We start from the raw sequence: 72,089 nt of genomic DNA, 5'->3' as shown, positions 1-72,089 counted from the left end.
AGGAAGGATGTTCTTGCCATGGAAGGAGTTCAGCGAAGATTCACCAGGCTGATACCTGGGATGGCAGGAATGACGTATGAGGAGAGATTGGGTCGATTGGGCTTGTACTCGCTGGAGTTTAGAAGAATGAGAGGGGATCTCATTGAAACTTATAAAATCCTGACAGGACTGGACAGATTAGATGCAGGAAGGATGTTCCCGATGGTCGGGGAGCCCAGAACCAGGGGTCACAGTCTAAGGATAAGAGGTAGGCCATTTAGGACAGAAATGAGGAGGAATTTCTTCACCCAGAGAGTGGTGAACCTGTGGAATTCTTTACCACAGAAGGCAGCAGAAGCCAATTCATTAAATATATTCAAGAAGGAGTGGGATATATTTCTTAAGGCTAAAGGGATCAAGGGATATGGGGAGAAAGCAGGGACCGAGTACTGAATTTGGATGATCGGCCATGATCGCATTGAATGGCGGAGCAGGCTCGAGGGGCCGAATGGCCTACTCCTGCTCCTATCTTCTATGTTTCTATGTTTTTATGTAGTGGTTTGATACAATCGAGTGGCTTGCTAGGCCAGTTCAGAGGGTAGTTAAGAGGCAACCACTTTGATGTGGGACTGGAGTCACATATAAGCCAGATTGGGTAAGGATGGCATGTTTCCATCCCTCAGGAAGTAGTTGGATTTTTTAAACTGAATTCAAATTTTCAAACTGCCATGCTAGGATTTGAACTCACAGGCCTAGAAATTCAGTTGCCTTAGCGCCGCTTTTGAGGCGCTAGAGGGACTAGCGCCAGAGTTATGGCCAGTTTAAAAATTCCCTGGGGCCCTAAATCGGCGTTGTACCGGTAGCGCTGCGCCGGCACCGATGACGTCATCGGTGTGCGCAGCGTCCCGGTTGCCATGCCGACGGGCCCTAGCGCCGAAATTCAGTTGCGGCCGCCTCGCCCGTGGCAGCCGCAACTAAGACTCTGGCAACAGAGTCTTGCATGAGTTTGCGCCGGCGCATTAAAGGCCCCGCGGCGGCCGGCCGCTTTCCCGCCGGCCGCCTGCCCGCAGCTCCCTCCCCGGACTTCTCCCCCCCACCCCCCGGAACAGATGCAAGCCCGGCACTTGTCCGAGGTGCCGGGCTCATTTTTAGACAGATTTGCGCGGGCCGCGGCCGGGTGCAGGCAGCTCCTCCTTAACGGAAGGAGGAGGCCTGCACTTCCCGAGCCTGCCGCACCGCAGCGGGCGCCGCAGCGCCGGAATAGCGCCGCAATGCGGCGCGTGGCGCCAGTTTTGAGGCGCTGAGACCCCTCAGTAGCGCCGGCAGCCGTTTGGGCGCGGCGCTACTGAATTTTTGGCCCGCGCAGGGGGACTTAGCGCCGGCACTAACTTCCGGCGCTAAAGCCCTCGCTGCGCCAAAACCGAATTTCTAGGCCACAGTCTATTGGTTATTGGTTCAGGCCTTGTAGTCCAGTAGCATAACCACTACATGACCGTACCCCACAAAACTCTGACATCACCCACTTTGTGGTTTGCTCTGATACTGATTATAGTCTGATTTTTTTTTCCTGAGTATTATGTTGAAGTCTTATGTTGATCAGTTTCTTTTTCCCCACCTATTAATCATAAACTTCTGCAATAAAAGATTAAAATTGTGTTTTTTTTAGAGTGGCCTAGAAATTCACTGGCCTTAGCGCCGCTTTTGAGGCGCTAGAGGGCCTAGCGCCGAAGTTATGGCCAGTTTAGAAATTGACAGGGGCCCTAAATCGGCGTTAGGCCGGTAGCGCTGCGCCGGCACCGATGACGTCATCGGTGTGCGCAGCGTCCCAGTTGCCATGGTAACCCGCCCGAACTCGGAAATTGAGTTGCGGCCACCTCGCCCGTGGCAGCCGCAAGCAACGTTCTGGCAGAGGTGCCTTACAGAACTTTGCGCCAGCGCATTAAAGGCCCCGCGGCGGCCGGCCGCTTTCCTGCCGGCCGCCTGGCCGCAGCTCCCTCCCCAGACTTCCCCCCCGCCCCCCCCCCCGGAACAGAAGCAAGCCCGGCACTTGTCCGAGGTGCCGGGCTCATTTTTAAAAAGATTATCGCGGGCCGCGGCCGGGTGCAGGCAGCTCCTCCTTAACGGAAGGAGGAGGCCTACACTTCCCGAGCCTGCCGCACTGCAGCGGGCGCCGCAGCGCTGGAATAGCGCCGCAATGCGGCGCGTGGCGCCAGTTTTGAGGCGCTGAGACCCCTCAGTAGCGCCGGCAGCCGTTTGGGCGCGGCGCTACTGAATTTTTGGCGCGCGCAGGGGGACTTAGCGCCGGCACTAACTTCCGGCGCTAAAGCCCTCGCTGCGCCAAAACCGAATTTCTAGGCCATTATGTCTGAGCATAAAGCTGAGCCCCCAGTTAAAACAAAAATTTCAATTGAAGTATTGTTGTTAAATATAAATACAAGAATTGGATTGACATAATAAGCCATTACATTGTCCCAGTGGACTGGAATGACCAAATGGCGGAAAAATTCAGTATCGTCCCATTTGGGGCGCCATTATCGGCCATGCGCAAAGTTTAGCGCCTGGCGCTAATTATCGCCTCCGACGGCAAACTTGGCTTTTATCACCCCTGGAAGTGATTAGAGCGCTAAATCAGGCGCTTCACACCTGTCTTAAGGCGCAAAGGCCGAGCAGCGAGGTGCTACCTCAGAGCGCTGGCGAAGCAAGGAAGGGCAAATCAACATGAACCTGCAAAGTGCGGCTCAGTAACCAAAACCCCTTCACACAGCGTTGAATCTCTCCAGAAGTCTCTCTCTCTCTCTCAGAATGCGTGGTGCAAAAATGTCACCAACAAAAAAAGGCAGGAAGCGGTCACCTTTAAATAGCGCTCCCCCAGTCCCTTTCTGACTGCAAAACGCTCCCCTCAACCTATCGTTGCTAGCGGCAGGCGGTAAGGCAGGGGGCGCCACTCAATATCCGGTCCCGGGTGCTATTGGGGCGTTGCGCACTTGACTGACGTCACGATCTGCCGGCGCAGGAGATCGTAGCGGTAGTGTTTAGTGCCGCCGCAAAATGTCTCGTTAATTTTGCGAGCGCCGCAAATATCGCCGCGCCTGGGCACTAGTTACTTTGCGCCCCATTAGCGCCCTCTTAAGGCGCTAACGGGAGACGCAAACAACTGAATTTTTCCCCCAATGTCTTTTATAAACTCCTGTTTTTTCAAAACTATTTTGTAAAGCTGAGCCAAACAAGACCAGAATTCTGATATAAATGCCTTTGGCTGATGCGGCTTTTTTTTTCCTGGGCAGGTGAAAGCAACAATTTGGTGGTGTTCTTTACACCTGCTACAGAATAAATTGCCACGTGTGCATCACAATTCCAGTTGAGATGTGAAGGCGACGTGAGGAAACATTTTTTTACAATGCAAGTTATTATGATCTGGAATGCACTGCCTGAAATGGTGGTGGAAGCAGATTCAATAGTAACATTCAAAAGGGAACTGAATACATACTTGAAGGGAAAAAAATTTCAGGGCTATGGGGAAAGAGCAGGGGAATGGGATTCATTGGATAGCCAAAGAGCCGGCACAGACGCGATGAGCAAATGGCCTCCTTCTGTGCTGTATCATTCTATAACAACATATAGTTCATAAAATTACAGCACAGAAGGAGAAATCTTACATGTACCTGTGCTAGCACTACATCAAAGCTACCTACTCCAGTTCCATCACTTGGCTTTTTGCCCACCATACTTATATGTTCACCATTTTCAAATATTTACCCAATTTTCTTTTACGTTTTAGTTTCTGCCTCAAAAGACATTTGTGGTGAAGCATCCCATGCTCTAATAACACGCTGTGTGAAAAGAACTTGTCTAACTGTACCCCTTTGTTACTGATTTACCAACCAGTGGAAAGAAACTTTCACTACTTATCCTCTTGACATTGCAGCTGCAATCACTTTACTGTGCCTTTTAATGTGCCTTAATCTTTATAACAAATCTTTTGTGTTATATCCTATCAAACACTGTCTTAAAGTTGATACATGCTCCCACATTCCCGTTAACTATAGACTCTAAGTTCTACAAATTGGTTAAGTACAATTTGCCATTTATGAATTTTTGCCATTTATGAATCCATGCTCACTGTCCCTGATTAGTTCACACCTTTCTAAGTATTCTCTAATTTCATCCCATATTATGAAATGTACTCTTCAGTTTATATTGCCTCGCCTCAGTCTTCTTACCAAAATGTATCACTTTGCACTTTTCTGCATTGAATTTCATCTGCCACATGTCCACCCATTCTACCTGCCTGTCTATGTCCTCTTGAAGTCTATCACTATCCTCCTCACTGTTCAATATATTTCCAAGTTTTGTGCCATCTGCAAATTTTGAAATTGTCCCCTGTACACCCAAGTCCAAGTCTTTCATATATATCAAGAAAAGCAGTGGTCCTAGTACCGACCCCTGGGGAACACCACTGTGTACCTTCCTCCAGTCCGATAAACATCCATTCACCACTACTCTGTTTCCTGTCACTTAGCCAATTTCGTATCCATGCTGCCACTGTCCCTCTTATTCCATGGGCTTCAACTTTGCTGGCAAGCCTATTATGTGGCACTTTAGCAAATGCCTTTTGGAAGTCCATGTACACCACATCAACCACATTGGCCTCATTAACCCTCTGTTACATCATCAAAAAACTCAATCAAGTTAGTTAAACACAATTTGCCTTTAACAAATCCATGCTGGCTTTCCTTAATTAATCCACACTTGTCCAAGTGACTGTTAATTTTGTCTCGGATTATCATTTCTAAAAGCTTCCCCACTACCAAGGTTAAACTGACTGGCCTGTAGTTGCTGAGTTTATCCTTACACACATTTTTGAACAAGAGTGTAACATTTGCAATTCTTCAGTCCTCTGACACCACCCCCGTATCTAAGGAAGATTGGCTGATTATGGCCAGTACCTCCGTAATTTTCACCTTTACTTCCCTCAGCATCCTAGGATGCATCCCATCCGATCCTGGTGACTTATATACTTCAAGTACAGCCAGCCTTTCTAGTACCTCCTCTTTATCAATTTTTATCCCATCCAGTATCTCAACTACTTCCTCTTTCACTATGACTTTGGCAGCATCGTCTTCCTTGGTAAAGACTGATGCAAAGTACTCTTTTAGTACCTCAGCCATGTCCTCTGCCTCCATGTGTAGGTTTCCATTTAGGTCCCTAATCGGCCCCACCCCTCCTCTTACTACCTGTTTACTATTTATATGCCTATAGAAGACTTTTGGATTCCCTTTTATGTTAACTGCCAATCTAATCTCATACTCTCTCTTTGCCCCTCTTATTTCTTTTTTCATTTCCCCTCCGAACTTTCCATATTCTGCCTGGTTCTCACTTGTATTCTCAACCTGACATCTGTCATATGCCCCTTTTTCTGCTTCATCTTACTCTCTCTCTTTCATCACCCAGGGAGCTCTAACTTTGGTTGCCCTACCTTTCCCTCTTGTGGGAATGTACCTCGACAATATCCGAACCATCTCCTCCTTAAAGGCAGCCCAATCTTCGATTACAGTTTTGCCTGCCAATCTTTGATTCCAGTTTACCCGGGCCAGATCCATTCTCAACCCATTGAAATTGGCCTTCCACCAATTAAGTATTTTTACTCTAGATTGCTCCCTGTCCTTTTCCATAGCTAATCTAAACCTTATGATACTATGATCACTGTTCTCTAAATGTTCACCTAATGACACTTGCTCCACTTGACCCACCTCATTCCCCAGAACCAGACCCAGCAATACCTCCTTCCTCATTGGGCTGGAAATGTACTGATCAAGAAAGTTCTCCTGAACACACTTCAGAAATTCTTCCCCCTCTCTGCCCTTTACACTATTAATATCCCAGTCTATATTGGGATGGTTAAAGTCCCACATCACTACTCTATAGTTCTTGCACCTCTCTGTAATTTCCCTGCAAATTTGCTCCTCTATATCCTTCCCACTAATTGGCAGCCTATAGAATACACCTAGTAATGTAATGGCATCTCTATTGTTTCCTAACTCTAACCAAATAGATTCTGCCCTTGACCCCTCCAGGACACCCTCTCTCTCCAACACTGTAATATTTTCCTTAATCAATACTGCCACCCCACCTCCTTTCTATCCTTCCCTATCTTTCCTGAACACATTATATCTAGGAATATTTAGTACCCAATCCTGCCCCTTTTTGAGCCAGGTCTATGTTATCGCCACAACATCATATTCCTATGTGGCTATTTGTGCCTGCAGCTCACCAACCTTATTTACCACACTTCGTGCATTCACACACACGCGCTGTAAACCTACCTTCGACCTTCTTGTATTGTCTCTTAGTTTGACCCCACCTAATACCTGTAAAGTATGTGTCTATACTTAATCCAATAATGAAGAGACAGCTTGGAAGATTCAACGTAGGTCTTTACTTAATACCAACAGGCGGGAACTGAGGGGAGATCAGTACCCACAGTACTATTTATACCCCTATGGCCAGGAGTGGTACTACGGTATCACTACGCCCTACAAAGTAGTGCTGCCCTGGCCATAGGTTTAAAGTAACATACATATTACATACACAACATTCCTCCCCTTTTAATTAAAACGTACCCGTGCAATTAAGTCAACAGATGCACCATAACTAGGGCTAATAACATTTGGTAACACAACATACATAACATATTTACATCAGAGTTGTCTACCTATATATATATATATAAAAAGAAACATGTTATAGATTCAGTCTCTGAGGAGGCCTCCTGTCTCGACTAGGATAACGTCTTTCTCTAGTCGGTCTTGGTGTAGGCGGCGGTACTTCCGTCACCACTTCATCGCTGGAGTCGTCGGTGTCTGATGGCACATCCTGTGCCGTGGAGCTCACTGGAGTGATGAACTCCTCGCAATCCTGAGACCTCTGTAACGACGAGCTGGGCCGTGATTCCGCTGGAACAATGTGCTGAGACGTTTGAGGTAGTGAATCAGTTGGGTTTCTGGACTCCACAAGTTGATCAGCATGTCGTCTGATTATGCCGTCCCCTGTATCCACTGTGTACATCAAAGGTCCCTGGCGGGCCTTTATCGTACCAGACCGCCACTTTTCATTTCTATAATCACAGGCCAACACTTGCTGCCCCACCTCGAAGCTCCGTGTCTGTCTGTCAGGAGCCCTACGAAATACTCGGTTTTCCACATCTCTCCGGATGTTTGGTCTGAGCAATTCAAGGCGAGACCTTAACCTTCTATTAAAGAACATGACGGCGGGGGCCTGGTTGGTCACCGTATGTGCAGCATTATGGTACGCGAATAGGAAATTGTCCACCTTGTGTTGTAGTGGCAACCTTTCCTCCCCCATCGCCTTGATGGCCTTTTTAAAAGTCTGTACAAATCGCTCTGCCAGCCCATTTGTAGCCGGATGATATGGTGCGGACGTATAATGTCGCACTCCATTCCTTTTTAGGAATGCTTGAAATTCTTCTGCCACAAATTGTGGCCCATTGTCCGAACAGACTTGCTCGGGCACCCCGTTTCGGGCAAAAATGGTCCTTAAGACTGCGACCGTCTTTTCGGCTGTCGTTGATGACATCTTTATGACCTCCAGCCATTTTGAGTGGGCGTCCACTACAATAAGAAACATCGCATCCAGGAAGGGCCCAGCGAAGTCCACGTGGATCCTTTGCCACGGTGTTGAGGGCCACTCCCACGGATGTAGTGGGGCTTGGGGTGGTACGTTCTGTACCATCTGGCACCCTTGGCATGCTTTTGCTACTTCCTCGATGTCCCTGTCAATGCCGGGCCACCAGACGTAGGCTCTGGCGAGGCTTTTCATTTTGACACCCCCCAGATGACCTTCGTGTAAGTCCTGCAACACTTTATGTTGTAATTTTTGAGGGACCACCACCCTGGCTCCGCACATCAATGTGCCCCGGCAGACGGACAACTGATCCTTCCTTGCCGAAAACGCCGGCAATGATGCGTCACCCTGCGCCGGCCAGCCTTTCACGGCCAATTCGTAAACCCTTGCCAGTGTCGGGTCGTTCTGTGTTTCCCGCTCGATACATTGGCTGGTGATGGGCAAGTGTTCCATAACAGCCGTATGATATATTTCCATGGGGTCCTGTACTATCTCTTCGATCTCGGCAGGCAATGGTAGCCGCGACAGGCCATCCGCATTGCCATGCTGTTTGGTACCCTTATATTCGATAAGGTACTGGTGTGCTCCTAAGAACAGTGACCATCTCTGTAGCCTTTGGGCCGTCATCAGGGGCACCCCTTTTGTTGGATTAAATATCGACACCAACGGTTGATGATCTGTCAGTAGTGTGAAACGTTGCCCATGTAGATAGTGGTGGAATTTTTTTACACCCCACACCAGACTGAGGGCCTCCCTGTCGATTTGCGCATAGTTTCTTTCGGCTGTAGTTAACGACCTTGAGGCAAATGCTATTGGCCTCTCCGTCCCATTGGGAAATTTGTGTGACAACACTGCCCCTATACCATACGGGGAGGCGTCACATGCCAACCTCATTGGCATTTTTGGGTCAAAGTGTGCGAGCACTTCCTTTGATGTAATGAGTTGTTTACCCTTTTTAAAAGCAGCCTCACACGCTTTGTCCCAATTCCAGGAGACTCCCCTTTGCAGCAATGAATTTAGTGGATGTAAAATGGACGATAAGTTCGGGAGGAACTTATGGTAATAGTTTATAAGGCCTAAGAATGATCGTAACTGAGATACATTCTCAGGGGGCGGGGCCTTCACTACTGCTTCGATCTTTTCCGGGGACTTATGCAGGCCTTCCTTGTCTATAATGTGACCACAGTATGAGATACGTTCCTGGAAAAACTCACATTTCTGCTTGTTTGCCCTGAGTCCGTATTGTTGTAACCGCAGAAGTACTCGCTCCAGGTTAGCGAGGTGGTCGTTATCTGTTTGTCCTGTCACCAGGATGTCATCCAGGTAGCATTGCGTTCCTGGAATGCCCTGTAAGACCTGTTCCATGGTCCTCTGCCATATTGCCGGGGCGGACGCCACACCAAATACCAGGTGATTGTACTGGTACAATCCCTTGTGTGTGTTAATCGTTAGGAGCTTTTTCGAGTCCTGTTCCACCTCCATCTGTAAATAGCTTGACAAAGGTCAATCTTCGTAAAGTGTCTACCCCCAGCTAATGATGCGAATATGTCCTCTATCCACGGCAGCGGATACTGTACCGTGTGCCGGACTGGGTTAATAGTTATCTTAAAACCCCTGCAAATGCGAACCTTCTTTGGTTCCCCCGGTGTGTTATTTGCAGATTTTTTATAACTGGGACGATGGGCGTGGCCCACTCACTCCACTCAATCTTTGTAAGGACACCTGCACTCTCTAAGGCATCCAGTTCTGCTTCCACAGCTGGCCGAATGGCGTAAGGCACCGGCCTGGCCTTACAAAACTTGGGGTTTGCGTCTTGAGCAATAGTTATTTTTGCTCTAATGTCCTTTAAGGTCCCCAGCCCTTGTTGGAACACCTCTGGTGTTTTTGCTAATATTTTTGACAGCCTGCTTGTAATGGTTGTATCATCCTTGGTGGTCTCTACTTTTATCTCGTGTATCGACTTCCAGTCGAAATGGATTTTTCTTATCCATTCCCTACCCAAAAGTGGTGGTCCACCATTTGGTAGGACGTATAAATAAAGTCCTGGCACTTTTCTGCCGTTGTATTTAACTGTTACTTGCATTTTTCCCTTCGGGTAAACTTTTTGTCCCGTATATGTTTTTAATTTGATTTCGGTATCCTTTAAGGGAATGCGTTTGAACAGCCTGTTATAATCTTGTTCATTAATTACTGATAGGGCTGAACCCGTGTCCAGCTCCATATTAACTTCGACGCCTGCTACCTTCATTTTAACCCACATTGTGCTGTGGTCCTCCGTTTTGTCTACACCATATAACTTGAGACATCCCAGACCTTTAGGCTCTGCTTTTGTGCCTTCCTGTGACTCGTCTGAGCTACTGTCAGATATCTTATGTATTTTTGTCCTTGCCTTGGTACTGCTCGGATTGCCCCCACTATTGGGTTTCGTACCCGACCGACAAACTTTCGCTATATGCCCCTTTTTCCCACACTGCCGGCATATTTTATCACGAAACCAACAATTACTTTGGTCGTGGGTGGTTTTGCCACAACGGTAGCATTTACCTTTGTGAAATGTCACCTAATGGGTGTCATAGCCAGTTGTGTTTTGTCGTATTTGAGCAGCACCCTGTGCTGCTGCTTCATGGTCCGATGCTATTTCGATCGCCTGATCTAGGCTGAGCTGTTTCTTGGCTAGCAACCGTTTTCGTGTACTCTCATTTAACATGCCACAGACAAATCTGTCTCTGATCGTGCCCGCCAAAAAGGCTCCAAACTGGCAATGTTTGGACAACCTTCTGAGCTCAGCCAAATAGGCTGCCTGCGACTCATCATTCCTTTGGTTGCGTCTGTAAAAGCGGTACCTTTCCGCTATAAATGGTGGCTTAGGGTTTAAATGTTCCCTTAACGTATCAACAATTTGGGCATACGTTTTGTCTGCTGGCTTTTCTGGAGTAAGAAGATTCCTCAGCAGACCGTATGTTTTTGCCCCCATAAAATTTAATAAGGTTGCTGCCTTTTCGTCATCTTTCACCTTGTTTACTATGCAATAAAGTTCATGCCTTTCGACATATGCATCCCATTCTTCTGTGTCCTCAACAAATTCTGACAACCAAGCTTCTTTAGACATTTTAAAACTGCTGAAGAGGTTTTCCCGCCTTTTTCCACTAGATGGCGCTGTTGCTTTTTTTTTATTTTAAACTGCTGAAGAGAAAAACTTTTCCCCTTTGTCCACTAGATGGCGCTTTTCCCGCCTTTTCTCCCTCTGCTGTCAACGACCTCTCTCCAGCTTCGTTATTTTTGGCCCTTGCAGCTCCCGTTATTGCCACCGCCGCTATTACAACGACCTTCCCCTCTCATGGCCCGCTAGTCCTCGTGGCTCCGTTTGTTCCCCAGATCGTCTGCCCGTTCTGGCCCTTGCAGCTCGCGTTCCCCGGGAAGGATTGCAGTTTACCTGGCCCTGGGTGGACTTTTGCCCCGTGGCTGGAATGCCTGTTCAGCCTCTTCTCGCAGCTGCCGCAGCCTCCGCTGGAAACCTCTCTCTCTCGCTCCGTTGCTGCCGTTCCTCCCGAACTGGGCGGCCTCCTTCGGTCGACGCTGGACTCTGCAGGCTGGCTGGTAAGAAGCCTCTCTCCTTCTCTCTCCGTACTGCTACCGATCCTTTGTTGCACCGTGTACTGGTGAGTTCGAACGTTACTCGTCGCCAGTGTAAAGTATGTGTCTATACTTAATCCAATAATGAAGAGACAGCTTGGAAGATTCAACGTAGGTCTTTACTTAATACCAACAGGCGGGAACTGAGGGGAGATCAGTACCCACAGTACTATTTATACCCCTATGGCCAGGAGTGGTACTACGGTATCACTACGCCCTACAAAGTAGTGCTGCCCTGGCCATAGGTTTAAAGTAACATACATATTACATACACAACAATACCGTACTATTTCTTACTCTAGTGCTGCCTGTCTCTCCCAATCTTTTGTGTACCTTGTTTCTCCATTCTAATGCTACATGCTGGTGCCCATCACCCTGCCAAATTAGTTTAAACCCTCCCCAACAGCACTAGCAAACCGCCCCGCGAGGACATTGATCCCGGCTCTGTTGAGGTGCAACCCGTCTGGGCCTGTACAGGTCCTACCTCCGCCAGAACAGATCCCGATGTCCCTGGAATCTAAAGCTCTTCCTCCTGCACCATCTCCCCAGCCACGCATTCATCTGTTCTATCTTTCTATTTCTATACTCACTAGCTCGTGGCACGGGGAGTAATCCAGAGATTACTACCTTTGAGGACCTGCTTTTTAATCTCTTTCCTAGCTCCATAAAATCTGCCTGCAGGACCTCATCCCTCTTTCTAACTATGTCGCTGATACCGATATGGACCACGACCTCTGGCTGTTCACCCTCCCCCCTCAAAATGTCCTGCAGCCGGTCAGGGACATCCTTGACCCTGGCACCAGAGAGGCAACATACCATCCTGGAATCATGTCTGCGGCCGCAGAAACGCCTGTCTGGTCCCCTAACTATCGAATCTCCGATCACTATTGCTTTCCTGATCTTCCTCCTCCCCCTCCCCCCCCCCCCCCGCCGTACAGCTGAGCCACCCGTGGTGCTGTGGACTTGGCTCTGGCTGTACTCCCCAATTGTAACTTTATGCAGCACTGGGCTGCAGCTCTGGGTGAGAGAGTTGGTACTCAGTGGCAGTGTCGCCTCCCTCAAGGCAGCAGGAGTTGCATTCCTGGAAGACATGGTGGCACTCATACCCAGGAGGCTGTGTCTCCCACCTCTTCCCTCCTCGAGGAGGGCTTGGAGGTCTGAATCGGTCAAGTTTTGTGTTCTTCTCGATGGAGCTCTGCCGTACTGCACTTTGGGAACAGTTGGTGCTTGAGGGTCATAATTCTGCACAAGTCTAGATAAAAATATTACTAAGACACGCAGTGAAGATATTTAAGAGTGACGTGAAAGAGCTGAGTATTGGTCCCCTCAGCTGCTCGCCACCCTCCGCCCCCTCTCTCCCCCTAGTCTGCTGCTGATGAGTGCAGGCTGAACTGTCTTTTTAAAGGGTGCACCAATACAAATGAGCTGACCCAGGAAACCCAGCTGTAACTGCCTCTGGAGGCCACTGATGGGCATAAATTTCCTTTAAATGGTCTACAGTAGTGTAACTCATTTTGAGGAAATTCTAGGCCAATGTTTAAATCTGTACATTATCCACCTTAAATATCTCTCACTGCTGATCTGCTGTCTGACTAGCTATTTTTTTCCAGTCATTTAATCTGGACTAGGTTCCCTTTCATTCAACTGAAATTGGCTAATTTCCAGCCTAATATCTTTAGCTTGTGCTCTTCTTTTGCTTTATCTATTTTCAATGTGAATCTAATTAGATTTGCAGAAATTGCACAATGCCGGTTAGTGATCAAGCTTCATTGTAGAATCTAATTACATTTCACTGCTATATTTCTGTAAATGAATGGAATATGCCACACTTCGTAACACATTCATTTGTTTAAAAGAAGGCAAGTGAATTATAGCATTATATGGCCAAGTTCAATAAGAAGATTTAAGTTGTTGATGAACTCTCTTTTACAAAGTACAAATACACAGGATTCTTGACAATTAAATCAATAGTAACCAGAATTTGAAAGCAAGAGAATGAAGTAAAATCAAATCTTTAAACATAGGTCTTCCTGTTACTTCAATAAAATATGATTCTGCGTAATAATACCAACATCACCAGGAGTTTCTGTGTTGGATTTCCTGCATTGGTGGAGTTGTAGGGGGTGGCGTGTGCCCAGTCAGTTATGCCCCTGACTGCCTGTGAGTGGCTCGAATCGCTCCCACACCCCTGGGTTCTCGACACCGGACTTAGTTACAGGCGGGGATACAGAAAAACGAGTAGACAAGTGATTTGGATGTGAGAAAACCAAGATAGATTTTATTAAAACAGAAGTAAGAATTACAAATACTGGAAAAAATTCACTAGGTAGTTACAAGCTTATCAAAAGAATATACTCAAATGGGAATGGGGAACACACGGCACATCGAGGGAACAACATACATTAACAAAATCCCTTAACCCTTATCCCACCTATAATGCCTAACTAGATTAAATTATGAGGGGCCAGGAATTCATGCTCACCAAGTCAAAATCTGCTGAGTTATAATGGTTGTGGGGCTTTGGGGTTCGCTCTTTGTGCTCTCTGGAGCTTGCCATCGTCACGTGGTCTCAGGGCGCGGCAAGGGCGTTGTCCCGATAAAGTACCCCGAGATTAAAGTCTTTGCTTCGGTATTTTACCTCGCAGGGATGATGGTTCTTCTTCTTCGGGTGGCAGTTGAATATTGCATGAAGATAGTCGGACGTAAGCTGGATTGAAGGCCCGATTATTCGAAGCGTTCTTCAATCTTCTTCGAAATCATTTCATCTGATTTCATCTCATCTCATCTCATCCCGTCTCGTCTCATCTCGTCGCCTGGCCCGGCCTGGCCTGGTCTGCCCGCGTTTGTCTGGTGCTGTGCCGGCGTCCCTGATGGATTTGGGGAAAAGCCACAGGCAGTGGCTAGGTGGCAAGCGCAGGAGCACTAGTAAGCCAGCAAGCAAGATGAAGCGGCAGAAGAAGCGCCAAAAGCGAACAGCAACGCGGCTATCAGTGGGCCTATACTTATACTCCCATAGGAAAACCCTTATCTGTGCGCCAAATCAGGTCAGTCTATTGTTTGACGTTTGGCGGGCTGTTTTAAATGATTATACCAATCTAAACTAACTGACTTTAGATGGCCGTTTATCGCACCTAATGGCCCCGATGTCTGGGCTGTATTGTCATTAATGCATTTTAATCGGCCTGTGCAGCTTTGGTGGCTTCCTTAAGCTGTTTCCGATTATTTATGCGGACAAACTAATGGCCTTATGATTAGGCCTAACTGGGTTGATCTGTTTCGATCTGACGAAAATGCATATTCAATGTTTGCCTAGCTGTCTGTCTTTTCAAACACAAAGTCCTTTTTACAGAAAGCATTTTAAGTTTTGATTTCCCAAAGCTGCCTGTTTGTGCTGCAGGGTCCAAGCTTGTAAAATCTTACCGGCTTTTGGTCACGGACGCCATCTTTTGGGTACCCTTTTTAAATTGTCCATACAGGATCCCTTTTATTAATAACCTTGGGGGAATGTGGGAATTTTGAGAACCTTACAATCCCCCCTGTGATACTAAAACTTGCTTGAAGTATCATCCTTACAAGGTGAGCAAAATTTCTGACCCTCCATTGTCAATCTTCCCCTGTAATTACCTATCTAATATACCCACGACACATGCACTTCCCATTCCGTGAAAAAGTAGTGTACATAAGCATACATAAAATAATCACAGTCTTTTACACACATCCAAGCATGGAGGGGGTCCAACACCCCTGCACCACTTGGTACACATACATCTTTATTAACAACGCGTCGCAAAAATCTTTATTAAAAACAACAAAGACAAAAAACAACACTCTTTAATCAAAAGTACAAGGGAAAAACTCAAACAGGCATATCTCCCTCCACCTTCACATAATGTTCCTTCCAGATCCTCTGGTTTCGGAATTCTAGCATCTGACCTTTTCCCTTGCACTGGATGCAGACTGGGTACAACACTATCCCTAACTGGCAAACCACGAGAATGTGGGAAGCCAGTCTGATCCATGAAGGGACCTCTATGTTATTGAAAATGTCCCACCAGGGTGGAATTACAATATCCAATATCTTAGCCCCTATCTCTACTGTTTTCTGCTCTAGAGTGTAAAAATGTTTCTGTGAAACTATAACGGCTTTGAGTATTTTGGTAAGGTGTTCTGGGAGAGGGGGAATTTCATAGCCAAAATGCGCTACATACTTCTGCAGGTTGGTAAAATTCTCTTACACAGTGAGGTGAACAGTGGAGGGTTCAGGAATGGGGACAATTCGCTCCTGGGCCACTTGAACTTCTGCCTCGGGTTTAAAACAGAAACTGCTGTCACTAACCGGACATCAGCTATGCTGTCCATGCTGGTAGTGGGACGCGCCTGTGGTGACACAATATGTCCCACCTCCTATATATGCTACCTGCGGGGGACATGGCCTCGTGCCATTGCCTCCATGGTACAATTTATAGGTTTTGCGCCAGCAGCTCTGAACCCGCACTGTGGTTTTGAATAGGCATTCAAGTGCTGGGGACACAGGATTATATGTGCTCCCTGGCTCCGGCACCCTGAGAGGTCAGTACCTGTCATAGCGTGCTCCCACTTTATGACGTAAGGTGGGACTGCTGTGAAACGAATGTGTGCACCCCCTTGAATGACTCCAATGTTCTCTAACCTGTATACCGGTGCGGGTCGGGCTCTCCTACCCATGACCGGCATCCTAACTACTACTCCCATGATGGTGTGGTTGGACCGTCCACAATCCATTGGGACTGGCTAGGCTTTGGAGGCTAGTCGGAGTTGGCACGGGCTTAATGCATTCTCAAACGGATTGAGGGCTGCGAGGTGTTTGTTGCTGATCCAGGAGGGGACTAAACCCTGTTTTAAATCCTTCAGATTAATGCGGCCCTCGCCCAGCAACTGTGCACCATATAGCACGCACACCTTGTTCTGCGCAGCCTGGTCAGAAGCATTTCTGTCCTCCCTTATGAGGGCCTTTACCGTCTTTGCGTGCTTTTCCAACTCCGCTATAATCTCCTTTAAATGGACCATCATGGCCTGGTCCTCATGCAACTCCGAGCCCATTACTATGTTCTCATCCATTAATACCTCTCTTAACTGTGTTTTTAAACCGTTTATCTGGGTCTGCAGCTCTATGTCATCCAAACTGTTGATGACAGAGGACCCAGTATTAAACGCAGTAAAAACATCATTCCATACACCCCTTCTTTGTCTCCCTGCATTACCCAAAAACTCGCGGTGTGTGGTGTACAGTTCGGTTTTGTCGACATTGCCTAAATCGAACTCATAAAATTTCCTGAACATGTCCTTTAATAGGGCCTGGTATAGCTGCTCTGTTTCTTTGGGACACCACTCCGGTAAATGTACCTCGGTGAGACTTAAAATCATGGAGGCTACTGCGTAGTGTACCCCTTGGTACAGTACCTGATCCGTGGGTATGAGTACCAGCCCATTCCCTGGTCCCTTGGTGGTGGTGGGGCACCCTTCCCTGGGTAACCTCGCCACCTGCGCCGTGGGCGGGGCACAAGCTCAGTGGCATTGACTGGGATCGGGGTGTATGGGACTGCACATACCTTCAGGCTGGTATCCCACTTCATCCCCTCCCCGGCGTCTTGCCGCTGCCAGTGGAAAACAATGGATATGCCTGCGGGGCAGACTCTCTCTGACCCCCACATACAGATGTAAATCCCTTGGTCCGGTTCCCACCACTTGTCCTAACACACACTTAATCCTCCGTGAGTCCCTGTAATCATCCGGTGGGTATTGTTCCCCAACCGTTCCCACTCGACTGCGGGGTTTCTCATACCCTTGCTCAGTTTCCTGAGCCACCACCACCTATCCAGAGGAATATGTCCCTTGCATGTTAGACATATACGTTTTCCTACGGTGACGCTGACCCTTGTGGTAACGACCCGTACCCTGGGGCACAGGAGGGAGGCCTCCCCGTACGTGAATCCGGTTTGGCTGGAGTACTGAGACGAATTGGACCCCAGCCATCCTGGCCACCTTCCCTCGTGGACGTAGACGCCGGTCTCCTCTGCATCCCGTTCGCCGCTTCCGTCGGATGCTATCGGCGCTCTATCCCCTGAGCACCCATAGATGTGAGAGTCTTTTACGTTGCCCCTCCTTCCCAGGCTCAGTCCCATCAGGGCGAGTAGGATTACGATCCCATTCATCCTGACAGTCTTTCTGCAACAGATACAAAAACATACAGCCAGGTCCCCAAGAGATTCTCTGGCTTGGGTGAAGCATAGTCGAGCCTTGCAGCCTCGACTCAAATACACACTCTTAGCAGATTATGACTTATCTAAAACTACCCATCACCTTACTTAACTTAAGCTAAAACACCCGAACTTAAGCTAAATACTTAAACTTAACAATAACCTTACATTACCTAAACTATGTACATCTGCCGCCCGTCTCCGGGCAGCCAGGCTAATTCCTGGTTGGGCTGCGGCACACCACTTCCTCCAGCGTGGCCGCACTGTCCTGCACTGTTGGTCCCTCGCCGCCCATGGCAGCTAGCTGGGGACCTCTGTCCTTTGACTTCCCCCTGACTCGGGAGGCTGTCCCTTTAAGCTGGGGAGTTGGTGACCATGGCTTCCAGGATTGGGGCATCCGTGGGGACCTTCTAGGGCCTTTAGCGGGTGGGGTTTTCTTGGCAGATGGACCTTTAACCCGAACCGCTGTCCCCTCCAGTGCGGCCTGTGGGCTTACCACTGCCGCTGGCTGGGGTTCTTCCCCCTTAGGCTTGACCTCTCCCGAACCTGGGCTAGGGGCAGGTAAATCTTCACAGCCTGTTGCTACAGGCTGAGAGTCTCCGCCCCCAGGTCCCAAAACTGGGTCCGGGGCAGGGTCTTCTCCCTCAGGTCCCTCCTCCTCTACACCTGGGTTAGGGGCAGGGTCTTCATCCTCAGGTCCCTCCTCATCTGGAGCCCAGAAGGGTGGGGGAGTGTCCCAATCGATGGGTGGGATGGCCCCTCCCTTTAAGCAAGCCACAGCGCCTGCCTGTGCAGTCTGTGAACTCGCTCCTGCTGCAGGCTGAGGATTTTTATCCTCAGACCTTACCCCAACTGGCTGTTTTCCCCTTTCAGGTTGAAACAGTTTGCACTGGTTGATATGAAACCATTTGGTATGCCGGGGCATCTTAACGGCGTATACCATGGGGCTGGCTTTATCTACAATGCTGTAGGGCCCCAAGTACAATGGTTCCAGACTTCCTACTCAGGCATAGTTCCTCACCATGACCTGATCTCCTACCTCGCACTCGTGGTGCTTTCGGGGTTCGAGAAGCAATCGGTTACTCCGATGCTGCCTTCCCATGTTCCCAGCCATCTGCTTGTGGACCTGCTTAAGGTGCTCGAAGAGGTTTCAGGCAAACCTGTCCCGGTTTACCTCCCTGAGCTGACCTTCCGTGAGCACCAGGGCTAGTACATGGGTGGGGGTCCGCATAACCATGCCAGTCATCAGCTCGTACGGGGAGTACCCCGTGCTTTTTGACTGGCTGGCCCGGATCCCCATCAAAACCAACGGTAGGACCTCGGCCCATTTACGGGGCGAGTCCACCGTCTCCTTCCTCAACCTTTACTTCAGGGTCCTATTCATTCTTTCCACAATCCCTGATGACTGGGTTGTGGGCCACGTGCCACTTCCCCTCGATGCCTAGCAGCATAAGGGTATTCTGCATCACCTGTCTGGTGAAGTGACTCCCTTGGTCGGTCTCCACATACTGTGGTAGCCCCCACCATGAGAACACTTCCCGGACCATGATCCTGGCAGTACCCAGAGCTGTGGCTGTTCTGCAGGGGAAGGCCTCTACCCATTTGGTGAACACATCCACCAGGACTAGGCAGTACCTATAGCTTCCCTGGGCGGTGGGCAGGGGCCCGATGTAGTCGACCTGTATCGACTGCCATGGTCCCTCTACCCTCCTGATGTGTCCCATAGGTACCTTCCTTTTGTGGGGGTCAGGGTTATTCGCAGCGCACACAAGACAGCCTGCACAGAACTCGCGGACATCTTCCCTGAGTCCCGGCCACCATCCCACCTGTTCCACCCGCTGCCCGGGGTGTCCCGCTCCTGGACCCTCATGGGCCAGTTGAAGGAATTCCCTCCGGTGCTGCTGCGGCACAACCCACTGTTCCCCCCGGAACAGCATGCCCTCTTTCACGGAGAGGGTTGCTGTGCCGTACGGACCCTCTACCCTTTTTCCCTCAGCTACAGTGCTGAGGACTGCTTTGAGGACGGGGTCTTGGGCTTGGACCGCCTTAAGGTCCGGGGCTAAAGCTACCCCTCCACTCCCTTGGGTCCCGTCCCTACCTCTGACTGCCGCCATGGGTCTGGACCCGTAGGGGTCCCAGAAAGTGCCTGTGCAGGCATCCTCCTTGGCGAGCATGTCATCCTGCTGGTTGCCCTGACTACGGGGTTCTGTGGAGGAATGGGCTTTCACCTTGTGGATGAAAATCTCCCCTTCCTCCCCCACTGCTGCTAGGATCTTTTCCAGCAGGGGTCTTACTGTGAGGGGTCTCCCGTCGGCGAATCTGTATCCGCGGCGGGACCAGATGGCCAGGTACTCCGTACACAAATTGCACGTGAACATGCTGTCCGAGCAAATCGTTTTTGGGGTAGGGAAGATTTTGGGGTGTGTAACGACGTACACTACAGCAGACAGTTCAGCCTGCTGGGTGCTCATGGTGCTGGGGAGCTTAATCGCCAGGGCAATGTTTGCCACTGGGTCATAAACTCCACACCCCGTGAGATGCTCGCCAGCAGATACCGTGCTGGAACCGTCTACATAGATCTCGCGGCCCGTGGGATGTATCCCGGCTCATAAACCTATGTTCACTTCCCAAACCTGTTCAATGGAATACCGGTGGGCTGTTCCAGGATATACCAGGTTGGCTGTGAGTTTTGGCTCGCAGAGACCCTTCACTCTAAGATCCATCTGTGAGAGGAGCAAGGTCCAGCGGGCAATGCGGGCACTGCTCACTGTTCCATCCTTGATCCACCCATCCAAAAGCATCTGGGTGGGTGTGTGATGGGTGAGGAGGGTGATGGGAGAGGTGCCTGTGAAGGTCAGTCATCTCTTCACAGCCCAATGTGTGGCCAAGAGGTGCCTCTCACAGTTGGAATAGCTCCTCTCCACATCCGTGAGTATCCTGGAGGAGTAGACCACCGGCCTCAGCCTGCTGTGCCGCTCTTGGAGCAGCACAGCACTCAGGCTGTCCCCGCTGGCTGCTACCTCCAGGAAAAAGTCTTTCCCCCCATCTATGGCCCCTAGAGCTGGTGCGGTCTGCAAATCCTTTTTGAGCCTGACAAATGCTGCCTGGCAACCCTCATCCCAAAGCCACTCCACTCCCTTGTGTAGGAGTCGGAGCAGAGGGCCCGCTGTGGCTGCATAGTCCTCAATAAAGTCTCTGCAGTACCCGGTTAGCCCTCGGAACAACCTCACACCCGTTACTGTGTTGGGAACCGATAACTCTTGTACCACTTCTCTCCTAGCCTTATCTATGGCCCTTTCTCCAGCTCGCACGGTCAGGCCTAGGAATTTCACCTCCTGCTGGCCGATCTGCGCTTTCTTTGGGTTTACCTTAAAACCCTTTTGCCCAAGCAGCTCCAGCAGTTTGGCCAATAGTGGACCATGCTCCTCTCTTGAATCAGTGAACAGGAGCTGGTCATCCACATATTGGACCAACTGTCTGAAATCCTTTAAACTGTTTGCCATGCACTGATGGAAAATGCTGGGGCTGTTGTGGAAGCCCTGAGGCAAGCAGTTCCATGTGTACTGTTGCCCTTTAAATGTAAAGGCACACTTGTACTGATCCTCCCTCATCAAAGGGATGGACCAAAACCCGTTGGAAATATTCAGCTCCGTGAAAGTGGTCGCGGATGCTGGAATACTTCCTATCAGGTCGGTAACTGCTGCTACCGTGGGTGCACAGGCTGGGATGTTACTATTGAGCACCCGATAGTCCACCGTGGCCCTCCAGGAATTGTCCGGCTTTCTAACCGGCCACAATGGAGAGTTTACGTGGGTGGCTATCGGCCTCAGAACTCCCGGCTGTACTAACGAGTACATGGCTGCTTCCATGTCTGGCTCCGCTTCCCTGGGGAAGTTATACTGTTTCTGTGGTCGGGCCATGGGGTCCCCATCTACGCTGACCTCAAACCCGTTGACCCTCCCGCAGTCATGTTTGTGTGTAGCAAATGTGGCTAAGTGGGCTTGCACAAATGCCTGGAACTCCTTTGGGGTGTTACTGACCATAAGCTCGAGGTTATAACCCACTTTCATGGTGCATAGGCTCCCCTTCCCTTCTTTCCCTGGGATTATCACTACCTCGCTGTCCTTTCCTGTACCTGCCCCCCAGAGGCAATGATTTCTCAAATCTGCTAGGATCCCATGGCCTACGATAAAGACGGCCCCTAGGACCCCTCTTCCACCCTCCACTTCTCATTTCATCAGGACACAGGTCCACTTGGAGCGGAGCGGTCCTAACCGAATGGCGAGCGGGATGGAAAACAAGCCAGCCTGTTCTTTGCCTGTGAACCCCGACAGACTGTATGGGACCCCATTAGATAGAGGCGAGGTGGTGGGGCTAGCTGAGTAGACCATGGTGCATGATGCCCCCATGTACAACAGATAGGTCCCCATCACCTTTTCTACCTCCATCCCCAAGAGGGGTCTTTTCCATTCATCATACCGGAGAGAACACAGGTAAACAGGCTGCGCTGGCCCTAGTCAGGGCTGTTGGTTGGATGGGGCTGATGGGGTCAGAGCACCGGTAGCGGCTGCTACTCTCCCGTGGCCAGTCAATAAGGACCTCATGGTGTCCAAAAGTGACTCGACCTCTGCGGGAGGGATTCCTGCCCCCACCTTTTTGGCTGGGGCTGTGGAATTCTTTCCCTTGTTGTCTTTCCAAGGGTTTTTGCACACCTTCCACCAGTGACCATCCTTCCCGCACCCGTAACAATTCATCTTTGTGCTGGGGGGTTATTCCCTTCCTGATGTCACACTTTCCTACCCGGTCCAGGTTTTACCTCATGCACCTTCCCCTTAGGTGGGTGTGCATCGGTTCCCCTACCGTTCTTATAGGCTAGAGTCAACTGTCTGATCACCATAAGTTCTGTGGTCTGGGGGTTCTTGGGGTCAAACCAGACTTCTGCCTTGGCCCAGACCTGTGGCAAGCTGTTCGCCACCAGGCAGCGGAGCCAATGGGCCAGGGGATCCCTGTTCAGGAACACCCGGTTCGGCGACCCCGGACAGGCCCTCCAGTATACCGGCCATAACCGGTCCGCGAATGCCTGCGGGGTTTCCCCTGCGAGCTGGACCGTTTTCTCCACACGGGAGAAAGGACTTCCCTCATTCATCCCCATGGCCTCCAGAACCGCATCTCTGAGCTCCTCATACCCGCTCTGCCCCCTCTTACACTCGTCAGAGAGGGATTGGAGGAGACTACTCGGCAGGGAGAATAGCAGCATCTTGGCCTGCTCAGCGCCATCGCAGTCATTGATGCTGGCTGCCTGCTCTATGTCCCTGAAGTGGATCGAGGGGTCTCCCTTTTCAGACAGCTTCGGGACATGGTTGACCATAGCCTTAAGCTGTTGGGTGCTATAGGGTAATACGAACTGGTTTTGGAGGGGTCCCTCATTGTCGCCATTGACGGGTGGGCCGAACCTCCAATGCCGTGCTGGGCACATCGGTCCTGGCTCTGACCTCTCTGGCGGGGGTTGCTCCACCTCCGCTCCCACCTCTGGCTCCAACCCCCTTGCTGCCAGACCTCGCTGAAGCTTGGCGCTACAGGTGGTGGTCGTGAGACCTCCTGTCCCTCAACTGGGTCATCCCTGGGCACAACCAGTGATGTTGGAACTGTCCTCCCCTCGTTCCCCATAAAATCCACCTGACCTGCCTTTGGGCTTATGAGGCATACCATGCCTTTTGCCTTCCTGAGGGCCAGGCTCAGATTTTCTATCCGCTCTTTACAGGGGCTGTGGTCTGCCTCCTCAAACCCCTGTTCGCTCGTTAGCTTGTAAGCTGCCTTTACCTCCTGCACTTTCTCTTCCTGTTCCCTAACCTGCCTTGCCAAGCGGGCGTTCTTTTCCCGCAAACTTAACTCATTTCCCTTGGCTTTGGTGACTTGGCACCGTAGGTATTCCAACTGGGCCTTGTGTTCTCCCATTAAATACACTCTCTCCTGATTCAAGGCCTGCAATGCTACCAATAACTTCTCCCCTGCTGGAGCCTTATCCTGGATCTCCAGGGCTGACTCCTTTATCTCGGCTGCCTGTGCTGCAACGAGCCTGTCCAAAAGTTGGACCTGCTTTTTGAAACACATCAGCCCGACTGCCTTCTCTAAGGACTTCTTGTGTTCCTTCCCCTCTGTCCACTTAGCTGCTGCATCTACCGGATGCACAGCCCTTAACAGAGTGGTGGTCCACTTTTTACTGATATTCACCTTGCTAAACACATAATCAGAAATCCTTTCCTCCATCATGGTTTGCTCATCCAAACCATTGTCTACTGTATCGCAACTCTGTTGCCGGTGTCCTGCCCCGGTTGCCATTTTCTGTAGTGTGCCCAGTCAGTTATGCCCCTGACTGCCTGTGAGTGGTTTGAATCACTCCCACACCCCTGGGTTCTCGACAACAGACTTAGGTACAGGCGGGGATACAGAAAAACTAGTAGGCAAGTGGTTTGGATGTGAGAAAACCAAGATAGATTTTATTAAAACAGAAGTAAGAATTACAAATAATGGAAAAAAGTCACTAGGTAGTTACAAGCTTATCAAAAGAATATACTCAAATGGGAATGGGGAACACACAGCACATCGAGGGAACAACATACATTAACAAAATCCCTTAACCCTTATCCCACCTATAATGCTTAACTAGATTAAGCTATGAGGGGCCAGGAATTCATGCTCACCAAGTCAAAATCTGCTGAGTTATAATGGTTGTGGGGTTTTGGGGTTCGCTCTTTGTGCTCTCTGGAGCTTGCCGTCATCACGTGGTCTCAGGGCACAGCAAGGGCGTTGTCCCGGTAAAGTACCCCGAGATTAAAGTCTTTGCTTGGGTACTTTACCTCGCAGGGATGATGGTTCTTCTTTTTCGGGTGGCGGTTGAATATTGCATGAAGATAGTCGGACGTAAGCTGGATTGAAGGCCCGATTATTCGAAGCGTTCTTCAATCTTCTTCGAAATCATTTCGTCTGATTTCATCTCATCTCATCTCGTCTCGTCTCGTCTCGTCTCGTCTCGTCTCGTCTCGTCTCGTCTCATCTCGTCTCGTCTCGTCTCATCTCGTCTCGTCTCGTCTCGTCTCGTCTCGTCGCCTGGCCCGGCCTGGCCTGGTCTGCCCGCGTTTGTCTGGTGCTGTGCCGGCGTCCCTGATGGATTTGGGAAAAAGCCACGGGCAGTGGCTAGGTGGCAAGCGCAGGAGCGCTAGCAAGCCAGCAAGCAAGACAAAGCGGCAGAAGAAGCGACAAAAGCGAAGAGCAACGTGGCTACCAGTGGGCCTATACTTATACTCCCATAGGAAAACCCTTATCCGCGCGCCAAATCAGGTCAGTCTATTGTTTGACTTTTGGCGGGCTGTTTTAAATGATTATACCAATCTAAACTAACTGACTTTAGATGGCCGTTTATCGCACCTAATGGCCCCGATATCCGGCCTGTATTGTCATTAATGCATTTTAATCGGCCTGTGCTGCTTTGGTGGCTTCCTTAAGCTGTTTCCGATTATTTATGCGAACAAACTAATGGCCTTATGATTAGGCCTAACTGGGTTGATCTGTTTCGATCTGACGAAAATGCATATTCAATGTTTGCCTAGCTGTCTGTCTTTTCAAACACAAAGTCCTTTTTACAGAAAGCATTTTAAGTTTCGATTTCCCAAAGCTGCCTGTTTGTGCTGCAGGGTCCAAGCTTGTAAAATCTTACCGGCTTTTGGTCACGAGGTGCGGACGCCATTTTTTGGGTACCCTTTTTAAATTGTCCATACAGGGTCCCTTTTATTAATAACCTTGGGGGAATGTGGGAATTTTGAGAACCTTACAGATTTACGCCTGGAAGTCCACTAAAACTGTTCTTAAATTCACTGGTGTTATACAGCCAAGAGCCAACCTCGCCACCCTCCTCTAATTTTCATAACTATTAGCACCCTCTATGGACAATCCATCTGAAGGGAGGAAAATGCAATGCTGCTACAGCAGCTGTAATGATCATGGCAGACAATATGGACTCGATTTTGCCATTGGGGTCAGGCTGGGGCGTGTCAGGTGGTTTTCGTGTCAGGACCCCGACTCCGATGTGAAGTGGGAAAAAAGTGCGATTTTCCCCGAATTGGGCACTTGATTTCCAGCATGAGGGAACCCCTGGCCCAATTAGTCTTTCCATCCTGAAAGTCACCTCCGATGACATCATCAGTGCTGCTGGATTTAAGGCCTGCAAGCAGCCTTGCTTCTTCTGGAGACTGGAAACACTTTGGACATTGTATGAAGGACTTCATTTACCGACCATGTCCACCAGCAAGCAAAAGTGTGCACCTCGCTTTGATGAGCCCTCCCTCCAAGCTCTGGTGCAGGGAGCAAGATCTAATAAGGAGGTGCTCTTCCCTTCCTCGGGGAGAAAAAAGCCACCACAACAGACTAAAGTTGTGTGGCTGCAAGTGGCCCAGGAGGTCAATGCAATCTCTATGTGCTGCAGAACCTGGCTGCAGTGCAGGAAGAGGTTTCATGAACTTCTCTGCACAGGAAAAGTGAGTATGACATTCTCATCACCCTCAATCTCATCCTCCTCACCTCTCCTCACCAGCACTCTGCTTTGCCAACCTCTTCCTCCACATCCCACTTGACACTGACATCCCTGCACCCTTACCCATTCCCTCACTCTCTATGGTCACATTCACTTAACCATTCGACCATGCAGCCCTCACACTCCCTATCACTGTGACGCAATGACAACAACTTACAACACACAGGGAGGGCCCTTTGTCTCCTTCTAAGCATCTATGCTATGGATTCTCTACACTCACTCCTTCATTCTCACTCAATCTCCACTTGTGTCACTCATTGCAGGAAAAGAGAGCCCACAATAAGAGGGAAAGAGCGAGGACAGGAGGAGGGCCGCCTTCAGTAGCCCAGTTCGCCACCTCGGAGGAGGCGGCCCTGGAAATTGCTGGGATTGAGGAGGATTCCCAAGTGGGGGTCTGACACGTGGGCGCATCACAGCAAGCTGGTGACAGAATAGTTTGGCATCTCTCGCATTGACATTGCATGAGTGACTGATAATGATTCTGATGCTCTAACAGATTGACTTATGATCATCTACACAATTCAATGTGCATGCAACCTTTACCTCACATCTCTAACTCTTTCCTTTACTCTCCCACAGGGCCATCGAGAGCCCCTGTCCCCACTGTCCAGGAGGAAGAGCCAGAGCTTCCAGACTCCTCAGAGGAAGCTGCAACCTCTGAGGGCACTCCGTCAGCAGAATTAAGCGCACCTTGCACCAGCGCAGACACTCACATCTCGGTGGAACATTCGGGACATAGAGTAGAGTTGTCACCTGGTGTATCACAGCTCACAAGTGAGCATCAGCAGATGGTGGAGACAGGAACAGCAGTGGAGAGTCCTCATCGCAGTGGAGAGGACGCTCCCAACTCGACTCCGCTGCATGTCGAACCTGTTCCTCCAGGTCCATCCAGAAGGAGAGCGGTGCTGGAACTCCAGGAACAGGTGCAGGAGTCTCTGGCAGGTTTTGTCTCCAGGGTCGCTGCGAGTGTGGAGCGAATGGAGGAGTCCATCGCTAACATGAGCAGAGCCTTTGTGGAGGCGTTGGCACATGAACGCATCACCAAGGAAAAGATGGCAACCTCCTTGGAAAGGATGGCTACCTCCATGGTAAGGATGGCTGCCTCCATGGTAAGGCTGGCACCCTTCATGGTAAGGCTGGCTACCGTAGTCACTTGGGTGTAATGCTGTGTTTAATTTTGAAAAGCCATCAGTTTCTTATTGTCATAAAAAATTCTGATGGCAAACTGTTGCAGTTGTGGTGTGTGTCATTTCGCTAATGGGACTTCCACATTGAGGGCTTAAGGCGACTTGCAATTGTCAGTATGGTGGTCAGAGTGATAGGAATCCGCAGGTTCTTGGCCATTAGCGATGGTCTGATAAGAAGGTGCGAGGCAAAATTGTTTGATTGTGCAGGCTAAGCAAATCTGGTCAAGATTAATGCGTCCCTTGCATCCTGGTCAGCAATGTGGTCGCGTGCTGGCACCTTCTGGCCTGTGCAGCTTCAGATGGGTGAGCAGCAGCTTGGCACTCCTGTAGTTGCTGCTGCTGTCTGTGGTGCTGTTGTTCATGGCTCTGCTGCTGCCACGGCTGGTCTTCGTCTGAATCTGATGTCCAAGAGGAAAGGAAATAAATAGCTCCCATGCTTCTGGTATATGCCTCAGTTGAGGAAGCGCTCAGTCAAGGTGGGGAGAGGGGTTTCCCAGGAGGTGACACTGGAGATGGGTGTCAGGCTCCAAAGTTCCACAACAATGGGTATGCCTTCTAAAAGTTCCCCCAGACCTGAGACAACAAAGTTCTGCCACCTGCAAATGATGATTGCTGAAAACTCCTTTTTAATGGTGGAGATGCAGCTGTTAGTAAGCAATCCACTTGTGAGGCCGCCAGGATTCACTGGTGTGTTCCAGAGGAGATGTGCAGGACATGGGAAAAGTGGTAAAATCAGAAAGGCCTCTTAAAATGGGATTATAGAGGCGCTTAACTGGTTGTTAAGGGCCTATCCCGCCTCCAAGAGGCGGGATGGAAACGGGGTCAGAAAACACACATTTGGGACAATTGCTCGGAGGGGGGATGGAGGCGGGATCGGGCCCGCCCGCCATTTTTTGCAATTTTACCACCTCACATGCCTCCAATCCCACCTCCTTGGGCCTGGCAAAATCAAGCCCTATGTGTCTGCGACCATGTGGCTCAATGCAATACAAGAAAGACTTGCATTTATATGGCATCTTTCATGACCACCGGACGTCTCAAAGTGCTTTACAGCTAATGAAGTACTTTTGTAGTGTAGTCACTGTTGTAATGTGGGATACGCGGCAGACAATTTGCGCACAGCAAGCTCCCACAAACAGCGATGTGATAATGGCCAGATAATCTGTTTGAGATTATTTTAATGTTCGAGACTGGTGATCTTCAGGGTACCAAGTCCACAGATTTAAAGTTAAGGGGAGCTAAATTCAATTGATTTGCACCTCCCGTTAGCGCACTAAGAGGGGTGCAAATCAACTAGCGCCTGGGCGCGGCACCACTAACACCTCCCGCGAATTTCAGCAGGAGGTTAGAGGCGGCGCTAAGCCGCGCGATGCTGCGCCACCGGCGATGATGTCATCACCGTGCGCAGCGCCCTGCTCATGCCCCAGCTGTCATACTGGGCGGCACCCCCCGACTTACTGCCAGACGCTATGGCCGCTGGGGTCTGGGGGGCCTACCTGCGGCCGGGGCGGCGCTAGTTAAAGGGGAGGTGCCGGGCGGCTATTTTTGCTGCTGGCCGCCTGCCAGCACCTGCCCCTGTTGCTGTTACCGGCGTCCGTGAAGACCCCCCATGAGGTGCCGGCTGCTCTCCATGAACCCGGCACTCCTCTTGAGTGCCAGGCTTGTTTGCCGGCACTCCCAATCCCTGGAGGCCCAGCTGGGCACCGGGACGTGCTGCACCAGGCCCCTCCCCTTTAATAAAGGGGAGGAAGGCCTGCAGTACCTCGGCGCAACGTGCCACAACGCGTGATATTGGCTTGCAGCGCCCCAAGAGCGACGTGAGGCGCTTCCAGTAGCACCCCTCCTCCCTCTTAGGGCGCTGAAATTAGTGCCCCGGCAAATGTAGCGCCCCCTTTGGCGCTACCCAATTTTTACCCAAAGGTCTGTGATCCAGCAAAGGAGGATCTCGATTTTAAGCCCCAAGAGTATAAAGCCCACAGGAAAGGAGGTGGCCTTAGCAGTGAGTGCCACCTCACCCCCATTAAGGAATATCTTTTGAAACTTGGGTTGCATTCCATATGATGGTACACAAAGTGCTTTCAATCTCGCTACAGTCTTCTTAAAGGGATAATAGCCACATCAAAGACAAGGAAATACCACATCAATTCCTGAAGGATCCTGCTGCAAATCACCAGTCAGCCACCTCAAAACATCCTGCCACTGTAAGGGAAGTAGGAGGCTAAGATTGAAAGGGCACGCAAGAGTATACACCAAGGGGCACCACATTGGTCTTAAACATTCAGAGGGTTATCAGATTTGTTGTCAGTGAGATGTTTTTGTCACTGACAAGATACATGCAGAGTGATTTGTGGCAAGGTGAGGGAATGCCTGTGTGATGGAAGAGGCAAAGGGGATCTCCAAAGGGGAACTTTTGCAATTGTGCAGAGAGCTACATGTCAGTCAGTGACTGAATTGAGTTTATTGACAAAAGTGTACCTTGATGGCAGGATGCATTTGACAACGGCCTGTGATCTTAGTCAGCTGAAGGTCACCATAATGAGCTGTGCCTGCAGCTGTCTGGAAGCTGGCACAACTCAGTTATTGATTCATGAGGTAGGAGCAGCCTTCTGATATATTGCCAAGGGTCACAGTGAAATAACTCACCTACATCTGTATCTGCAGATGGGGAGGCATAGGCACCAGGACCATGTTTGAGGTGGATGGAAGTCATCTCACCCCAGGCCCCTGCACAAATTGTGAGGCAGAAAGCTTCTGGGGGGAATTCTCCTCCATAATCCTGAACAAAATCGAGCAGGATCGCAGTAAAGAATGTCAGACAATTGAGGCAGTGAGGCCTGCTAAGGCCTCACTGCCCATCCAGTATTTCCTTCCTCACCCCTATCCCAGCAAGGACCGCAGCTGTTTGCTCCTTCACTGCCTGCCATATGTAAGTACCCAAATGGAGGGAGAGGGCCTTGGAGCTGCCTACTCTCCCTCCAAATGACCCCAGAGATGCATCTTCTGAAGGCCTCGGCCTCAGCTGAGGCCTTTAGCAGGAGGCCTAATTCCAATCTTCGGGGTGCTTCTGCCCCTTTAATTTCCTTGTCTGGACTGCTGCTGCTGCAGCATTTCTGGCCAAGAGCCACCATGCATATCTAATAAGTTTTGATCCAACAAAATGGGTTGGAACTAGGACAGACATGGCGGGATGGGCAGAAGTAGCCCTCCGCTGAAAGTCTGCACCAAAGAGGTAATTCCAAGACTCTGAGTAGAGATACAGCCTTTCCTGGTCCCACTCAAACTCCATCTTAGTTAGGCCTCTTGTGCTAAACTTAGGACAGTGGATTTTCGGCTCCTGTGACTGTACCTTCCCAATAGCTAGGTAAATAATTGCAACAGATCAAACAGAGCTCTTAACACCGTATTTTGTCTTTCTAGAATATATCCATACAATCCAAGTCGCCCTGCAGCCTGTCCTCATCTTTCACCATATTAATCACTATTTGGTGTCATCACCAAACTTTGAGATGAAGCTATTGACACTCTCTTCCAGAAAGTGTTGTGTAGGCATGCACAGACCCTTAATTCTTAAATCTTAATTTTGATATATATTGAAATGCTTTGCCAGGCCAAAAGGTTTTTTTCAAAGTGAAATATAAAGTTGTAACAAACAGTTTTTCACTGATAAGTGGACATGGAATTTGCTTTGATGTGCTTTACTAAAAGGCAGCAAACATGGTTGTGACTGCAGGGGGTAGTCATAGACAGCAGAGATAAACAAACCCCCTCAAATTTGCAGACATCGTGTCTCTAATAATTTTTTTTTGGTGGCTAAAGGGGAGAAGTCAAAGCTTTGAAGCTTTGAAATGAAGAATATGACGTAACACATGAACTGTAACCAAGTGGCTTTCTGCAACTTTTGTAAATTTTAGGAGCAAATGAACAATCTTGGGCTTTGATGAAAGCAACTAATGGATAGCCACACAGGATGTGTTAGTGTGAATGTTTGATAGCTCAAACAGCTCAGTTCGAACATTAAAGGAACATTTCACCATTGTTGGATGATTGATTTACTGCTAAAGGCAAGGAAAAGTATATAACACAATGGCTAAAGAATATGGGAAATGCAGTCAGAAGAAGATGGTTTGGCCAGTCATCTCACCTATGAGGATCAGGATGCAGTCGGAAGGAGGGGCCTGGCCAGTCTTTTCGCTTACGAGGACTTACAATCAATGCTGGACTGATCATCTGCGGCTGGTTGTATGTATGATTTCCTGTAACATTATTGGTGTACCGCTCGAATAGTGGTTGGGGTTTTGAATCTGTCCTAGGAAGAGTAAAAGGTTAAAGACAGAACCAGTGTGTCTGGTGTAATTTCTCATAAGTCTCAAGTCCGAACTCGATAACCTGTTGGACGGGGTGAGGAGTAATTCTGTACATCCTACAGATTAAGAATATTGCTCCCAACATTGAACCCTATGTCACATCCCTCCATCCAGAATATTTGCCATTTTACACAAACCCTTTGTTTCCTATCACCCAGCCATAATTCAATCCATCTCAGCACACTGCCACCAATACCGTACCTACTAATTTTCTCAACTACAATACCACAAAGCACCTTATCCAAAAGCTTTACGAAAATCCAAGCAAACCACATCTATATTCTTGTCCCACTCTGAATCCTTAGTTGCTGTGTCAATAAATTCTATTAAATTGGTCTGGCGTGACTTCCATTTTGTAAATTCATGCTGACTCTTGCCAATTAGTTTATAGATCCCTATAAGTGTTCAGGTCTCTCCTTCCCAGTCAATTCTAGAATTTTCCCTTGTACCAACATGAGTCTAACTGGTCTATAGTTATCCAGATTCCCCTCTAGATCCCCTTTTAAATAAGGCACTGCATCTGCTGTTGTCTCGTCCTTCAATCCTCCAGTACCACACTTTATCTAAGGAGTCCCTAAATACGTCGGTCAACAGTTCTGTCAACACATCTTTCATAGAGTCATAGAGTCATAGAGTTATACAGCACAGAAAGAGGCCCTTCGGCCCATCGCGTCCGCGCCGGCCATCAAGCCCTATCTAATCTAATCCCATTTTACAGCATTTGTTCCGTAGCCTTGTATGCTATGGCATTTCAAGTGCTCATCCAAATGCTTCTTGAATGTTGTGAGGGTCCCTGCCTCTACCACCCTTTCAGGCAATGAGTTCCAGATTCCAACCACCCTCTGGGTGAAAAAGCTTTTCCTCAAATCCCCTCTAAACCTCCTGCCCCTTACCTTGAATCTATGCCCCCTTGTTATTGACCCCTCTACTAAGGGGAAAAGTTCCTTTCTATCCACCCTATCTATGCCCCTCATAATTTTGTATACCTCAATCAGGTCCCCCCTCAGCCTTCTCTGCTCCAAGGAAAACAACCCCAGCCTGTCCAGTCTTTCTTCATAGCTGAAGCGCTCCAGCCCAGGTAACATCCTGGTAAATCTCCTCTGCACCCTCTCCAAAGCAATCACATCCTTCCTATAGTGTGGCGACCAGAACTGCACACAGTACTCCAGCTGTGGCCTTACCAGCATTTTGTACAGCTCCATCATAACCTCCCTGCTCTTATATTCTATGCCTCGGCTAATGAAGGCAAGTTTCCCATATGCCTTTTTAACCACCTTATCCACCTGTTCTGCTGCCTTCAGGGATCTATGTACATGCACACCAAGGTCCCTCTGATCCTTTGTCTTTCCTAGGGTCTTACCATTCATTGTGTATTCCCTTGCCTTGTTAGTCCGTCCAAAATGCATCACCTCACACTTTTCAGGGTTAAATTCCATTTGCCACTGTTCCACCCATCTGACCAACCCATCTATATCATCCTGTAGCCTGAGGCTTCCCACCTCGCTATTTACCACCCCACCAATTTTTGTGTCATCTGCGAACTTACTGATCATACCTTTTACATTCACATCCAAATAATTAATGTAGACCACAAACAGCAAGGGACCCAGCACCGATCCCTGCGGTACCCCACTGGACACAGGCTTCCAGTCACAAAAACAACCTTCCACTATCACCCTCTGCCTTCTGCCACTAAGCCAGTTTTGGATCCAATGTGCCAAGGCACCCTGGATCCCATGGGCTCTTACCTTCCTGACCAGTCTCCTATGCGGGACTTTATCAAAAGCCTTACTGAAATCCATGTAAACCACATCCACTGCACTACCCTCATCCACACACCTAGTCACCCCCTCGAAAAATTCAATCAAATTGGTCAGACATGATCTTCCCTTGACAAAGCCATGCTGGCTATCCCTAATTAATCCCTGCCTCTCCAAGTGGAGACCAATTCTGTCCCTCAGAATTTTTTCCAATAATTTCCCTACCACTGATGTTAGGCTCACTGGCCTGTAATTCCCTGGTTTATCCCTACTACCCTTCTTGAATAATGGTACTACGTTAGCTGTTCTCCAGTCCTCTGGCACATCCCCTGTGGCCAGAGAGATTCTGCAAATTTGTGTCAGAGCCCCTGCAATCTTCAGTTCCCTAAGAATCCTAGAATGAATTCTATCCAGCCCAGATTCTTTATTCACTCAGATCATATTTAAGTACTCAGCCATCAACTCTGAAGCAATGCTAATTGTTACATTAGTTATTTCAGTTGCCTTGGAACACCCATTTGCTATAGTCCCTGTTCTATCCTGTTCCCTTATAAATCCACAACTAAATCATTAATTCAATTTTTCGGCTTATCCCACAACTTCACTAATTTTAACTCCCTTTTCAGATGCCAGCAATCATGTACTCTGTTGTTTTTTTCTTTCACCACTGATGTACTTGAAACATTTCTTATCATTTATCTTAATTTACCTGTTTAGCCATTTACATATTTCTTTATATTGGCTTTTACACTCTTCTGTTGCAGAAAAAAATTAAAGTATTTGAATGCTTTCAATTATTTCTAATAGCTGTTATTACCTTCCCTGTCACCCACCCATTATTCTTTCTGTAGCTTCTTGTTATACGTATCAGCACTGCCTTCTTAATTTCTCTTTGTTTGCTCCACTTAATTACCATTCCAATCATTTCTTAACCCTGCCCCATTCACCTCTTATCCATGTGTGCATCCTTCTAAAATCTGTCTTCCCAGATTAAATACTCCAACACTAATTTTACTTATTTCCTTTCCTTTCCCTACCCTGAACCTTATGACATGATGATCACTATTCTCCAGCTGCTTCCCTGCCTTAATTCCTGCTGTAATGTCCTCATTATTGGTGAGCTGCAAGTCAAAATACAGCCTCATTTCTCATCCCTTCTATAACACGTTGTTTGGTATAGCAATCCTTTACCCACATTCCTGACTTTTAACCCCTAGCATAATCAAAATTCCATTCAATATCTGGGTATTTAAAATCACCTATTATTAAAATAATATCTTTGCAGGGCACCCGACTAACTGTAAGAATTCGCAATAATTTACAGTTCATAAAATCAATTATTTTTGATTAAAGAATCCCTGGGCGTTGTGCTTTTAAATTTCCAGGGATAAAAATGGCTGTCACCACATGGCCGAAGACAAAGGACAATGCTTTGTTTACAAAGCAATTGAATGCTATTAGCATTTGTTTGTATATCGAGTGGATACATCTAAACAGCAGAAGAGACTTTTGTACCTTGAATGGGAAACGTTTAAGAATTGAATGAGTTTTAAATCACCCAGCACTGGACAATAGGGCTGTTGCATTCTTTTGTTTCAGCCCAGGGAGCTCCGGAAGACACATTAACCCAGTCTAACCACTCTGAGTTAGCCAATCACAGCTTTCTCTTGTGTATTGGACCCTTTGGGCGGGGAATTTTGCACACAGACTTGTAAGGCAGAATGGCAGGGGCCTCACCACGTATAAAGATAGCTGCTGAGAAGCTATCTCTCTCTCTTTACTTCGCTGGACAAAGGTGAGCAGGGTGTTCTGACTCCTCAACAAGGCAACCTAGCAGGAGTTAAGGGGTGGTGTTTTAAGGGGATATTGCTAAGATTGTTTAAATAACATTGTAGCCATTGTATCCCTCGTTTTCACCGTCTGCAACCCCCTGTTATATAGTTTTACTGTAATTACTGTGTTCGTGTGGTATAGTTTATTCTTTGGATTGTAGTTTATTTAGGTAATAAAACTTGATTTTTTTCTCTCATCCAAACCACTTGTTCCGTTTTAATATAATTAATTATAAGTTCCTCCACTCAGAACTAAAGGAGGGGTAGCGATTCGGAACCGCTGTTTTAAAATTGGTTTTATTGGAATTGGTCTGAATGCAGGCAAAGGCTGCAAGACCAGGAAAATTACTTTAAACCAGTTTAAAGAAGCCCCCAACTCTTACATAACTTCCCTGTGAAATAGTTCATCAATGTTGACTGTCTAGTCTGTGGCAAATCCCCACCAGTCGTTTCCCTCATTTAGTTCTAATAACAAAGATTAAATCTCTCCTTTGCCCCTGCAATGCTCTGCCTCTCCTATATCTTTATGCTATCCTTTATTTAAACTGCAACTCTTTGCCCCTCCACCTACATTTCATCCCTCTTCAGAGCATTCTATGACCTTCCAGTATAATATTGTAGGAATGGAGGTTCCTATCAAAAAGACTGAGTTCGACTCAGGCAATTAAAACAATGAACTTTAATGGAACAAAACAGATTTTAACTGGAAACTGCTGGAATACATCAACTACAGGTCTACTCTCCTTGAGGGCTCCATGAGGACTGATCCCCTGGTCAGAAGACTGACGTCATGACGTCATCATGTTCTTCCCGCCATTGGGGCATCACATGACTAACAGCATGATGTCATCACGTTGAAACCGTGCTGTAAAGGTAATTGGACATTGTACAGTCAAACAGTGTAATTAAAGGTACAGGCACAGACAGTAACTACATTGCTGTTAAAGGAATTATGTACAACCGCTCAGAGTCCTTTGGTGGGTCCGCCACATGCGCCCCCCCAGAATTGTCTTTAACAGAAAAAGTAAGACGAGGAGGAGGTTTGACAAGACTGTCCGATCGACTTCGATACCCTGGTAGAGGAAGTTGATGACCGGTGGTCGAGTTGGCAGTCAGTTGTGGTTGAGCAGACGTGGCGAGCGCGGTCGAGTTGGCGGGCGGCTTTGGTTGATCTGGTGCGGCGGCTGCGGCCGGTCATCCACGTTTGGGTGGTTGAGCAACTATGACAGGGTGGTCCAGGTCCAGGTGAGCCGGCTTCAATCGGTCCACCGAGATGTGATCCAGCTTCCCTCCGACGTTGACCGAAAAGGATTTGTCTCCTGGTTCGATGACGTGGAAAGGACCAGTGTAAGGAGGCTTGAGCGGATCCCGGTGAGCGTCGTGGCGGATGAAGACATACTCCGCATTCTTCAGTCCCGGTGGCATGTAGGGGTTCTGCAAACCGTGTTTGGATGTAGGCACCGGAGCGAAGCATCTGGCCGCTTCCTGGTGGTGAACGAATTGCTGGGAAGCGGACCATGGCTCTGTGGGAGAAGGGAGGAAATCCCCTGCTACTCAGAGCGGCTGGCCATAGACGAGTTCAGCTGAAGACGATTGCAGGTCATCTTTGGGCGCCGTACGAAGACCCAAAAGGACCCATGGAAGTCTGTCCACCCATCCTGCACCTTGAAGACTGGCCCGAAGAGAGGCTTTAAGCGACCTGTGGAATCGCTCGCAAAGGCCGTTCGCCTGTGGATGATAGGCGGTGGTGCGATGAAGTTTGGTGCCGAGCCCCTGAGCCACAGCATTCCAAAGCTCCGAGGAAAATTGTGGCCCGTGGTCAGAAGAGATGTCCGCCGGTACCCCGAAACGGGCAACCCAACAGGAGATGAAAGCTCTAGCGACGTCTGCTGAAGTGGTGGAAACCAAAGGAATTGCCTCTGGCCACCTAGTGGTGCGGTCCACCATGGTGAGGAGATGAGTATAACCCTGAGAAGGCGGAAGCGGCCCCACAAGGTCCACATGCATGTGGTCAAAACGATGCTCTGGAACAGCGAACGCAGCCACTGGAGCTTTAACATGACGCTGGACTTTGGCCTTCTGGCAGACGACACAGGTATTAGCCCAGTCACGGACATCAAGGTGCATACTTTTCCAGACGAACTTCGCTGACATAAGCCGTTGTGAAGCCTTCATCCCAGGGTGCGACAACCCGTGTATGGCATCAAAAACCTTCCTGCGCCATGCGACTGGCATGATAGGTCGTGGAAAGCCCATGGAGATGCCGCAAAGGAGCGTGGCGCCTGCGGCCTGGAAAGTGATGTCGGTCGCTTGGAAGCTAGAGGGAACAGTTCTATATGATTGGACAACAGAGTCCGAGGCCTGATCTGCAGCCATGAGGGTGTAGTCGATCCCCAGGTGCACCGCGTGGACCATTGCACGGGAGAGGCAATCCGCCACCAGGTTGTCCTTACCAGACACATGTTGAATGTCCGTGGTAAATTCGGAAATGAACGTCAAGTGACGTTGTTGATGAGCGGACCACGGTTCGGCGGTCTTGGCCATGGTGAACGTAAAGGATTTGTGGTCGACAAAAGCTGTGAAGGGACGCCCTTCCAATAAGAACCGAAAATGGCGAATGGCGAGGAAAAGGGCCAGTAGCTCCCGATCGAAGGTGCTGTACTTTTTTTCATTCTTCCGTAGTTGACGACTGAAAAATGCCAGTGGTTGCCACGTGCCGTTGACCCACTGTTCTTGCACTACACCGATGGCGTAGTCTGACGTGTCGGTGGTAAGGGCGATGGTGGCACCTGGAAGTGGGTGCGCCAGCATGGTTGCGTTGGCCAAAGCGCTCTTGGTGTTGCCGAACGCCTGGACCATCTCGGCTGTCCAGCTGATTGGATCCTTACCGGACTTGCCCTTGAGGGCCCTGAACAAAGGTTGCATAAGTTGAGCCACCTTGGGGACAAAACGGTGGTAGAAGTTGACCATCCCCAGGAACTCCTGCAAGGCCTTGACTGTCGGCGGCCGCGGGAAAGAGGTAACCGCTTCCACCTTCGTCATTAAGGGGACGGCGCCGTCCGATGTTATGCGGTGTCCCAGGAAATCGATCTGTTGCAGGCCGAACTGGCACTTGGACGGGTTGATGATTAAACCGTGTTGGCTGAGGCACGTAAAGAGGGAACGCAAATGGGAGATGTGCTCCTCCTTGCTGGCACTGGCAATGAAAATGTCGTCAAGGTAGACGAAGATGAAGCGCAGGTCTCGAAGAACGGAGTCCATTAAACGCTGGAACGCCTGTGCTGCGTTCTTTAAGCCAAACGGCATCTGCAGGAACTCAAAGAGGCCAAAAGGGGTGATGACTGCGGTTTTCGGGACGTCTTGTGGGTGCACTGGAACCTAGTGGTATCCACGCGTGAGGTCGACTTTAGAGAAGATAGAATTTCCCGCCAAATGGGCCGAGAAATCCTGGATATGCGGAATCGGGTACCGATCCGGAGTGGTGGCATCGTTCAGGCGTCGGTAGTCACCGCATGGCCGCCAGCCACCGCCTGGTTTCGGCACAATGTGGAGAGGCAAGGACCAGGGACTATTGGATCGCCGAATGATCCCGAGCCGCTCCATCATGTCGAACTCCGCCTTCACAGCCACGAGCTTGCCGGGTTCGAGCCTTCTAGCCCGGGCATAAACCGGGGAGCCAGCAGTGGTGATATGATGTTCAACACCATGCTTCGTGGCCAAAGAGGAGAAAGTGGGCCTTGTCAGCTCCGGAAACTCCCCGAGGAGCCGCGTGAAGTCATCCGGAGGAGGGAAAATGCAGGCAATAGAGCTTGACATGGAGGTACCGTGGTAGCACGGAATTGAGTGGAAGGTGGCCGCGTTGATCAGCCGGCGGTGCCGGACATCGACGAGCAGGTTGTTGGCACACAGAAAATCTGCCCCTAGGATGGCCTGTGAGGCTGTGGCTGTGGCGCATTCCCAAAAGAAGCGCTGACCGCCGAAACAGACTTCGACCCACCGCTTTTGGAAAGTTTGAATTACTGCGCCATTAGCCACAACGAGGGAAAAACCGAGGTTCCCAGTCTGCATGTCGAGCTTCGACGCAGGTAGAATGCTACACTGCACCCCGGTGTCACAAAGAAAGCATTCCAGTTCGGCACCCAAGAGTGTGAGCATTTGGCTCATGAGCTCAGACGGTTTGGAGTCCCCGAGGCCGGGCAGCGTGATGAGCCGGCGAGCGCGCTCCGACTTTGAGAGCCCAAAAACCTGAAGCAACCGCGCCTTAATCACATCATACTTGCTGTCAGTAGGAGGACTACCGAGGAGGCTGATGATCCATGATGCAGTTGCGCTGTCGAGGGCGGAGACCACGTAATAATAATGGGTCTGATCCGCGACTATGTTCCTAATGGCGAACTGGTTGTTGCTCCCAGAACTGTGGCAGTTTCAGCGTGACGGCGTTCATGACCATGATGAATCTTCCACGAAAATTGTTCGTAGAATTCGGGGTCACCAATATAGGAACGGAGGTTCCTATCAAAACGACTGAGTTCGACTCAGGCAATTAAAACAATGAACTTTAATGGAACAAAACAGGTTTTAACTGGAAACTGCTGGAATACATGAACTACAGGCCTGCTCTCCTTGAGGGCTCCACGAGGACTGATCCCCTGGTCAGAAGACTGACGTCATGACATCATCACGTTCTTCCCGCCATTGGGGCATCACGTGACTAACGGCATGACGTCATCACGTTGAAACCGCGCTGTAAAGGTAACTAGACATTGTACAGTCAAACAGTGTAATTAAAGGTACAGGCACAGACAGTAACTACATTGCTGTTAAAGGAATTATGTACAACCGCTCTGAGTCCTTTGGTGGCTCCGCCACAATATCCCTTTTTTTTTGCTCTTTTCTCCCACAGCACCAAGCTAATTTGATCAAAGTAAAAATGATGGTATTGATGGTATCTACCAAAGAACAAGCAAGCTTGAGAGCTGTATATCAAATAGCATGGCCTTTAATCAGTCCAGCTACATTTAGCCATTGATAGCCATCAGCATTATTACCTTAAATATCTACATATGATATTTTGAAAACTGCCATTATAAATCATACTAAGTACAATTTAAAGTGGTATGGTCTTCTGACAGCGACAGAATTGATGAAAGATTGATGAACACACTACTTAATAGGAGTGTTTGAAAGTGAGTTTGTGCAGGTTCTCATAGGGGGCGCGTATAAAGGGCATGACATTCAATTCATATCACAAGAGGGCACTGGTGTTACACCCCCGACCCCCAAGCTACAGTATCATATGGTTAGATATTGGGCAGGAGGGGCACACCCTTGATCATAAGACATGGGGATCACTTACAGAAATGACAGGTACTGCTGAACCCAAGGGATAATCTAAGGCAGATCCAAAATTTGAAAGCAAGAGTAAGCAATTGCAAATTTGATGCAAGAAGGTTTTTACACAATTGTAGAGGCTTTATAAAAAGAAATGACAATCAAAATTAATTAATCTGAAATATATAAAGTTATATACAAAATTGTTTATATGGAACATGTATATTTGGTGTATGTATATGTAAATTATAGATTAACATTATTTTGAGAATTTTAAATTTGTGTGTCAGTTTCTTCACTGTCATTTCTGAAAATGTTGTTTCAGTCAGGGGGTAGTTAGAGGAGCGCTGCTTCAGTGTTGGAAAAGTACAAAACAATAAAGAGGGAAAAAGGAAAATGTCAAGTTCTGCAGAGATTTGTGGTACAGTGCAAAAGAGATTGTGGTGGCAAGTGATAGCAAAGGATGAATAACAGAAAGTGTTGAAAAATTTGAGAGAATCTTGATGTGAAGATGTGGCCCATTGACTGTCCAGAAAATGCATTAACAAAATTTAGCTCGTCCCTGGGGTTACATGCTGCGACAAGCCCCAAAAAAGGCCAGACTCAAAATTAGAAGCAGCACTGTAAGGTTGTGACTGTGAGAGGGAAGACGTTCTGAGAGAGGCTGAAGAGTCAATGCTCCGATAAGAAGGTTGCAGAGTTCCCAGGAGAAAGATAAGATATTGCTCCTGATGATTGTGTTGAGATTGGCCGGAACAGTGCCCAAGGCCGAAGGCAGAGAGTTCAGACTAGGACTGGCAGGGGGAGATAAAGTGGTGAGCCAGTAGAAGCTAATATGACTGTGCAGCTATATATGGTTCAGAAGGTGTAGATAGAAAATGATTCTGTTGACTTACTAAGTATTCATTTATTGGTTCTTTATTATAACAGATAGTACTGTATAGAATATAAGATCATCAATTACCTGATTTACACCTTCCATCACTTTGCTGATGATTGAGAGCAGACTGATGGGGCTGTAATTGGCCGGATTGAATTTGTCCTGCTTTTTGTGGACAGGACATACCTGGGCAGTTTTCCACATTGTCGGATAGATGCCAGTGTTGCAGCGGTACTGGAAAAGTTTGGCTAGAGGCGCGGCTAGTTCTGGAGCACAAGCCTTCAGCACAACAGCCGGGATGTTGTTGGGGCCGATAACATTTGCTGTATCCAGTGCGCTCAGCTGTTTCTTGATATAGAAACATAGAAACATAGAAGATAGGAGCAGGAGTAGGCCATTCAGCCCCTCGAGCCTGCTCCGCCATTCAATGAGATCATGGCTGATCATCCAAATTCAGTACCGTGTCCCTGCTTTCTCCCCATATCCCTTGATCCCTTTAGCCTTAAGAAATATATCCAACTCCTTCTTGAATATATTTAATGAATTGGCCTCTACTGCCTTCTGTGGTAGAGAATTCCACAGGTTCGCCACTCTCTCGGTGAAGAAATTCCTCCTAATTTCTGTCCTAAATGGCTTACCCCTTATCCTTAGACTGTGACCCCTGGTTCTGGACTCCCCGACCATCGGGAACATCCTTCCTGCATCTAGTCTGTCCAGTCCTGTCTGAATTTTCTAAGTTTCAATGAGACCCCCCTCTCATTCTTCTATACTCCAGCGAGTATAAGACCAATCGACCCACTCTCTCCTCATACGTCATTCCTGCCATCCCAGGTATCAGTCTGGTGAATCTTCACTGCACTCCCTCCATGGCAAGAATATCCTTCCTCAGATAAGGCGACCAAAACTGCACACAATACTCAAGATGTGGTCTCACCAAGGCCCTGTACAACTGCAGCAAGACATCCTTGTTCCTGTACTCGAACCCTCTCGCTACGAAGGCCAACATACCATTTGCCTTCTTAACGACCTGCTGCACCTGCATGCTTACCTTCAGCGACTGGTGCACAAGGGAACCCAGGTCTCTTTGCACTTCCCCTTCTCCCAATCTATTGCCATTCAGATAATAATCTGCCTTCCTGTTTTTGACACCAAAGTGGATAACCTCGCATTTATCCATGTTATATTGCATCTGCCATGCTTCTGCCCAATCACCCAACCTGTCCAAATCATACTGGAGTTTCTCAGCATCCTCCTCACAGCACACACGCCCACCCAGCTTTGTGTCGTCTGCAAACTTGGAGATATTACATCTAGTTCCCTCATCTAGATCATGAATATGTATTGTGAATAGCTGGGGTCCAAGGACCGATCCCTGCGGTACCCCACTAGTCACAACCTGCCACTTGGAAAAAGACCCGTTTATTCCAACTCTTTGCTTTCTGTCTGCCAACCAGTTTTCTATCCAAGTCAATACCTTGCCCCCAATCCCATGTGCCTTAACTTTGCATGCTAATCTCTTATGCGGGACCTTATTGAAAGCCTTTTGAAAGTCCAAATACACCACATCCACTGGTTCTCCCTTATCTATTTTACCAGTTACATCCTCAAAAAATTCCAGTAGATTAGTCAAGCACGATTTACCTTTTGTAAATCCATGTTGACTTTGTCCGATCCTGTCACTGTTTTCCAAGTGCTCTGTTATTGCATCTTTTATAATGGACTCTCGCATTTTCCCCACTACCGATGTCAGGCTTACCAGTCTATAATTCCCCGTTTTCTCTCTACCACCTTTTTTGAATAGTGGGGTAGCATTAGCTACCCTCCAATCTATGGGTACTGTTCCAGATTCCATCAAATGTTGGAAGATGATCAGCAATGCATCTAGTATTTCTAGGGCCACGTCCTTAAGTACCCTAGCATGTAGATTATCTGGCCCTGGGGATTTATCGGTCTTCAATCCCGTCAATTTCCCTAACACCATTTCCCTACAAATACTGATTTATTTCAGTTCCTCCCTTTCATCAGACCCTATGTTCCTCGACATCTCTGGGAGATTATTTGTGTCCTCCTTTGTGAAGACAGAACCAAAATATGTATTTAATTGGTCTGCCATTTCTTTGTTCCCCATTATAAATTCCCCTGATTCTGACTGCAAGGGACCTACACTTGACTTCACCAATCTTTTTCTCTTCACATATCTATAAAAGCTTTTACAGTCAGTTTTTATGTTCCCTGCAAGCTTACTCTCATACTCTATTTTCCCCTCCTTAATTAATCCCTTTGTCCTCCTTTGTTGAATCCTAAACTGCTCCCAATCCTCAGATTTACTGCTTTTTCTGGCCAATTTATATGCCCTCTCCTGGGATCTTATGCTATCCTTAATTTCTGTGGAGTGAATTGAATTGGCTGAAGACTGGCTTCTGTGATGGTGGGGACCTCAGGAGGAGGCCGAGAAGGATCATCCACTCGGCACTTCTGGCTGAAGATGGTTGCAAACCATTCAGCCTTGTCTTTTGCACTCATGTGTTGGGCTCCGCTATCATTGATGATGGGGATATTCATGGAGCCTCCTCCTCTCGTTAGTTGTTTAATGGTACACCACCATTCACGACTGCATGTGGCAGGACTGCAAAGCTTTGATCTGATCCATTGATTGTGGGATCTCTTAGCTCTGTCTAAAGCATGTTGCTTCCACTTTTTAGCATGCATGTAGTCCTGTGTTGCAGTTTCCCCAGGTAGGCACTTCATTTTTAGGTACGCCTGGTGCTGCTCCTGGCATGCTCTTCTACACTTCTTATTGAACCAGGGTTGGTCCCCTGGCTTGGTGGTAATGGTAGAGTGATGGATATGCCGGGCCCTGAAGTTACAGATTGTGTTGGAATACAATTCTGCTGCTGCTGCTGGCCCATGGATGCCCAGTTTTGAGCTGCTAGATCTGTTCTGAATCTATCCCATTTAGCACAGTGGTAGTGCCACACAACACAATGGAGGGTGTCTTCAATGTGAAGTCGGAACTTCGTCTCTACAATAACTGTGCGGTGGTCACTGCTACCAATACTGTCATGGACAGATGCATCTGCGACAGGTAGATCGGTAAGGACGAGGTCAAGTAGGTTTTTCCCTCGTGTTGGTTCCCTCACTACCTGTCGCAGGTCCAGTCTGGCACCTATGTCCTTCCGGACTTGGCCAGCTCGGTCAATAGTGGTGCTACCGAGCCACTCTTGATGATGGACAGTGCTCCTTCCAAGTGGTGTTCAACATGCTGAGTGAGGGTGGTAGATGGTAACCAGCAGGAGGTTTCCTTGCCTATGCTTGACCTGAAGCCATGAGACGTCATGGGGTCCGGAGTCAATATTGAGGACTCCCAGGCCACTCCCTTCTGACTATATACCTCTGTGCTGCCACCTCTGGTGGGTCTATCCTGGCGGCGGGACAGGACATACCCATGGATGGTGATGGAGGAGCCTGGGACATTGGCTGAAAGGTATGATTCTGTGAGTATGACTATGTCAGGCTGTTGCTTGACTAGTCTGTGGGACAGCTCTCCCAATTTTGGCACAAGTCCCCAGATGTTGGTGAGGAGGACTTTGCTGGGTCAACTGGGCTGGGTGTGCCATTGTCATGTCCGTAGCCAGTGCCAAGGTCGATGCTGGGTGCTCCGTACAGTTTTATTCTTATTATTGTTTTTCGTAGCGGTTGTGTACAACTGAATGGTTTGCTAGGCCATTTCAGAGGGCAGTTAAGAGTCAACCACATTGCTATGGGTCTGGAGTCACATATAAGCCAGACCAGGTAAGGACAGCAGATTTCCTTCCCTAAAAGACATTAGTGAACCAGATGTGTTTTTACAACAATCCGATAGTTTCATGGTCACCATTACTGATACTGGCTTTTTACTCCAGATTTATTTAATTAACTGAATTTAAATTCCCCAGCTGCTGTGGTGAGATTGAAACTCACGTCTCTGGATCATTAGTCCAGTAACATAACCACTCTGCTACCGTACCCGAAATTATTGAAGTTAATTGCACAGTTATGACTTTCATTTAAATAAATTAGATAGATATGCCGGATGGTCCAGATGGCTGTTGGGCGACGCAAGAGCATAACTTGATGACTGCGTCCTTCTTGAAGTTAAGATAATGAAGGCAGGACTCTTCCAACATCGGCAGGTAGGCATGTCTCAATGAGAACATTCCACTGCTGGGATTATGGCAAGTCGGTGTTAAATGCCTCAAGTCACACCTTCCCTTTTTCTCTCCTCAGAAGCTATTTTCCCCTCGTTAAAAATGGGGATGCCCAAAGGATTTCTTCTGCTGAACAATTTGTTGGAGGCAAGTGAAATAACAGCTGTCAAAAAGGCCTGGTGATACACAATCCCACAATGTAAAAGAAAGTGTAAAACACCTGCAGTAAGTATATAACAAGGTTGATACATAAGAACATAAAAACATAAGAAATAGGAGCAGGTGTAGGCCATTCAGCCCCTCGAGCCCGCTCCACCATTCAAAAAGATCATGGCTGATCTTTGACCTCAACTCCACTTTCCCGCCCGATCCCCATATCCCTTGATTCCTTTAGAGTCCAAAAATCTATCGATCTCAGCCTTGAATGTATTCAACGACTGGGCATCCACAACCCTCTGGGGTAGGGATTTACAAAGATTCACAACCCTCTGAGTGAAGAAATTTCTCCTCATCTTGGTCCTAAATTTCTGACCCCTTATCCTGAGACTATGCCCCCTAGTTCTAGAATCTCCAGCCAGGGGAAACAAACTCTCAGCATCTACCCTGTCAAGCCCTCGCAGAATCTTTGGCCTAGAAATTCAGTATAGCCACGTTTGAGGCACTACAGCATGGCGTTCACTAACTTTTGCGCCCGGCGCAACATAGCGCCACCTTTGCCGATATTCAGTTGCATCGCCCCAAGAGGTTGCTGCTCCACTAAAGCAGGCGATGCATGACTATCATTAGGTGCTAAGCCGGCGATCCGGGGCGCAAACATCGAAGGTGGGCGCAGTGCAGGTGCGGCGAGTTGCTCATTGAGGGCAGACAGTCAGGCGCCGGTCAGCACTTAAAGGGGGAGGGTGGAATTGTTTGGCTGCCACGCCCTGCACACTGCAGCCCTAAGGCAAGGCCTGAACACTGCTTCTGGAACTGCTCCATGCCCAGGAGAATGGAGAAGGCCAGGGAGAGAGCGCAGCGCTTCGGCGAGGGTGACCTGAGGCTGCTGGTTGGCGCAGTGGACCGCAGGCGCCATATCCTCTTCCCTAAGGGTGGCAGGAGACCGCTGCCCGCCGAATATCGGAAAGCATGGAGGGAGGTGGCAAACAGGGTCACGTCCAACAGCGTGGTTGGCAGGGCACCAACCCAATGCCGGAAAAAATTCAACGACCTCACTCGGGTTGTCAGGGTGCGTACCCTTTCCAGTATCCTCCTCATCCCTGCATGTGCACCTCATTTTATGGCCAAAGGGGCCTGAAAGCCCTAATGGCCAGCCCTCATCCAGCAGCTATGGGACTGTCATGAAAAGCACTTGCACATTCAGCACTTTAGACACTGTCAGGGCTATTTGACCATGGGAGGCAGTACAGGCGAGATCAGGGCTTGACACTGTCAGGGCTATTCAACCATGGGAGGCAGTGCGGGCAAGATCAGGGTTTGGCACTGTACTTAGAGGCCGTCCTTTCTCTTTCAGGGCAAGCTGGCGCATAACAGAAGACAGCAGCGACAGACCGGGGGAGGCCGTCCTGACCTGAAACAGCTGAGCGACCTCGAACAGCGAGTGGAGCGGATCATGGCAGGCCGGCTGAGTGGCCCCGTCGCCACTGGAGATGCTGACCCTGTTCTGGGCACCAATGGTAAGGTGATCACCTTTTTGACCTCTCCCTTTCCACTTGCGCCTCACACCAGCATCCTTTGCCACTATCGAACCAATGCAGTGCACAGCAGCACTCATGCCTCCCTCGCTGCTGCCCTGTCCTCACTCTAAAGCAACTCTTGTGCCTCCCTGCTTTCAGATGGTGACTCTCCAGCTGAGGAGACGGCCCCTCAAGCTGGCACTGTGTCCGAGTCAGTCATAGAGGAGGAGGAGGAGGAAGCTGGCCCATCAGGGACACCCTCAGCTGAGGCAGCCCATGGCCATGATGGTGACACGTCTTCCCTGGAGGGGAGCAGGGGGGAAGGGTCGGAGGAGAGTGAAGCTCCGTGGACCAATGGGCTGCAGCAACGCGGGAGGGGTGGGGAAGCTCGGCAGCCTTCTCCCCGGAGGGTGAGTGCGGCCTCCATTCCTGCTACGGTGAGCGCAGAGGAGGTGTGGCTCCTAGCGGAAATGGGCACCCAGGCTAAGTGCAGGCACACTGAGCTCATGGCTGCAGTGGCAAGGATGCCTGACTCCATAGAGTCACTGGCAAGGAGTGTGCAGGAATTCCGGGCAGCACAGGCCAGGAGTCTGCAGGACCTCGCGGCAGCACAGGCCAGGAGTCTGCAGGACTTCGCGGCAGCACAGGCTAGGAGTCAGCAGGACTTTGCTGCATCACAGGCGGCTTCTAGCCAAGTGTTCAGTCGTGCCGTGCATTCACTGGTTGGTGTCATGCAGACACAGACCAGGGCCACACAGGCACTAACTGCTGCCACCCTCGCTGGATCGGCCAGGCATCGCCGGGGCACTCGCCACGCCACAGCAGCCCAGCAGTCTGTGCTTCAGCAGAATGCTGCGCATGGTGCAGTGCTGGCCCGTGCGAGTGCCAATGTATCAGCTGACCAGGGAGTGCCTGTGATCTGTCAGGTTGGCAGCATTCCTGCAGCCAACACTGTCACTCCTCCATTGCAGCTGCCACCAGCCGTTGGACAGACTGATGCCGCCCAAGCAGAGTTGGAGCAGTCAGCAGCCGGCCCCTCCAGGCCCAGAGCTGGTCCAGGCCGACCCCCAAGGGCATCTGCCGTCTCACCATCTGACCCTCAGCAGCCTTCCCCCAGCCTTGCTGCAGCCACTGGGGTCCCATTGAGGAGGAGCTGCAGGGCGGGTAGGAGCCAGTCAGGGAAGCGAGACGGATCAACCTCGCAGGGGAAAAAGTAGGTGTGGCCAAATGTTTTGTTATATTTATAAAGGCCGAGACTGCTGTATTTGTTTTAGATATAAAGGCCGAGGCTGGTATCTTTCTTTTATATTTAAAGGCCGAGACTAGTATATTTCTTTTATATTTAAAGGCCGAGACTGGTATATCTGTTTTATTTATAAAGGCCGAGACTGGTGTATTTCTTTTATATATAAAGGCCAAGACTGGTGTATTTGTGTTTTTGGGGGGGGTTCTCTCCATTAGTTTGTCATGTGGGAAGGGCACAGAGGTATCACAGTAAAAAAAATTCTTAAATCGCACTGTCCATGTTTTCTTTTGGAAGTCCTGGTTGCCCTGCTTGGCTGAGGGCTTGTGGAGCGGCTACATTCATCTTCTGCCATTGGCACAAGCCATTCCCTGAGAGGGAGCCTAGAACCGAGTTGCAATAAGCCGCCGACCCGAATTTCTGGCCCAATATTCTGTTTTTCTATTCTTCCGACCAAAGTGAATTACTTCACATTTCCCCACATTATACTCCATCTGCCAATGTCTTGCCCACTCACTTAAGCTGTCTAGATCCCTCTACAGACTCGATGGGGGGAATTTTCCAGGTGGTCAGTGGGCGCGATCGGTGGTGGGTCGGGTGGGAAAGTGTTTTTGTTTACAGCGGGTCGTGACCCCACTGACAACCTGCCGCCACGCGCGTTGAGCAGACCCGACATGCAGCGGCGCGGGAGGCAATTCAGGTCATTATGACCTGTTAATAGAGGATTACAACAATTTTGAGCTCACATTTAGAATTTACCAGCTCGCCAACGCTGCTCGGGGATCACGTCTGTTAAGCTGGGCAGGAGTTGAATGGCGATGGAATCAACTCATTACTTGACAGCTGCAAATCTGCTATTAAATCCCCCAACTCACAGCTGTTTACTTTCCAATCTTAGAAGCTGTTGCTTACTGCATTTGGAAGACAGATTGAGCTTTATGCAGGTTGCAAGTGTTTGGAGTAAACTCTCTATCCAGTGTCACCTCATTGGAACAAGTTCGCTCACCATTGACAGATTGCTTCTGTCATCTCAAGTTCACCTGCCATCTATTCCATCAGCATGGGTACGGTGTGTACTCTCTCACCTTGGTCCTCAGAATCTGACCACGATCAGCTGCAACACCAGCATCACCAGACACACCAGCAGCACCAACAACAACACCAACCTTCTCCTCAATCACCTGATGCTGCACAGGACACAGGACATCAGCACCCAACCATATTGCTGCCCAGGACGCCAGGGAGAGCCTCACCATGGCCACATTTACTTCACTTGAAGCCGCACACCCTGGCTGCCACATGATGCGCCAGGTTGGCACCACCTCACACGAACAACATAAAGTATCCCTACAATGCCCAAGCCATTCCTTTCACACTCATCAGCATTGCGGGGGGTACCGTTATGTCTCACCATTCACTGCAACTCACTAAGCCACTTCCAAAGATGCACACAAATCTGTCCATGAATGCAAAGTGTTGAAAATAAAGATTTCAATGTTTGACAGCACATTAACAGAAACTTCACATGAACATTGATTAAAACACACAAGTGTCTACCCTTGTGGGTTGTTAATTGGTATGCTTGCAGTAGGATGAGGGTGAGTGTGAGGTATGGCTAATAAGATGGGGAAGTGATAATGTAGATAGAGAGGGGTGGGTGGAGGTGCAAGGTAAGTTGGTGTGTGTAAGGATGTGCAGGATTAGGTAGGGAAGGCAGAGTGATGGGGATGTGATGAGTGGTACAGCAGGGTGAGGTTGAGTGTGGCTTTGCAATAATGTTTTGTGATCTATTGAGTTCATTGAAAGGTTTGTGCCACTACAGCCTGGTCCTCCTGATGACATCCCTGCTTGTGCAAAGTGCAACCAGGCTGTGTTGGTCTCCTGGGGAGGTCTCTTCTGCCCATTGGAAGGGAAGAGAACCTCCCTGGGTACTGTGACTCCCTCCATAAGCATATGAGGGAGTCATGGGAGAGCCTGGGTGCAGCCCTGCACCTCTGTGCAGTGCTTGTCAGTGTTTGCAGCACCTCAGTGCTGTAGAACACTGACAGCAAAATTGTCAAAGTAAATTTACGCATGGTCTCTTTAAGGAAACTGGCTGATGATCGTCATCAAAAGACGTCATCAGACCCGCTTCCTTCAATTGGCCAGGAAACCCGTTGGGTGAGCTTAACAAGCCCAATTAGGGGGCGTTTCATACTAGTGCTTCTGATATGCCTTCCTTATTTCTCAACCGATGATTCCCCTCTACTGTGGTTGACACGGCCCTCGGCTGTGTCCATTCTATTTCCCGCAATTCTGCTCTCACCCCTTCCCCTCCCTCCCAGAACCACGTTAGGGTTCCCCTTGTCTTCACCTTTCACCCCACCAGCTCCACATTCAACGGATCATCCTCCGGCACTTCCGCCACCTCCAGCGTGATCCCACCACCAAACACATCTTCCCCTCACCTGCCCTTTCAGCATTCCAGAGGGCCTGCTCTCCCTGCAATGCCCTGGTCCACTCTTCAATCACCCCCAATAGCCCCTCTCCTCCCCACGGTACCTTCCCGTGCAAGCGCGGGAGATGCAACACATGCCCTTTTACCTCCTCCCTTCTTATTGTCCAGGGCCCCAAACACCCCTTCCAGGTAAAACAGCGATATACTTGTACTTCTTGCAATTTAGTATACTGTATTCGCTGCTCACGATGCGGTCTCCTCTACATTGGGGAGACCAAACGCAGATTGGGTGACCACTTTGCAGGACACCTCCGTTCAGTCCGTAAGGGTGACCTTGAGCTTCTGGTCGCCTAACACTTTAATTCTCCGCTCCACTCCCACTCTGACCTCTCTGTCCTTGGCCTCTTATATTGTTCCAATGAACCTCAATGTAAGCTCGAGCAACAGCACCTCGGCCTAGAAATTCAGTGCCCTTAGCACCGATTTTGCGGCGCTAGAGGGCCTAGCGCTGCAATTGGCGCCGGTTCCTAAATTGCCTGGGGCCCTTCCGCGGCGGTAGACTGGTAGCGCTGCGCCGGCACCGATGACGTCATCGGTGTGCGCAGCGTCCCGGTTGCCGTGGTAACCCGGCCCCAAGCCGAAATTCAGTTGCGGCCGCCTCGCCAGTGGCAGCCGCAACTAAGACTCCGGCAAACGAGTGTTGCCGGAGTCTGCGCCGGCGCTTTAAGGAGGCGCGGCGGCCGGCCGCTTTCCCGCCGGCCGCCTGCCCGCAGCTCCCTCCCCGGACTTCTCCCCCCCCCCCGGAACAGATGCAAGCCCGGCACTTGTCCGAGGTGCCGGGCTCATTTTTGAAGAGATTTGCGCGGGCCGCGGCCGGGTGCAGGCAGCTCCTCCTTAACGGAAGGAGGAGGCCTGCACTTCCCGAGCCTGCTGCACCGCAGTGGGCGCCGCAGCGCCGGAATAGCGCCGCAATGCGGCGCGTTGCGCCAGTTTTCAGACGCTAAAACCCTTCAGTAGCGCCGGCAGCCGTTTGGGCGCGGCGCTACTGAATTTTTGGCGCGCGCAAAGGGACTTAGTGCCGGCGCTAACTTCCGGCGCTAAAGCCCTGGCGCAGCGCAAACTCAATTTCGAGGCCCTCATCTTTCGATTAGGCCCTTTACAGCCTTCTGGACTCAACATTGAGTTCAACAATTTCAGACTATAACTTCTGGCCCTATTTTTTCAGGCAGCAGCTGTTGCTGATTCTACCATCCCCATTTGCAACATTTAATCACTCCTGCCTTCCACCCTGTCACAGACCATCCCTTTTGTTCTTTCCTCCCCTCCCCCTGCCTCTGCATCTGCTTAAAACCTGTTACATCTCTAACTTTTTCCAGTTCTAATGAAGGGTCACAGACCTGAAACATTGACTCTGTTTCTCTCTCCAATGATGCTGCCTGACCAGCGGAGTGTTTCCAGCATTTTCTGTTGTTATTTCAGGGGAAAGTCATGTTGGAGGCCAGGATGGAGCTAGCAGTGAGGTCAGGACCCGCCACTGACCTCGCCCCCCACCGACCCGCCAAGGTAGGAAAAATCGCGGTCTTTGTGTGCCCCTGACAGCTTACTTTCCCACCTAGCTTTGCATTAACAGCAAACTTGGATACATTACAGTCCATCCCTTCATCTAAGTCATTAATATAGATTGTAAATAGCTGAAATCCAATCACTGATCCTTGCGGCACCCCACTAGTACCAGCCTGCCAACCTGAAAATAGCCTGTTTATTCCTACTCTCTGTTTTCTTTCCTTTAACCAATCTTCTATCCATGCAAATATATTACCCCAACTCCATGAGCCCTTATCTTGTGTAACAACTTATCTGAGGAAGGATGTTCCCTTATCTGAGGAAGGATGTTCTTGCCATGGAGGGAGTGCAGCGAAGATTCACCAGGCTGATACCTGGGATGGCAGGAATGACGTATGAGGAGAGATTGGGTCGATTAGGCTTATATTCGCTGGAGTTTAGAAGAATGAGAGGGGATCTCATTGAAACTTATAACATTCTGACAGGACTGGACAGACTAGATGCAGGAAGGATGTTCCCAATGGCAGGGGAATCCAGAATCAGGGGTCACAGTCTAAAGATAAGAGGTAAGCCATTTAGGACAGAAATGAGGAGGAATTTCTTTACCCAGAGAGTGTTGAACCTGTGGAATTCTCTACCACAGAAGACAGTTGAGGCCAATTCATTAAATATATTCAAGAAGGAGTTAGATATATTTCTTAAGGCTAAGGGGATCTAGGGATATGGGGAGGAAGCAGGGACAGGGTACTGAATTTGGATGATCAGCCATGATCGCATTGAATGGTGGAGCAGGCTCGAGGGGCCGAATGGCCTACTCCTGCTCCTATCTTCTATGTTTCTATGTGTGGCACCTTATTGAATGTCTTTTGAAAATCCAAAAATACTACATCCACTGGTTCCCCTTTATCTACCCTTCTAGTTACATCCTCAAAAAACCCTAATAGATTTGTCAAACACGATTTCCCTTTCATAATACCATGTTGACTCTGCTTAATCATCTTATGATTTCTAAGTTCCCTGCTACCGCATCCTTAATAATGAATTCCAGCATTTTCCCGATGACTGATGTCAGGCTGACTGGCCTATAGCTCCCTCCTTTCTCTCTCCTTCCTTTCTTGAATAGCGCTGTTACCTTTGCTACCTTCCAATCCACTGAGACCGTTCCAGAATCTATGGAATTTTGGATAATCACAATCAATGCATCCACTCTCTCTGCAGCCACATCTTTTAGAACCCCAGGATGTAGGCCATCAGGTCTAGGGGATTATTTGCTCTTTTACGCCCATTAATTTCTTCAGTACTTTTTCTTTACTAATATTAATTGCTTTAAGTTCCTCACCCTCATTAGATCCTTGGTTCCCCATTATAAAAATATAAGAACATAAGAAATAGGAGCAGGAGTAGGCCATACAGCCCCTCGGGCCTGCTCCGCCATTCAATAGGATCATGGCTGATCTGAATCTAGACTCACGTCCACTTCCCTGCCCTCTCCTCGTAACCCCTAATTCCCTTATCTGCTAGGAAAATGTCTATCGCCATTTTAAATTTATTTAATGTTGCAGCTTCCACAGCTCTCTGGGGTAGCAAATTCCATAGACCTACTACCCTCTGAGTGAAGAAGTTTCTCCTCATCTCAGTTTTGAAAGGGCAGCCCCTTATTCTAAGATTATGCCCCCTAGTTCTAGTCTCACCCATCAGTTCTGGTATGTTTTTTGTGTCTTCTACTATGAAGACAGATACAAAATATTGGTTTAACATCTCTGCCATTTCCTTATTCCCCATTATAATTTCTCCTGTCTCAGCCTCTAAGGGACCCACATTTACTTTTGCTACTCTCTTCCTTTTTACAAACTTGTAGATGCTCTTACAATCTGTTTTTATATTTCTTGCTAATTTACTCTCATAGTCTATTTTCTCCCTCTTTATCAATTTTTTGGTCATCCTTTGCTGGTTTCTAAAACTCTCCCAATCTTCAGGCTTACTACTCTTCTTGGCAATATTATAAACCTCTTCTTTTAATCTAATACTATCCTTAACTCCTTTAGTTAGCCATGGATGGATCACTTTTCCCATGGAGCTTTTATTTCTCAATGAAATGTATATTCGTTGAGAATTATGAAATATTTCTTTAAATGTTCTCCATTGCTTATCTACCCCAAATTCTGCTCCTTGCAAATTGGACACTTTGGCCTCAGTGAGGCATGCTCCTGGAATGTCTGGGTTGCTCACAGAGTACACCATTGCTGAATCAGTTCTGTAATGTACTCCCACATTATCTTTTAACAAGTATAGATAGTGATAGTTGCATCTTGAGATTTTCCCTCTGAATTTTATATATTCTGTATTTACAGCCCCATCCAGTCTCCTGCTGTTCAAACCATTAGAGGATATATTTCATAATGGAGGCTTTCTGGCACCAACACATACACTTTGATATCCCCCTTTGGCAAAGCTGATAAGCGTTATTTAGAATGTGCAACTTATTGACAGAGCTCATTATTTACATTGCCCTGGAAGCTTCTGGCTAAAATTCCAGCTTGCACATTGGAAAAGGTTTATAAAGCTATAAATCTTGAGCAACTTGGTTTTATTACAAATAGATTCTTGTCTGACAATGATGGATGATTTACAAATACAAATACTTCTGCCATGGACTCTCTTGTGGTTACCTTGCACCTGAGACAAAGAAGGTTTTTGATCAAGTTGAATGGCAACACTTCCTCTGTTCCTTCCAGCAATTTTGGCCCTTCCTTCATTAAATGGATCTTTGTATTTTAACACAAACATTTAGCAGTGATTTGCACTAATGGTGTTTTGTCCCCTCAGCTTAGTATTTATCAAGGTATTAGACATTTCCTCACATCATGAAACCCCTTGTTTTTTTTAATGTATATTTTAAAAAGCAGTATAGTTTTCCAAATAAGGGTTGAAAGATGATTGTTCTTTTCTGATTTCAAAAGAGATTACTTGATATTTCCTCCACTGAAATCAGATCAGATAAAGCTATAGAACCAAAGAGGCTTATTGCACTGAAATAGGCCATTCAAACCATTGTGTTTCTGTTGGGTCCTTGCTAGAACAATTTAAAACTAATCCCACTGCCCCTTGCTCTCCATTCATAAGCTTTGTATCTTCCCCTTCTTCAAATGTTTATCTACTGTTCCCTTAAAAGATGCTTCAAGCAAAGCATTTGTGCTCCAACAACCTTTTGATGGAAGAAGATTCTCCTAACCCCTCTCCTCTCTCTCTTAGTGGCAATTTTAAATTGATGACCCCTCATCACTGACTCCCTAACAACAGGAAATAGTTATTTCTTGTTTCGCCTATCAAAGCCCTTCATAATTCTAGAAACCCCTAGCCTTTTCTGCTCCAGTGGAAATTGTGCCAGTATCTCAAATCTTCCCTCAGAACTATTTCCCATACCTGGTACCCTTAACTTCACAGGAGTGATTATCAAACTAAATTTGACACCAAGCCACTTAAGGAGAAATTAGAGCAGGTGACCAAAAGCTTGGTCAAAGAGGTAGTTTTTAAGGAGTGTCTTAAAGCAGGAGAAAGAGTTAGAGAGGCGGAGAGGCTTAGGAAGCAAATTCCAGTGCTTCGGGCCTCGGCAGCTGTAGGCACGGCCACCAATGGTGGAGCGATTAAAATCAGGGATGCACAAGAGGCCAGAATTGGAAGAGTGCAGAGATCTCAGAGGGTTGTAGGGCTGGAGGAGGTTACAGATAGGGAGGGGCGAGGCCATGGAGCAATTTGAAAACAAGGATGAGAATTTTAAAATCGGACCGGAAGCCAATATAGGTCAATGAGCACAGGGGCAATGGGTGAACAGGATTTGGTGCGAGTTAGGATACGGCCAGCAGAGTTTTGGATGAGCTCAAATTTATGGAGGATGAAAGGTGGGAGGCCGGCCAGGAGAGCGTTGAAATAGTCGCGTCTGGAGGTAACAAAGACACAGAGGAGGGATCAGCAGCAGGTGAGCTGAGGCAGGGGAAGAGATGGGCAATGTTACGGAGATGAAAGTAAGCGGTCTTGGTAATGGAGTGGATATGGGTTTGGAAGCTCAGCTCAGGCTCAAGTAGGACACCAAGGTTGCGAACAGTCTGGTCAACCTCAGACAGTGGCCAGGGAGAGGGATGGAGTTGGTGGCTAACGAACGGAGTTTGTGGTGGGGACCGATGCGGTGGCTTTGGCCTTCCAATATTTAATTGAAGGAAATTTCTGCTCATCCAACACTGGATGTCAGACAAGCCGTGTGACAAATAACAGGCAGGAGGTGGGGGCGAGAGAGGTGGTGGTGAGGTATAGCTGTGTGTTGTCAGTGTACATGTGGAACCTGATGTGATTTCGGATCATGTGGCCAAGGGATAGCATATAGATGAGAAAAAGGAAGGGGCCAGGGATAGATCCTTGGGGGACTCCAAAGGTAACAGTGCGGGAGTGGGAAGAGAAGCCATTGCAGGTGATTCTCTGATTTCTCATCCTCAAGTACCTGTCCAACTCCCCTTTAAAATTATTCATGGAACCCAACAACTCTCTGAGTGAAAAAAATCTTCCCATCTTCCCTCTAGATCTTTTGTCAATGATTTTAAATCTATAGGATAGATAGGAACCAGATGTTGAAAGTGTGTTCTAGTAAATACATTATTTACAATCCAGATTTTCCTTTAAATATTGTCATTCCCTTCTCATGTGGCATTACATGAGTGCTTCCAGAAAAATAACCCACATTAAGGACATTTATCAAGACAGCCAATATATGTTATAAAGAAGCTTCTATCTATCTAACTCCACCAGCTGTGTTTCTAAAGGATTTACTTCACTAAATATGCCCAAGGTACAAAGAAGATATAATTGCACTAATTTTACTGTCAGTCATTTAATGGAAATTTTTGTTTTGGAGTCTGGATTTACTGCAGCAAAGTTCCAAACAAAACCTGTTTGTCCAAGATTAATGTCATAATATTCTTAATCAATATTTATTACCTTTTAGTTCAGCACATTGGTCAGATATTATCATTGATATATTTAAGAGGCAACATATAAAGTACAATAGTTTTATATATTTTAAAACCATCTGAAACAAACTATTTAAAATCAAATGGCATAACAGAAGAATACAGCTGGACGTAACTGTAACAAGCAATGGTCTCGGCTACACAAAGAATGGAATAATTCTCCCCAGGTGCTAATCACATGAATATCACCATCTTGTGTTCTTGGTGTAGACTGGTTTAAGCACTAGCAGCTACTGGAGTGTTGTTCCAGTCTTAATATTAGGGAGGACTGAGGATCTGACAACATTGTTTAGATATTGTAAGGACGATAACCATCCTTCTGGAAATCATGGCCTCTATGGCTTAAACTTATACTGAATCTAAGACAAGAGGGTTATCTTTGCAGCCTGTCAATTAGGGCTCAAATATTCCACCACTGGGCAGATATAGAACACCAACTGATTATGATAAAAGGTAAGCTTTCTGAGGATTCCCATTGCACTACAGTATCAGTTTTTTCACCAATCTTTGTTTCCATGATCTTGTGTTCCCCAGTTTGAATCCAATGTGATAATTAAGCTAAGGGAGTGTATATCTTACAGCCAATCTTTCACAAAAGCGACTGACTTTTGCTTTTGTTGCATCTGCTCACAGTCCTCCTCTCTTGTTCTCAGTCACAACTGTTCTGTCTTTCCTCTCTACTTCTGCATCAACATTATAGTACCACGTGCATCAGAGTGAGGTCACTGGCTTCAAACCTTCACATGGGATGAAAATGTATGTTAATGTTCTCATGTTTTCTCAAGTTATTGAACAAGAAAACTGCCTACAGAGTAGCAGGTCACATATTCTCATGAACACTTAATTATTCTTTGGACTACATACTTGTGTTTATGGTGAAACAAATGCGCAAAGTTTAACAGGAGTTTGACTTAGTGTGTCTCTGTTACAATGTGACACTTTATTGATCAGAGTTCTGCTGTAGTTGAGGCAAAAGAAAGGATAGAAATCATTGTAAAGCAAATCAGACTTCAAAAAGATATCATGGTGTCAAATATCTAAATTTATATTTTACAATAACATTTGTCTTTGCATTGTTCAAAATAACTGGAATCTATGTACTCTTCTTTGGCTATCCTAGTTTCTGATAGGTGTGCGTTAACCTTTAAGAAGCACCTTGGCCTAGAAATTGGAATTCACAGTGTCCGTTTTGCACCTCTTTTGCAGTCAAAGGACGCCTGAAAGATGTCTGACCCTGTATTGGCTTCCCTGGTGACCTCCTAAAACAGGTGTTAGTCCCCTTACATATGTAAATGAGGAACCTAACGCCAATGTTCCCTGTAAGCTGCGCTTTGTTCTGCGCGGTCTGTTGCTTTTATTGCGCGGTCCCTTTAAATTTACGTGCGTGCGCAGTATTCACAATGGAGAAGCCGGTGAGCAGCCTGCGCGGGGCCTTTCCCATTACCACGTGGCCGCACAGCTTAGAGGGCACATTGCCCATCGCCTGTTTTAGGCCCTGTCTTCTAAATTTGATATTACAGAGCTGGCATGCAAATCATGCTGGGCCTGCTGCGCTTGGGCTTCTTAGGCGATCGTTGAGTGACTGCCACCAAAAGGTAAGTAAAAAAAAAAATTATTTTAAAAGTGATTGCTGTGGAGCCAGGAGGAGCAGGCGTACTCCCCTGACCTCACAGAATCCCAATGGCCCTACCACACTTACCTTCAGGCTGCAAGGGACCAAATGTTCAATTCTTCAAATGGACGAGCCACCTGTGGAGGCGTGACAGGTGCCAGCAGTTCACCCAATAATATTAATGAGGTCCGAGGCCCAATTTCGTGTCGGCCTTTGGAATCCCAGTTTGACCCAATTGCTGTCTTCGCGCCCAAAGCTGGATGCCGATGAATTTATAGTCCCTTAACTCTCACATTTTGTTATCTCTACTGGCAGGCAGGGGTTAAGTGAGCCCGAATGGTTCAGGGATCAGAACACCTTTCCAGTTCTTGGCTCATTGACCTCTTTCCTATTGGCTGTTCAATGTTATGTGATTAGCAAAAGACTGCAATATTCACTTTAAACATGTTCCCAATTTGCATGCCTGCTTCAATCTTGCATCTTTTGTGTTTGCCTTACTGATACGTGCCCAGGCCAGCACTTTTCCCTGTTAATGGAGTCAAGTGTGAAAAAAGTCCGGGATTGAATTTAACTGTTCCCACCAGACAGGAAACTGATGGCAGCAGCCCGTTTTACAACCCTGCCAATTTCCCTTTCCATAAGTAGTCAAATTTGATACTACTGAGCCACTTAGGTTTCTTAAGTAGCACCGTGTGTGAAACCTTTACTCATGTAAAGGCTGGGAGACAACTGTTGGCTTGAATCTGACTGTATTTAACTCTCTCACTATGTTGACCTGTGCTGAGAAGACTTCTTCTGAACAGATAATTTGAAACTCATTGGACATTATGGGGTAGATTTCCCAGCCAGCTGGTGTTTGGGTGGTCGGTGGGTGGAACGACAGTTCCGATTATGATGGTCCGGATGATTTTGATGGTTGCACCTTATTTACATTCCATTGGCGGGCTGCCCAGGAGGCATTGGTATTGCTGACAGGTAGCCCGCCCAATTGGGAGATGGGATTTCTGCCTGAGGCCTCCAGTATTTAACGGGTGAGTGCACCTCTTAAAGAGAGGTATCAAATCAAAATGTTCCTTTCTGATATGTTGTGATTTCTGAGCATGTGTTGTTTGTTCAGTGGCCCTGAGAAGAGTAAGTTCTGTTGTTTCTCTACTTGCTTGCAGTATTAGAAGAATGTCGACACTTCTAGGCTCAGCAACATCACAATGGAGTTCCTAGTGGAGCAAGCAGGGCAACAGAGGCAGATCCTCTTTCCCAAAGATAGCACCATTGAGAACCCTTCCTACCAGTAGCACAAATGGGATGTTTGGGCACATACTGCCTGCAATTTTCTGACCATTAAAATAAATGGTTGGAACATTGTGGGCAGTACATAAACAAATTTCCCATTTGTGCTGCGGTTGAGCAAGATGCCTTGCTGGTAGTGTGGAATCATAAAATTACCCCTTGTGCTGTTGTCCTGTTCTAATATGAAGTACTTTTGAATGAGTTATCAAACAAAACATACAGAGAATAATGAGCCGACAGGGTTTAAGCAATAAATAATGTAAATGCAGTAATATATTTCACCAGATGAAAGAAGGTTTTGAAATGCTGCCCTGCGGCAACATCATCCAGAGATACGACGTCAGGTTCCACATGTGCACTGATGATACCCAGCTTGTCCAACATCCAGTCTGGGTTGATCAATATTTTCCTCCAAATAAACGTTGGGAAGACCAAAGCCATTTTCTTTGACCCCTGCCACAAATTCTGTTCACCAGACACTGCTTCCATCCACTTCCCTGGCCACTGTCTCAGGCTGAACGAGACTTTTCGCACCCTCAAAATTATTTGACACTGAGCTAAGCTACCGACCCTATATCCTCTCCATCATAAAGACCGCTTACCTCCACCTCCATAATATTGTCCATCTCCACCCCACCTCAGCCCATCTGCTGCTGAAATCGTCATTTTGTTTTCACCAGACTCGATTTATTTCAATGCTCTCCTGGTTGGTATCCCATCTTTCACCCTCCATAAACTTGAGCTCATCCAAATTCTGCTGCCTGTATCCTAACTTACAGCAAGTCCCGTTCACCCATCACCTCTTTTCTCGCCATCCTACACTGGCTCCCGGTCCACCAACGCCTCAATTTTTAATTTCTTATCCTTGTGTTCAAATCCCTCCATAGCCTCGCCCCTCCCTATCTCTATAACCTCCTCCAATCCTACAACCCTGCGAGAACTCTACCTGGCCTCATGTGCATCCCCTACTTCCTTTGCCCCACCATTGGCAGCTGTGCCTTCAGCCATCTAGGCTCCAAGTTCTGGATTTCCTTCCTTAAACCATTTCGCCTCTCCAACTCTCTCTCTTCCTTTAAGATTCTGCTTAAAACCTACTTCCTTGACCAAGCATTTGGTCACCTATCCTAATATCTCCTTCTTTGGCTCAGTGTTAATTTTTGTCTGATTGCACTCCTGTGAAGCGCCTTGGGATGTTAAAGGTGCTATATCAATGCAAGTTTTTGTTGTTAGGCATAATGGTGAAAATAAAAGCTCTGCTCACACAGGTTCATTAGTACCATTCAATTAGAAGGTTTTTAAAATTATGATTTTGCATTAATGCCATATTGTTATAAACAAAATGGATGCTCTGTTGAAAATGAATTGTTTGCTCTCAATACAATGGCAGATCAATGTTATTTTAAACTGATGTAATTCATAGGATATCTTTTACTTAAAGATTGACCACTGCTTTGACAGATTTCTAGGTACTGTATAAATAAAGGTGGGTTGGGTAATATTAGAATATTACCCAACCCACCATTATTTATACCTAGAAATCTGTCATTGTGATTTGGGTTTAAAATCTGTACCAGCATTCTTAATTCCCAATGTTAGACCCTTATATTACACTAAAGTGATTTGATTGTAACCATGGGTTAACACAACGGAATCAACAAGAGTGTAAAACACAGAAACATTTCCCTCTGCAATAGATGCTATTTTATGTACTGTACATCTACCACTTCCAAAAGAGCCCATGTGATGAAATATTCCATTCATCACTGCCTGTGACTGTGGTCGGTTTCAGTGTCATTTCCCTTCCCCCAGTCCTCATTGTATTGTTTATTGGAATGTGCTGGAATGTGCTGTGTGTGTAGGGCTCCGCCCATACCTGGCCCCTTTTGTAAGCTAGCTCAGTCTGGCCTCAGTCTCCAGAAGGAAGATATCTCTCTCTCTTACGTGTTACGTTCTAAGTTACTAAAAGCCTTGTTTTGTTTCGCTAACATCGAGTCTCGGAATTATTGAGGCACATCAATTTTATTAACTTATTTTTCAACACTATGGATCAACTCCTGAAACCCGAACGTTTGGATTTGGATCAACATGCTGCGGACGCATCAGCACGCTTCGGACACTGGTTTGAGTGTATGGAATTCTTCCTGGACAATTCCGCAGCCGTCAAAGACGCTACAGACGCTGCGAGGATGAGACTCGGAATTCTGCGGAATTGTGTAAGCCACCGGGTTTACCCCCTCATCCAAGACGCCGATACGTACCTGGCCGCCTGCGACATCTTAAAGGTGCATTACCAGCAGCCTACGAATGAGGTGTATGCTAGGCATCTGCTCGCTACTCGCGCACAGCGACCTGGGGAGTCGGTGGAGGAGTTCCTAAGCACCCTGAAAATGCTTGGCAAAGACTGCAAGTGCTGAGATGTAAAAGCCGCAGTGTACACTGACGAGCTTGTTCGCGATGCCTTTATCACAGGCCTCAGCTCCACTTACATCCGGCAAAGACTGCTGGAAAAAATGGGGTTGGACCTGAAACAGGCTGCGGACACCGCGCGATCCCTGGATGTGGCCCAGAGAAACTCAGACGCCTACTCTTCAGCCCGCGCCGTCCACGCCGCCACGTGTGCACCGAGTGCGCCGCCATCTTGGAAAGCATCTTCCCCGCCCAGCAGCCCGACACCGGCGGGGCCCCGCTCTCCCCCCAGAAGCCCTACGACAGCCGCGACGCGTCAGGGACCAAACTGCTACTTCTGCGGGCAGCCAAAACACACCAGAAACCTGTGCCCGGCGAAAGGCACCACCTGCTTTAAGTGCGGTAAGAAGGGGCACTTCGGGAAGGTGTGCAGAGGGAACCCCGCCGGAAAACCAACCGCCGGAAAACCCGCCACCGCCGCGTGTGCGCCGTGGGAGCGGCCATCTTGGACGCCATCTTGCCCGACCTCGTGGGGTCCGCCATCTTATGAGCAGACAGCGTGGACGCCATCTTGTATCGATCAGAGCCCTACAGTGGCATCGGTCACAGTGGACCAGACCAGGCCGCACCCGCTATCCAAATCAATGGTGGACATTGAGGTAAACGGGTGCCGGGTTAAATGTTTAATTGACAGTGGAAGCACGGAGAGTTTTATCCACCCTGAACTGGCACAGCAACTCTCCCTAAAGGTGGTCCCTGCTCAGGGTACCATCTCTATGGCTGATAAAACCCAGACATCGACCATTCTGGGTTACTGCACGGTACAATTGGGCGTTAACGGAACTGTATACGATAATTTTAAAATATTAATCATGAAGAACCTATGTGCGAGCATGATCTTGGGCCTGGATTTCCAGTGCAACCACCAAAGCATCACGCTCAAGTATGGTGGGTCCCAGCCGCCCCTCACAGTGTGCGGCCTGGCTACCCTGAAGGTAAAGCCGCCTTCGCTATTCGCGAACCTTACCCCTAACTGCCGGCCAATAGCGACCAAAAGCAGGAGGTACAGCTGGGAGGACAGGCGGTTTATCGCGACCGAGGTAGACAGGCTCCTGAAAGAGCGCATTATTGAACGCAGCAACAGCCCGTGGCGCGCCCAAGTGGTAGTGGTAAGGGGTAGCGAGAAGAAACGGATGGTGATCGACTATAGTCAAACGATCAACAGGTACACCCAACTAGACGCCTACCCGCTACCCCGCATATCAGAAATGGTGAACCAAATCGCCCAATACCGGGTGTTCTCCACCATCGACCTCAAGTCAGCGTACCACCAGCTCCCTATCAGACCAGAGGACCGCCCGTACACCGCCTTCGAGGCGAACGGACGCCTCTACCAATTCCTCAGAGTCCCCTTTGGGGTGACGAATGGGGTCTCGGTTTTTCAGAGGGAGATGGACCGCATGGTCGATGACCACCACTTGCAGGCAACCTTCCCCTACCTCGACAACGTCACCATCTGCGGCCACAATCAGCAGGATCACGACTCGAACCTCGAGAGGTTCCTGGAAACCGCACAAAAACTCAACCTCACCTACAACGAGGACAAGTGCGTTTTCAACACCATGCGCCTCTGCATACTAGGCAGCGTGGTGGAGAATGGGGAAATCGGACCAGACCCCGACCGATTGCGACCCCTACGGGAGCTGCCCCTGCCCAACACTCCCAAAGCCCTGAAAAGGTGCCTGGGGTTATTTTCTTATTATTCCCAATGGGTCCCCAACTACTCCGACAAAGCCCGCCCCCTCTTGAAAGCATCCTCTTTTCCGCTCTCTGCTGAGGCCCACGCCGCCTTCAAAAGCACTAAGCAGGATATTGAGCGGGCCACGCTACAGGCAGTGGACGAGAACACTCCATTTCAAGTGGAAAGTGATGCGTCTGACTTCGCCTTGGCGGCCACCCTCAACCAGGCGGGGCGGCCCGTAGCTTTCTTCTCGAGGACCCTCCAAGGGCCTGAGATCAGACACTCCTCCATGGAAAAGGAGGCCCAAGCCATCGTGGAGGTAGTGCGCCACTGGCGCCACTACCTAGCCGGCAAACGCTTCACCCTACTTACCGACCAGCGGTCGGTAGCGTTTATGTTCAATAATAAACAGAGGGGGAAGACTAAAAATGTTAAGATTCTTAGGTGGCGGATCGAGCTCTCCACCTTCGAGTACGACATCATTTACCGGCCAGGGGCCCTTAACGAATCCCCTGACGCCCTCTCACGAGGGATGTGTGCCAGCGCCACCGGGGATCGGCTACAGACCCTCCACAACGACCTCTGCCACCCAGGGGTCACGCGGCTGTTCCACTTCATAAAGTCCCGTAACTTACCCTACTCGATTGAGGAAGTTCGGTCTCTGACCAGGAACTGCCGCACTTGCGCTGAGTGCAAGCCTCGGTTCTACCGCCCAGATAGAGCCCACTTAATCAAAGCTACACGGCCCTTTGAGCGGCTCAGCTTAGATTTCAAGGGCCCCCTCCCGTCCGTCGACCGCAATGTTTACTTCCTGAACATTGTGGACGAATACTCCCGGTTCCCATTCGCCTTCCCCTGCCCAGACATGACCAGCGCCATGGTCATTAAATGCCTCAACAGCCTGTTCTGCCTGTTCGGTATGCTGAGCTACATCCATACGGATAGGGGGGCGTCCTTCATGAGTGAAGAGCTACGCCAGTACATGCTGTCCAAGGGGATTGCCACGAGCCGTACCACCAGCTACAACCCCCGGGGTAACGGCCAAGTGGAGCGAGAGAACGGGACAGTATGGAAAGCAGTCACTCTAGCTCTAAGGACCAAGGGCCTCCCTATCTCCCGCTGGCAGGAAGTCCTCTCGGATGTGCTCCATTCGATACGGTCGCTATTGTGTACGGCCACTAATGCCACGCCTCATGAACGAATGTTTGTCTTTCCCCGGAAATCCACCTCAGGCGTATCCATGCCGTCATGGCTCTCCACCCCAGGTCTGGTACTCGTGCGAAGGCATGTGAGGGGCCACAAGACGGACCCTCTCGTGGAGCCAGTACACCTACTCCACGCCAACCCCCAATACGCATATGTCCGGCACGCCGACGGAAGGGAGGACACTGTGTCCATAAAAGACGTCGCCCCAGCCGGCATCGACAACAACCACGGCAATAGCAGCAACAACGATCACAGCAACTCTTACCCACCCACTACTCTTTCATCACCCCCGGAAGAACATCGACCAACGGCACCCCCACCAACTACCCCTTCAACAACCCCAGCGGCACCCCCGGCAGAGACCCAGGAGACTACCGGGGACACCCAGCCGACACCCGCGGCACCACAACAGCCACGTCGGTCGCAGAGGACTATCAAACCCCCGAACAGACTAAATCTATAGAAGGGGTGAATGTGATGAAATATTCCATTCATCACTGCCTGTGACTGTGGTCGGTTTCAGTGTCATTTCCCTTCCCCCAGTCCTCATTGTATTGTTTATTGGAATGTGCTGGAATGTGCTGTGTGTGTAGGGCTCCGCCCATACCTGGCCCCTTTTGTAAGCTAGCTCAGTCTGGCCTCAGTCTCCAGAAGGAAGATATCTCTCTCTCTTACGTGTTACGTTCTAAGTTAATAAAAGCCTTGTTTTGTTTCGCTAACATCGAGTCTCGGAATTATTGAGGCACATCAGCCCACAAATTGAATTTGTCACTTTGCCGATCTGCTAAAGGGTGCACACCTGAAAAGTCATAATTTGAGGTCGATTTAGGGTGGCAGAGAGTCAGCTGAAAGCTTTAAATGCCTCCCAATTTTCCTTTCCATTGACTGCAATGAAAAGGTAAAGGGGTGGGAGATATAAAACGGGCAGCTGACCTGATGCCATCCATTTTCCACCAGCGGGAACAGTTGGAATCTAGCCCCATTTTTATTCTATAGAGATGTTAATTGATCTGTGTATTGCCAACATTTTCTGTTTATATATCAGTTTGGTGGCCTCTGGTTACATCCCAATGGAAATATACATGCCCGTTTGCAGCACCTTTTACTGTCCCAATTTTGGAATTACTAAAGTGGATTATTAATGCAACTCTGAGCCACTCATGCCTCATATTCCCCTAAATTGGTATCATTATTGTTAATTTCCAGATTTTCCTCTGTAACCTATACATGGGTATTCTGTCTAGTACAGGAAACTCTTTTTCATCCGGCACCAACGGGACCAGCATGGTGCTGGTTGATCAAAAAGTCCGGATTACAGAGAGTTATACTTACCAAGGTATGAGACCCCCTTACACGGCCACAGGTGCAGGAGCGCCGGTTACACGGCACTTGTGCAGGAGTCCCGGTTACACAGCCACAGATCCAGGAGTCCCTGTTGCACGGCCACAGGTGCAGGAACCCCGGTTACATGGCCACAGATCCAGGAACCCCGGTTACACAGCCACTAATATATTGTAGGAGTGCTTGAACTCCTAACGAAAGTACTGAGACTGAAACTAGCAGTTAACCAAATGTGGTTTAATGCACTAGTAAAAGTTACAAACAAAAACGCAGGAGAAACTCTATACAGGTCTGTACACCAACTGGTTCCACCAGGACAGAGGGGGAATGCCTCTCCCCTCTGACGTCATGGCGTCATCACGTTTCCCGCCGTTGGGAACGTCACGTGACCTGCATGATGACGTTATCGCGCTGGATCGCCATTTAACCGAACCCGCGCTGTTTATACAGAGCAAACACTTAAAGGTAACAAGCCCCTGTTCAAGGCAATTATATACATTACTGCAAGAGTCTCTTGGTGGCTTTGCCACAATATAGTAAAACTTACCTGAACCTACTCCTGTATTTTGCTGGTTAAAAGAGAGTTTCCTGTAAAATGTAGATATTCTTAAAGACATACAAGATTCACACCTTAAACCATCAGCTGCGATTTTTGATAAATGAGTGCAAATGTCACGTCCCATGAATAGCAAAGTTATGAAGGCCCCGAAATTCCTTGGGCCCTGGAATGTCTTGTGGGAGGTTGGTGCAGCGGGGGGGGGGGGCGGTGTGGGGGGGGGAGATTGGTGGGGGAGAGTCGTAAAAGGAAACAGAAGAGGCCCAGAAAGGGTCAAAAATAGAGCAAGATTTGGAACCACTAGGTCCCTGGCCCTGAAGAAAGTATGAAGGCATTTTCCACTACAGAGTGGGGCAAATGGAATTTCTGTCAGTCCTATAGAAGGCCTGTGATGTCACAAGAAGGCAGGGCTGCTGGAATAGCGTCCTACCAAATATCTCATGGCTCCCACCTGCTAGGTACCCAGTGGACATCAGAAAGAGACATCGAGGTCCTTCAGGGAAGCAAATAGGGTTGCAGGGTGTCCAGGCCTCGGTACTCACCTGAATTCCCCAGGAAGCTAACAGAAGCAGTGTGGTATCATTTCCAGTAAAATGTAGAGTTACAAGAAAAACAAAAAGGTGCCAAATGCTAACAGATAAAAAAACTTATATGATGGTGCAACTCACTTAACCCACCCTTACTTGAATGCATGTCAGGCACCGCATCCTCTTTCTTCCCCTTCTAGCATGCATTCAAGTTGCGACGATACTGTTACAGGCATTCGCCAAAGATATCTCAAATAGGTGACCTTTCTCTGACTTTAGATACTCTGGCAGAGTTATGGCAGTGGAAGGGATCCAAGGATTTTCGGCTCCACTCGTTTGAAAGCAGTGTGTCATGGTTCAAAGTGTAGGATACTGATTATGCAATGATTGTACTGGCAATTAGTTCAAAGTCAAATATCAAAAATCAAAGGATTAATGTGGAAGAAAATCACTAAAAAAGTGCAATAGAGCAGCTGTTAGAAGAACCATTAATAAATAAATCGTTCCACATAAACAGTTCACTAACAGTCAGTGAAATAAATCAATACTGAATTTGACGTAATGGCAAAAGATAGATTTTACTAAATGAGAACAATTGCCTGGAGAGAAAAATCCATCAAGCTTTAGAGTCTCACTCTCAAAACTAATTGTAGTTCCTCAAATGCTGTTTGGGTTAAAATGGTTGTCACATAGAGTTAAAAGTGAGGACATGTTTGGAGCTCTCAGATGGATTACTATTTCTGTGAATAATCGAGTTAGAACATTCCTTAATGACAGCACAATTCTCAATTCAGCAATGGAAGTGCATGATCGGAAACAATTGATGTTATTTTAGTGCTTAACACTGCACAATGTGTACAGAATACACAAGTAATTGGCTAGGTGCAGTATTAAGCCTGTCAAAGGTTTCTGTCTGTCAGATGCTAATAAAATTTGTGGAGATATATATTTGGACACATGTTCACCATTTGTGCAGTTCTGCTCTAAATAATCCCATCATGGTCCTATTTGATCTATTGTCTTTTCTTCCTACTGGTACCCAGCTTCATTAATCAGGGTCTGATGAAAGGGAGGAACTGAAAGAAATCAGTATTTGTAGGGAAATGGTGTTAGGGAAATTGATGGGATTGAAGGCCGATAAATCCCCAGGGCCTGATAATCTACATCCTAGGGTATTTAACGAAGTGGCCCTAGAAATAGTAGATGCATTGCTGATCATGTTCCAACATTCGATGGAATCTGGAACAGTACCCATGGATTGGAGGGTAGCTAATGTTACCCCACTATTCAAAAAAGGTGGTAGAGAAAATGGGGAATTGCAGACCGGTAAGCCTGACATCGGTAGTGGGGAAAATGCTAGAGTCCATTATAAAAGATGTAATAGCAGAGCACTTGGAAAACTGTGACAGGATCGGACAAAGTCAATTTGGATTTACAAAAGGTAAATTGTGCTTGACTAATCTACTGGAATTTTTTGAGGATGTAACTAGTAAAATAGATAAGGGAGAACCAGTGGATGTGGTGTATTTGGACTTTCAGAAGGCTTTCGATAAGGTCCCACATAAGAGATTAGCGTGTAAAGTTAAGGCACATGGGATTGGGGGCAAGGTATTGACTTGGATAGAGAACTGGGGGGCTAAACATTCGGTGGCGCCGCGTTTGGGGCGCCAAGCTCGCCTGGGCGCCGGAATTTGCGCTCCGGGCGGAGCTGCTTGCGCCCTCCCGATATTCAGTTGGAGCACCCCAAGAGGGACTCAGGGCGCTGCTCGAGGCTCCCCGCATCCCGCTTGGGGCGCTCAAACTGAATATCGCAGTGCTAGGTGCCGCAGCTCTCGGGACACAGCCGGCACTGCCCGGGGGGTGGGATCAGGAGGCTGGGGAGAGTGGCGCGAGGAGGTGCTGGCAGGCGGCCACCAAAAAAAATGGCCGCGTACCTCCACCTTAATTTGTGCCACTACCGCCACAGGTAAGCTGGCATTACAGGGGGGCGCGACCCAATATCGCGTTCGGGGCGGTAGTGGGGCGCTGCGCACACCGATGATGCCATCGGTGGCGGCGCAGCGCTACAGGCCAACACTGTCATTAGTGCCCCGCTAAATTTCGCGGGAGGCGTGGCCAGTGGCGCTAAAGCCACTGAGTGCCCTCTTTAGGCGCTAACTGGTGGCGCAGCCCACCGAATTTCTAGGCCGAAAGAGTTGGAATAAACAGGTGTTTTTCCGAGTGGCAGGCAGTGACTAGTGGGGTACCGCAGGGATCGGTCCTTGGACCCCAGCTATTCACAATATATATTGATGATCTAGACAAGGGAACTAGATGTAATATCTCCAAATTTGCAGACGACACAAAGCTGGGTGGGCGTGTGTGCTGTGAGGAGGATGCCGAGAAACTACAGGATGATTTGGACAGGTTGGGTGATTGGGCAGAAGCATGGCAGATGCAATATAACGTGGATAAATGTGAGGTTATCCACTTTGGTGTAAAAAACAGGAAGGCAGATTATTATCTGAATGGCAATAGATTGGGAGAAGGGGAAGTGCAACGAGACCTGGGTGTCCTTGTGCACCAGTCGCTGAAGGTAAGCATGCAGGTGCAGCAGGCGGTTAAGAAGGCAAATGGTATGTTGGCCTTCGTAGCGAGAGGGTTTGAGTACAGGAACAAGGATGTCTTGCTGCAGTTGTACAGGGCCTTGGTGAGACCACATCTTGAGTATTGTGTGCAGTTTTGGTCGCTTTATCTGAGGAAGGATATTCTTGCCATGGAAGGAGTTCTGCGAAGATTCACCAGGCTGATACCTGGGATTGCAGGAATGACATATGAGGAGAGATTGGGTCGATTGGGCTTGTACTCGCTGGAGTTTAGAAGAATGAGAGGGGATCTCATTGAAACTTATTAAATTCTGTCAGGACTGGACAGACTAGATGCAGGGAGGATGTTCCCGATGGTCGGGGAATCCAGAACCAGGGGTCACAGTCTAAGGATAAGGGGTAGGCTTTTTAGGACAGAAATGAGGAGGAATTTCTTCACCCAGAGAGTGGTGAACCTGTGGAATTCTCTACCACAGAAGGCAGTAGAGGCCAATTCATTAAATATATTCAAGAAGGAGTTGCATATATTTCTTAAGGCTAAAGGGATCAAGGGGTATGGGGAGAAAGCAGGGACCGGATACTGAACTTGGATGATCAGCCATGATCTCATTGAATGGCGGAGCAGGCTCGAGGGGCCGAATGGCCTACTCCTGCTCCTATCTTCTATGTTTCTACTATGATCCATTGATTCCTATGCCCAACTTATCATTTCTCTTTTGTCATCATTGGTTCTTTCCAACACACTGGGGCGGATCTTAACTTTGTGCCATAGTGTAAAACGGGTCGGCAGCCCGTTTTCCATCTCTCCCAATTTTTATTTCCATTGACTTTAGTCAGGTGCACCCTTTATTGGAACACAGCTCTGACCGGGAGTTCTGTTTCTGGATTGTAGGCCTGTTATTTTTCTCTTTTCGGGACTGGTTGACGTACTGTGTGTTTCCAATATTGTCTGTTTTGAGCCTGCGCTGGGGATTTTTCTTACTCTTGTCCCATGCTTCGAACAATTCCAGAGTAAGGATGTACTTTTTAGCATGTTTCGGACTATTCTCATGTGTTTTAATAGGGTGAAAATGAAACTATTATTTATTCTGCTTGGGGAGTCAGTGACAAGGGGAAATAACTTCCAATGACGAAGTAAAAACATTCATATATTAAAATTAGGGGTTGAGTATACCAGGTAATGGGTAATATGATATAACTATTGGAGGCATCTAAAACAATTAGCAGGGATTGATTGCACATTGCCAAATATATAAAGTTTAATTTGTAAAAGAAAT

This window comes from Somniosus microcephalus, chromosome 8 (genome assembly GCF_052327205.1).
Source record: "Somniosus microcephalus isolate GS21.2 chromosome 8, FLI_Smic_1.0, whole genome shotgun sequence".
NCBI lineage: Eukaryota > Metazoa > Chordata > Chondrichthyes > Squaliformes > Somniosidae > Somniosus > Somniosus microcephalus.
This window is presented reverse-complemented; position numbering follows the sequence as displayed.